Source organism: Panthera leo, chromosome B2, assembly GCF_018350215.1.
Source record: "Panthera leo isolate Ple1 chromosome B2, P.leo_Ple1_pat1.1, whole genome shotgun sequence".
Taxonomy (NCBI): Eukaryota; Metazoa; Chordata; class Mammalia; order Carnivora; family Felidae; genus Panthera; species Panthera leo.
Window position 1 is genome coordinate 137340450 of NC_056683.1, and position 72089 is coordinate 137412538.

The window sequence follows — 72089 nt, forward strand, 5'->3', positions numbered from 1 at the left end:
TGGAATTGTTGAATTTGAAGTACTTGTGGGAAACATATGGTACCATAAGATCATGCATCTAAATAGATAGCTGCTCTGTTTACCTCTATATAACCACACAATTACATAATATATGTGGATATGAACAAATTAATCGTTTAAATCAAAGCACATTCCATTTAGAACATTTAGTTTCTTTATCTATCTACTAAATATATAGTTTGGTTTTTATAATATAGACACTATGGATTGATTCACTAAGAGTAACGTTAAGAAATCTATCATCTATTCAGAAAATATACATAAGATGTGATTTTCTGTTAAGCACTTCATAATGTAAACCCCATGGTAAGAAAACACCAAAGCAATTGTATTTTAAGATTGTGCAAAGGATAGCAATAAAAGTCTGCTTGCAAATTATATCTTCTTTTGTTTATTGCTTGTTCTTCTCCTCTGCAGAACAAATAAAAGTGTTTCCTTCAAAAGGGAAGTATTTATTGGCAAATCTAATGACTCAAATCTATACTGGAAATAATAGCAGTAGATAACATAGAGAACACAATATGTGTTTCAGATGTGAGATTTTTAAAGTCAACTTTAATGTCTTCTAACATCTAAGTGAGAGTAAGCCTACAGTTCTTAATCATCTAGTCTGCATAGAACTGCAGTCTCTAGTGATTTTTATTAAAAAAAAAAAGCGTATTCAAGGACAATAAATGTGCTTTAGTGTCTTAGCTATCCTCAGACCTCTGCTACACAATTACAAAACATTAAAAGAGACACATTTAAAGGAATTAATGTACGTATGCATAAAATCTCAAAATAAACAGTTAAAATGTCCAAAATCATATTTGTCCTAAAATCCAATATTATATTTTTAAGTCGTGTCAGTAGTGATTATTGATATACTTAAAGGTTACATTAACAAATTAACTATTTGACTTTACATCTTTGCTTCTTCAAAAAGAATGTCATATTCATATCATACACAATGTAGTAAAATTGCGATTTTGCATAATGCTGTTTTAACAGAAATGTCTGAAATTACTAAATAGCCTGAATTGTGGGTGACACACATTGAATGCTATTTGTTAGCCCTTTATGTGACACCTTCTGTTTTTTATTTTGTGTGTTTCACCATATGGTAGTGTTTATCCAAATGCCTGCATTAATAAATTACCACCTAAGTATATAGTGAACCAAATATAGCCAGAATACATTGTGATTATAATATATTCTATAAAAATTCTCTACCATATTTGAAAATTACGCCTTTAGTTATGAAGGAAGATGTTTTTCTTATGCAGACAGATAATTCAAAAGCACACAGTATTATGTTGGTTTTATTCCTTTAGGTATTTTTTCAATATATAATTAGACTGATTCAGTTAAAAGATCAGTTTTCATGGATAATGTTCTCTCAGGATCCTCTCTCATTTGGTTTATCTGTAGCAATATTTCCTTTTTGTACATTATATCTATACTAGAAAATTAAAAAAAAACAGTATGAAATTAACTTTCATTTTTCATTGGGGTAAACAAAGAGTAAAATTAAATAACCCACTTAATGAGGAATATGCAAATTTGGGGACCTATTTCTCAGTGAGCTTGGAAACCAAATGAATTCATAAAATAATTGCTCAAATCACTCTTTTTCAAAATATTTACTTTTAATGTTTTGGCTTTTTTGGTTTTTAGTAGTTTTTATATTTAAATTTGATAAGAAAAGAGTGGTAAGTAAATTTTAAATTCTAGTCGATTTATATACTTGAGATTCTATCTTCCAATGCATCTTTTTTATTATAAAAACTTCCAACTTTTTAGATTCTGTGACATTTTATTCCTTTACCGCTCAGGATTATTTATATGTATATTTATCTATTTACTCATCCATTTTCTTATATAAAGTCAACATCGTTACAAAACAGTTGAAAGTAGCTTGCAATAATGTATACAAGAGAGCAAGATAATGTATCAGAGGTGTATGAGAAATAGAAGATGACAGAAAAAAATTCAAAGGTATGAAATAAAACTAGCCAGAAGTTACTTTAGTTCATGTAATGCATGTAATGATGTCTCGTTGTAGTCATTAACTAAGAACTTCTAGTTTACCATGAAAATACAACAACAATAATGATAATGAAAGGAACCACTCATATATTTTTTATTCTGTGTGAGACATTGAACTAAGCTCTCTACATAATAATTTTTGCCCCAACCCTGAAATTATGCCTATTTTCTACATAATGAAACTGATGTTTAGACAGCTTGTCCAAAACCTTGTCTAAATTAGAGCTAATAAGTCTAAAGCCTAGAAATTCAAACTGGCTTCTGTGAAGCTAAAGCTAAACTTATTGACCCTCAGCCCCATATGTAATTAATTTTTGCCAGCTTTATCTTCATTATACACTAAAGGTCAAAGATTATTTGAACACTAAGCACGTTCAGGATGCCAGAATGGAACTGACTCATCTAATTTAGATTTACAATTCATTATCCAAGAAAGAGCAGTTCCTTTTACAACAGGATGAGGCTCCTCCATACAGCTCATTGCAGAGAAATTTAGCTCTGCAGAAATCTTTGGAGTGATGGCAGTTTGAAGGTGTCAACCTTCTAATTGTTGTCAATGGAAATAACATGAATTTGTAGAAGTTAAACAGTAAGTTGGAGTACCTAGAGCCCTTGGGATTTTCCACAAAGACCATCATGTCATGTGTAAATAGTGACTGATTAATTTTTTTCTTTTCGTATCTGCATACCTTTTCCTTCCCCCACCCCCACAATATTGGCCTGGTTAGGATTGCTAGTATCCTAGTTACAGAAGAAGCACCACTGTAGATGGATCGCTTCATGGGAGAATGCCCTATAGATTTTGTGACCATAGATATACAAGGTGTCATCACTCGGTTTGTGCCATAGTTCAAAATGCTATTCTGTTTTCTATGAAGCCAATTTCTTCACAGAGATGGGGAACATGGTGAGAAGAGTGCATTCCTTAAGCTATGATTCCACTTCCAGTCTTCATCTGGTATAAAATGAACTCACTTTTCGTTTTAAAGGCCTTCGTTCTACGAACTGGCACAATGTGGGAAAATAGACGTGCACCACTCTCTATTGTGAGAATTAAGGTCAGACTTATATTTACACTACCTGAAACTTTTACAGTTTTGCAAATCAAGTAAGAATAATGGGCTGCTATCAATTTCAGTCCTAGGGAACTATGATCAGTTAGATAATATCAACAAAATAACTGATATTATTAAACTGATCATATTTCCCTGTGAGCCAAACCATTCTGATATGTTCTGATAACTGTTTTGGATCTGGCACCCATAATGGTCCCAGGTCTTTGGAGTTTGACTGCTTCCACCTGGTCCCTGTCACTCCTGCATCTCATCATCTTCCCTGGATTCAGAGAGGCCACATTGATAGTAAAAGCACCCACTGTTGTTCCTGGCCTTTATGGAGCTCCTCACAGATGCTGGAGAACCCTCCTCCAATGTATCAAACCTCAAAGGTCTGATGAAGAAAATGACTTCAGGACTCTCACAGTTAGTGTGTGAGTGAGAAGATCTCACATTAAAAATTCCATTCAGCATTTCTCTTTTTCCAGCCTTTGATTATTTTCCTCTAGAGTATACCAAGGAAGTTCTAGAATCTCAAGTTTATTTAGTATGGACTGTCTTTGGGTCCAGGTTAGAATACGTTGATTAAGCAAATTGTTGGAGCATTCCCAGTCACTCAAACTGATACAGTGAAGAGAGAATCTCTGCTTAGTGCACCTATTTTAATATGTTCAACCTGATTGAACATTATTCTCCTTCTACCCCGATCCTACACCTTAGATTATGTTCCTATACATATTCTGTATGTTTGTGTTAAAAGCTGGAAAAATGATGCAATTACCTTGATGTACATACAGGATGTCTCCTAATGGATCATACTTTGCCAACATGCTGGAAGTCTGCTCAGACTTGGTTCTAGTTCTAGGTGTAGAAACAACGAGATACAGCAATTCCCTGCAAAGGACTGACTTCATTGGAGACAAATACAGGTTTTCAGGCAAAGGAGAGATTAATCTCCTCAGAAAAAGGAATACAAGTTGCCCCTACAGGCACATGAGGATCAGTAGGATTTAGGAGTTCAAAGTCTTCAACTTCATCACAATCTGCCCATCAATCTTTATCTCAATGTTTAGGTCTTCGTGTTTCCAATATCTGACATAATTTAATTTTAGAATGCTTGTGAAATTAGGAATTTAGTTTAGGCATCTGTAGATTAGAATTAGGACTTCGTTTTCAAAAATCTGGATCCTGAAGCTATAGGAGATCATAAATTAGTGTAGTCATAAAAGTTCTCTGATCCCCTACCTGAAACTTGAGTTTAGAATTTAAAGACCTGAGCTTATAATTTTCTTTCTCCAACTTCTCTGTACGTTGGAACCAAACAATGACTTCCTTTATCCTGAGAATCTTTTGCTATAATATTTTATGGTAGTAAATACTTGGTCACACATGGCTTGGCCTTCTGTTAGCATTTGATCATAGGTGATAATGAAAGGAATTCTTTCTGCCACTGGATGTGTGGACTGTCAGTGTCTGACTTACCAACAACATTGTTGCTTCCACATTTAATCAGATCAGAGAACTAATTACACATTCCCATTGTAAGTTTCTTTTCTCCAGACAAACATCTGATAATAACAATGGTATCAAGGGGCGCCTGGGTGGCTCAGTGGGTTGAGTGCCCGACTCCGGCTCAGGTCATGATCTCGCGGTCTGTGAGTTCGAGCCCCGCGTCCGTGCTGACAGCTCAGAGCCCGGAGCCTGTTTCCGATTCTGTGTCTCCCTCTCTCTCTGCCCCTCCCCCGCTTATGCTCTGTTTCTCTCTGGCAAAAATAAATAAACATTAAAAAAAATTTAACAATGGTATCAGTCAGTGTTCTGTCAAAGAAGCAAACCTGCACGAATATTGTAGAACAAAGGATTCATTATGGGAATGAGATCTTACACAATTGTGGAAGAAGCTGGAAAAATAGGGTGTTTTAAGACCTTTTAGAAGAACTGGAGATTCACAAGAAAGTCACTAACCAGCCTTTCTGTAGTCAGCCACATCAAGGTGCCAGACTTGGAGCATAAAAGACGCATGATGGAGATCTGGCAGCAACACATAAGCAACTCAGAGTTCCAAATAATTAACAATTTGTTTGCAGTTTGACTATAAGTATTGGAATTTGTCCATTGCTCATAAACATAAACTACTTAACATGTCATCAGCCAGCCATTTTGGGAGAAGAAAGGTGCTTTGTGTGGAAAATATTTTTTGACTCTAATGTGGGAGTGAAATTATATAAATATTTATTTAAAAAGAAATGAGTAACCACAGATCAGTAGGTTCATTTTATTTTGCACTGATATTTATTTCATTTTTCCCTTGCTGAGCTTAATTTAAAAAATCTTGTGTAGAGAAGTTTTGTGCAATTTAATCAGCAGGAAAATGCATTTATTATGGAGAAAGCATTAAGAAACAAAGAAAAAGACTGCTGGGAGAATTTATTTTGGTAATTCTACCCAGAGGGCTAAGGTTAAAGATTCAATTTATACTCAACAGGAAGAAAGCAGTGAATAAAGAAGGCAGAGTGACTTAGTTAGCAAGATATTTTTGTGGCATAAATACTCCATGCAAAATGGTCAAATTTGTTTGGAACCGCGACTGGAAAATACCAGCAGAAAACAGAGCATTGGAAAAAATCATCCTGGTCCATTTTGCAGTTAAGAAAAGATAAACAGATCATCTTCAATATAGTATTCTAAGACATAAGCAAAATCTCTTGAGAACAAAGAAAATTGAACTCTCACCTAGGACAGATTGTAAAGAATCCATCAAAGAGTGTATGGTGATATTCTAGGTATGAAGATCAACAGGTTCAACATTATGGTGGTTGTACGAGGTTCAGAAATGTGTTGGGAACAGGGAAAATTAAGATTTAGAAACATTTTATGGCATGCAATAAATGGTGATGATCTGGGAGATGAGTTCATGTGGTAAAGAGAGTGGACAGGGGATGAGGAGTTAATTCCATAGTGAGGAGACAGGGATGAAGGGTTGATTCCATAATGATTTCTTAGGAATGCCATGAAAAGAACTTTTGTAGACTAAATTAAGAAAGTTGGATGGAGAAGAATCAACAAATTTATCCAAAGTAGTAAAATGATCAAAATTTATATTATTGAACACTATAGCAACAAAGCAGAAAAAAGACTGGTGTTGGAAGAGAAAAAATTGCTGCCCTATATACAGGTCTATCTGGAGCTTATGCAAAAAATGAAAAATCATGGAGATATGTTAGAGAGAGAGATAAGTGATGGACATTTGAAGACTTTTTTTTTAAAAGGACCAGAGAAGGAGAGAGGTGTGTGTATGGGGGGGGGGGGGGGGAGGGTATTCTGAAATTATAGAACAAGTAGAGATTAAAGAAAGGGAAGTACAGAGTTGTGGTAAGTGGAAGAAGTATAATTATATAAGTCAGAAAAATCAGGATTAAATTAAAGTTATATCACAAAAGATTAACAAAGTTGTAATCCCAAGAATTTTGTCTCTGAAAAGAAGGAAGGAAGGAAGGAAGGAAGGAAGGAAGGAAGGAAGGAGGGGAGAGAGACAGAGAGAGAGGGAGAGAGAGGAAGGAGGGAGAGAGAGGAAGGAAGGGAGGAAGGAAGAAAAAGAAAGAAAGAAAGAAAGAAAGAAAGAAAGAAAGAGAAAGAAAGAAAAAGAAGGAAGGAAAGAAAGAAAGAGAAAGGAAGGAAGGAAGGAAGGAAGGAAGGAAGGAAGGAAGGAAGGAAGGAAGAAGTAAGGGGGGAAGGAAGGGAAGGAAGAAGAAGAAATGAATGATTAAACCACCACTGGAGAAATTTGGGAAATATAAAAATTTCTTTTTAGTCTTTTTATTTTATTTATTTATTTATTTATTTATTTATTTATTTATTTATTTATTTATTTATTTAAATCCAAGTTAGTTAACATATAGGGTAATAATGATTTCAGGAAAAGAATTTAGTGATTCATCACTTACATATAACACCCAGTGCTCATCCCAACAAGCATTAAGTTCTCCTTAATGCCCCTCACCCATTTAGCCCATCCCCCTACCCAACACCCCACAAGCAATCCCCTCAGTTCTCTGTATTTAAGAGTCTCTTATGGTTTGTCTCCCTCTCTATTTTTATGTTATTTTTACTTCCCTTCCATTATGCTCATCCGTTTTGTCTCTTAAAGTCCTCATATAAGTGAAATCATGTGATATTTGTCTTTCTCTGACTGACTTATTTCACTTAGCCTAATATACCCTAGTTCCATCCACGTTGTTGCAAATGGCAAGATTTCATTCTTTTTGATTGCCAAGTAATATTCCAATGTATATAACAAACATCTTCTTTATCCATTCATCAGTCAATGGACATTTGGCTATTGTTGATAGTGCTGCTATAAACAATGGGGTGCATGTGCCCCTTCGAATCTGAACTCCTGTACCCTTTGGATAAATGCCTAGTAGTGCGACATATTCCAGAGTGGCTGCACTAGTTTGCATTCCCAACAGCAGTGCAAAAGTGTTCTTCTTACTCCACATCCTTTCCAGCATCTGTCATTGTCTGAGTTGTTAATTTTAGCTGTTCTGACTGGTGTGAGGTGGTACCTCATTGTGGTTTTGATTTGTATTTCCCTGATGATGAGTGATGTTGAGCATCTTTTCATGTGTCTGTTAGACTGGATGTCTTCTTTGGGAAAAAAAGTGTCTATTCATGTCTTTTGCCCGTTTCTTCACTGGATTATTTGTTTTGTGGGTGTTGAGTTTGATAAGTTCTTTATAGATTTTGGATACTAACCCTTTATCTGATATGTCATTTACAAATATCTTCTCCCATTCCATTGGTTGCCTTTTAGTTTTGCTGATTGTTTCCTTTGCTGTGCAGAAGCTTTTTATTTTGATGAGGTCCCAATAGTTCATTTTTGCTTTTGTCTCCCTTGCCTCCAGAGACACATCTAGTAAGAAGTTGCTGAGGTGAGGTCAAAGAGATTTTTGCCTGCTTTCTCCTCTAGAATTCTGATGGCTTCCTGTTTTACGTTTAGGTCTTTCATCCATTTTGAGTTTATTTTTGTGTATGGTGTAGGAAAGTGGTCCAGGTTCATTCTTCTGCAGGTCGCTGTCCAGTTTTCCCAGCAGCACTTGCTGAAGAGACTGTCTTTATTCCATTGGATATTATTTCCTGCTTTGTCAAAGATTAGTTGACTGTATGATTGTGAGTCCATTTCTGGGTTCTTTATTCTGTTTCATTGATCTAAGAGTCTATTTTTGTGCCAGTACCATACTGTCTTGATGATTACAGCTTTGTAATACAGCTTGAAGTCTGGGATTGTGATGCCTCCTGCTTTGGTTTTCTTTTTCAAGATTGCTTTGGCTATTTGGGGTCCTTTCTGGTTCCATACAAATTTTAGGATTTTTTGTTCTAGCTCTGTGAAGAATGCTGGTGTTATTTTGATACGGATTGCGCTGATTATGTAGACTGCTTTGGGTAGTATCGACATTTTAACAATATTTGTTCTTCCGGTCCAGGAGCATGGAATGCTTTTCCACTTTTTTGTGTCTTCTTCAATTTCTTTCATAAGCTTTCTATAGTTTTCAGTGTATAGTTTTTTCACCACTTTGGTTAGTTTTATTCCTAGGTATTTTATGGCTTTTCATGCAGTTGTAAATGGAATCAATTCCTTGATTTCTATATCTGTTGCTTCATTATTGGTGTATAGAAATGCAACTGATTTCTGTACATTGATTTTATATCCTGTGACTTTGCTGAATTCATGTGTCAGTTCTAGCACTTTTTTGGTGGGGTCTTTTGGGTTTTCCACTAAGGGTATCATGTCATCTGCGAAGAGTGAAAGTTTGACTTCCTTCTTGCTGATTGTATGCCTTTTATTTCTTTGTATGCTCTGATTGCTGATGCTAGGACTTCCAGCACTATGTTGAAAGCTTGTTGTGTTCCTGACATTAGGGGGAAATCTCTCAGTTTTTCCCCATTAAGGATGATATTAGTGGTGGGTCTTTTGTATAAGGCCTTTATGACCTTGAGGTATGATCCTTCTATCCCTACTTTCTTGAGGGTTTTTATCAAGAAAGGATGCTGGATTTTGTCACTTTTGCTACATCTATTTAGAGGATCATGTGGTTCTAATCCTTTCTTTTATTAATGTGATGTATCACATTGATTGACTTGCAGATATTGAACCAGCTCTGCATCCCAGGAATAAAACCCACTTGATCGTGGTGAATAATTCTTTTAATGTATTGTTGGATTCTGTTGGCTAGTATCTTGTTGAGAATTTTTGCATCCATGTTCATCAGGGAAATTGGTCTGTAGTTTTCCTTTTAAGTGGGGTCTTTGTCTGGTTTTGGAATCAACATAATGCTGGCCTTGTAGAATGAGCTTGAAAGTTTTCCTTCCATTTCTACTTTTTGGAACAGCTTTGAAAGAATATGTAACTGTTTTTTAAATGTTTGCTAGAATTCCCCTGGAAAGCCTGGACTGTTTTTTGTTGCAAGCTTTTTGATTACTGATTCAATTTCTTTACTGGTTATGGGTCTGCTCAAATTTACTATTTCTTCCTGTTTCAGTTTTAGTAGTTTATATGTTTCTAGGAATTGTCCATTTCTTCCAGATTGCCCAACTTGTTGGCATATAATTGCTCATAATATTCTTTTATTCTTGTTTGTATTTCTGCGGTGTTGGTTGTGATCTCTACTCTTTCATTTGTGATTTCATTTATTTGGGTCCTTTCCTTTTCTTTTTGATCAATCTGGCAAGGGGCTTATCAATTTTGTTAATTCTTTCAAAGAAACAGCTCCTTGTTTCATTGATCTGTTCTACTGTTTTGTTTTGTTTTGTTTCATTTCGATATCATTGATTTCTGCTCTAATCTTTATTATTTATTTATTAGTATTTCCCTTCTGCTGTTTGTGGGCTTTATTTCCAGCTCTTTCAGGTGAAAGGTTAGGTTGTGTATTTGAGACTTTTCTTCCTTCTTTATGAAGGCCTGGATTCCTATATACTTCCTGCTTATGACCACCTTTGCTGCATCCCAAAGGTTTTGGGCTGACATGTTTTCATTTTCACTGACTTCCATGTACTTTTTAATTTCTTCTTTAATTTCTTGGTTAGCCCATTCATTCTTTAGTAGGGTATTCTTTAATCTCCAAGTATTCATGGTCTTTCCAAATTTTTTCTTGTGTTTCATTTTGAGTCATAGCGTTGTGGTCTGAAAATATGCAAGGTATGTTATAGATCAGTTTGTACTTGTTGAGAGTTTATTCGTGACTCAATATGTGATCAATTCTGGAGAATGTTCCATGTGCACTCAAGAAGAATGTGTATTCTGCTGCTTTAGGATGAAATGCTCTGAATGTATTCTTTTAAGTCCATCTGGTCCAGTGTGTCATTCGAAATCATTGTTTCCTTGTTGATTTTCTGTTTTGATGATCTGTCCATAGCTGTAAATGAGGTGTTGAAGTCCCCTACTATTATGGTATTATTATCAATGAGTTTCTTTATGTTTGTAATTAATCGATTTATATATTTGGGTGCCGCAACATTGGGGATATAAATATTTACAATTGTCAGATCTTCTTGATGGATAGGCCCTTTAATTATGATATAATGCCCTTCTTCATCTCTTGTTATAGTCTTTATTTTAAAATCTAGATTGTCTGATATAAGTATGTCTACTCTGGATTTCTTTTGACGATCATTTGCATGATAGATGGTTCTCTGTCCTCTTACTTTCAATCTGAAGGTGACTTTAGGTTTAAAATGATTTTCTTGTAAGCAGCATATAGATGGGTCTTGTTTTCTTTCCATTCTTATATCTTATGTCTTTTTATTGGAGCATTAATTCCATTGATATTTAGAGTGAGTACCGAAAGATATGAATTTAGTGCAATTTTTGTGTTGCCTGTAGAAATGGTGTTTCTGGTGATGTTCTCTGGTCATTTCTAGTCTTTTTTGCTTTTGGTCTTTTTTGTTTGGTTTAGTATTTTCTCCACACAAAAAGTCCCCCTTAAAATTTCAGGTTTAGTGGACAAGAACTCCTTTAGTTTTTGTTTGTCTGGGACACTTTATCTCTCCTATTTTGAACGACAGCCTTGCTAGATAAAGAATTCTTGGCTGTATATTTTTCTGATTCAGTATGTTGAATATGTCCTTCCACTCCTTTCTGGCCTGCCAAGTGTCTGTGGATAGGTATGCTGTGAACCTGTTCTTTTTTCCCTTATGGGTTAAGAAATATTTTTCCCCTTGCTGCTTTCATAATTCATTCTTGTCTGTGTATTTTGTGAATTTGACTATGATATGCCTTGTTGATGGTCAGTTTTTGTTGAGTCTAATGGGAGTTCTGTGTGCTTTTTGGATTTTAATGTCTGTGTCCTTTCCCAGATTAGGAATATTTTCTGCTATAATTTGCTCATATAAACCTTCTACCCCTTTTTCTCTCTCTTCATCAAGTGGGACTCCTATGATTCAGATGGTATTCCTCTTTAATTAGTCTTTGAATTCTCTAAGTCTTGTATCTGCTCTTTTGCCTTTGTTTCCCTTTTTTTTTTCTGCTTTATTATTCTCCATGATTTTATAGTCTATGTCCCTGATTCGCTGCTCTGCTTCTTCCATCCTTGCTGTCATGGAATCCATTGGAGATTGCATCTCAGTTATAGCATTTTTAATTTTGTCCTGATTAGATTTTACTTCTTTTATCTCCTCAGAAGGGATTCTATGCTTTTTCAACCCCAGCTAGTATTCTTTTTTTTTAACTCTTTTTAATGTTTATTTATTTTTGAGAGAGACAGAGACAGAGTGCGAGTGGGGGAGGGAAGAGAGAGAGGGAGACACAAAACCTGAAGCAGGCTCCAGCCTCTGATCTGTCAGCACAGAGCCCGATGCAGGGCTTGAACCCACAAACTGAGATCATGACCTGAGCTGAAGTTGGATGCTTAACCGCCTGAGCCACTCAGGTGCCCCCAGCTAGTATTCTTATTACCATGGTTCTAAATTATAGTTCAGTAGTTCAGACATCTTGCTTATATCTGTGTTGACTAAGCCTCTGTTTGTCATTTCTTCCTGTCCTTTTTGGGGGGGTGAATTCCTTTATTTTGTCATTTTGGAGGAAGAAAGAAATTAATAAAATAAAAAATTAAAATTAAAACAAAACAGACAATCAAATAAAGGAAGTTCAATTCTAGGTGTATTTGTTTAAAGGCCTACTTGTTTAAAGAAGCTTGATAAAATAGAGGAAAAAAGGGGAAAGAAAAGAAAAAATTTAAAATTAAAAATATTATATAATAGAATAAAATGAAGACAATTAAAAAGAGTAAAAAATTTAAAAATAAAATATAATGTAAAAGAAAGAAAACAAAAATAAAAGTTTGTCTTTCTGTGTCCAAGAAAGAGGAAATAAAGAAAATGCTTTAAGCAAAAACAGAAGCAAAGAAAACAAATAAATAAATGAACCAGCAAACAGAAAGAAACCTGAATGAAGTCACATCCAGTTTCCCCTAGAACAGAAACTATGGGGCCATCTATGGTCTATAAACTAAACAGGTGGAGGGACTTGTTGCTGGTCTTCTAGTGGGTGTGCTTGGAGAGTGCAGTTGGGCGGGGCATGATGTAAATGGCTCCGTTCTCCATGAGATGGCGCTGCTTAGCTCACTGGGGTGGATCAGTATGGCACACATGTGCGTGTGTGGGAGAGATGGAAATGGCTTCACCTAGCTCCCTAGGTTCCTCTGACACAGGAACTTCAGGCTCTCACCCCCCCCAGGATCAAGTACCTTTCTTTGTCTCAGGCCTCTGTCCACTCCCTACCTTACCCAGTCAGTGTCCAAGCTGTCTGACTTCCAAGTACACCTCTCTCCAGAGTTTTATCTCAGATGGAGTTATGCTTCAAAACCCCACACTTCAGACACCCCTGAAGCTTGGACCCCCACTGTCTGGGGGGAGGGTCTTGCTGAGCAATGGCCAGGTGCAGGCTTGCCCCAGAAAACGTTTGTGCAATCCCACAGCAGCAGAGGTTCAGAGATTATGGCAAATCTCAACACCATGCTAGCACAGGTTTCATTGCACTATGGGGTCTTTGTTTCAATACCAGCAAATGGGGCTGGTCTCTTGGGTCTGCTGGGACCTCTGCCTGTGGGGGGTGCATATGGCCTCATTTTAACAAAACATACTCCTTAAAAATATAAGCTTAGTACTAAAATGAATTAATAATGGTTCCATAGGAATTTACATTCTCTTTCTCCCAGAACTCATACCCCAAACAGTCTCTAATACCACTAGGAGTGTTTTATGTTATTTGAATTGACAGTTCACTTGAAGAAAATTCCTAGGATCTATTCTTACTTGCTTTGGAAAATGAAACGCAGTGTGGGTCTTTTGAAATAGATCCCAAATAGGGGTAATCATGTCCCCAGTTCTACTACAGACTTGGATGCTGGAGACATTTTGTGTGTTTGTGCCATCTGGCTTAATTCAAGTAGATTCTGAATTTTAATTTGGCTCCAGTAACATTGAATATTATTTAAGACATACTAATGAAGTTCTGACACTATATTTCTTTTTTAAAAAAATGTTCACTATAATCATATATCATGAGGCATAATAGAAAATTACTAACAAATAAGCATTTAACGGACATGTATTTGTTATTTATGTCATTATGGCTATTTATCAATAAGTTTATTCCCAATATACTGACTTTTAAAACTGCTTAATTCTTTCCATTCCCTACTCCCAACTAATCCATGGTTTTATAACTTGAGAACCATAACTATTTCATTGACCTACTTTAAAAGAACTCCTCTCTTTTTTCATTTCATACCACTTTTTCTTTAAATCACTTGTTACTATCTATAAATCTGAGCAGAAAGAACCCCTTAATATTTGTTTCCAATATGTTTTCACATTGTTTTTGTTCAATATGCTTGATAAATTGTTGATAAATTATTTATTTATTTTAATTTTAATTTTATTTATTTATTTAATGTTTTTATTTTATTTTTGAGAGAAAGAGTGTGAACAAGGAGGGGCAGAGAAAGAGGGAGACACAGAATATTAAGCAGCCTCCAGTCTCTGAGCTGTCAATACAGAGCCCAACGTGGAGCTCAAACTCATAGAGTGTGAGATCATGATCTGAGCTGAAGTCAGACACTTAACCAACTGAGCCACCCAGGCGCCCCATCTTTTTTTTTTTATTGGAGAGAGAGAGAACATGACCAGGGGAGAGGGACAGAGGGAAAGAGAGACAGAATTCCAAGCAGGCTCCATGCTCATTGCAGAGTCTGACATGGAACTTGATCCCACGACCCTGGGATCATGACCTGAGCTGAAGTCAAGAGTTGTATGCTTAACCAACTGACCCACCCAGGCACCCTGGTAAATAATTTTAAATGATTTTGTAGCAACTACACACTAAATGTCAACAGAGCTAAAATGCAGTAATTATTAAAGACAAGTTGAATCCAAGCTCTTTCATTACTGATATGGAGTTGCAAGGACACTACAGTAAAGTATTTTTTATTATAATTATATTTAACAAGGACAAGAGACAAAGTCATAGCAACATATCTCGTTCCAAACTTTTTACCATTTAAATCAGGAAAAAATATTTCTTGATCAGCAACACTGCCTAATTGAGAAGTATCGTAATGGGCCAATGCCTGGGGATATTTGATACAAAAACAGATTCCAAGGACTGAGGATTAAACTGAGAAATGCAACACGGTACTTTGGTGATTAATGATCATTTCCTTATTGTTATAGAGCAAATTATTCCTAGCAAATGGGCATTTGCTGAGCCAAGGGGGTGACATGAACTTTCTCGCTATTTTTCCAGCAAGAGATGGAGAGTCTTCAATCTACTGCACCTAGAGATTCAGACACTTGCCGTAGTATGTGCCGAGCATGCTTTGTGGAGGTAGACTCAAACTTGTTTAAGAAACTTAAAAGGGCATTTGTAACATCCAGAGAATTATGCTTTATGAGGCAATAGATTCGCCTGAGTCAAACACTTGATAGGAAGAACAGCAGAGCCATCAAGTAAACAGGTTTGGGGCTCGATAACAATGGTTCAGTTTCAGGACCCATTCCTTACTAGTTGTTTGACCTTGAACAAAATGTCCAACCCCTCAAGCTCTCATTTTCCTCACCTGTTCATGGGGCATTGACTCCTATCACATTAGGTGATAGAGAAAGTGAAGTGAAATAATATAAATAAAACCCTCATAGTAGGTAGCACACAGCAAGTGCCTCCAAAGGCCAGCCTCTATTTTTTCTACATGTTTTAAATATTTAAACAATGAGCAATGCAACATATTTGTTATCCTTACAAAACAAACTAATGTTTCATGTATTTTCACTTACTTGCATTAGTTGAGAATCCCCTCACCTCCAAATCACAATATAAACAATGAAAATAAGAAATGTCTATTAGTGCTAATGATGTTAACTATTTCCTGATTTTTTTTAAAATGAAAAGCATCTTGAAGACATGACATGAATCTAATAAGGACTCAGTTTTGCAGACATTTATTTTTGTTCCTGTTCTAGAACAGGACTAATAGAGACAAGCAAAATAATATTCCCAATTAAGTTAATTGTACTTAATCATTTAAGGTGCATCACAATCATTTAAGGTTAATCATAAGGTGCATAAATTTATCTCTGCACTGCATGCGTCTTGGGAGATACTCACTGGAAATTACATATTTCTCATTCAAAATTAAGAAACTTGGGAGCAAAATACATCTGAGGTTTGCCTAGACACATTTTGCTCTGATTTGATTTACATGGAACAAGCCTGGCAAGAATAAGGCCAAAGGACTCTGTTAATGCAATAATTTCTAACAGTCAATAGGACCATTTTGAAATATTTCATTATCCTTATAAATTGGAAGGAGATGTGTGGACCTGCATGGAAATGCTGATGGCAGTGAGCTCACATCTTCATCGACCCATTAAACTTCATTCACAGTTTGGACTGCAAGGAACCACACTCTACTGTCAGTCTGGGTATCTTGGTTTCCATTTAGATTGGCATATTTATGCTATTTTTTAATGTTTATTTATTTATTTATTTTGAGAGAGGGTGTGAGTGAGGAAAGGGCAGAGACAGAGAAAGAGAGAGAGAGAGAGAGAGAGAGAGAGAGAGAATCCCAAGCAGGCTCCACACCGTCAGCATGGAGCCTGATGCAGGGCTTGAACCTACGAACCATGGAATCATGACCTGAATTGAAATCAAGAATTAGGCACTTAACTGACTGAGCCACCCAGGTGTCCTGGCACATTTTATTCTAGAGAGACATAGCATGCTTTCTCTGGAATTTGATATTTCACCTGTTTGGTATTTTAAGCTTTTCCATAATGTAGTTTAGAGTACCATCTGTATCACAGAATAGTGTACAAATCTTGAGATAAATGTTTGCAGGGTTTTTCAAGAGGGTGAAAATAAAGTGAAATTATATAAATAGACCTCTCATAGCGATTGGCATATAGGAAGTCCCCCCCCATGACAGTCACTATTATTTTAAGATATTTTGATTATTTAAATGGCAAACAATGCAACAATGTTATTCTTGCCAAACAAACAATCTCATATTTCATTGACACAAAGAATTCAGGTATAATCAATTTCAAAGATGCAGAAAAGGGGAACATTATAGGGAATTAAATTGACCATTACCTTTTTCTTAGGTATATTTGATGAAGAAATATGCGACTTTGTGTTTGGTTTGTTTCTTTTTGTTTGTTTGTTTGCTTCATTAGCTATACCCATATTAAGGAATTCCATTAAATTGTTTTTAATGTTTACTCATTTTTGAGAGAGAGAGAGAGAGAGAGAGAGAGTGCAAGTAGGGGCAGAGAGAGAGGGAGACACAGAATCTGAAGCAGGCACCAGCCTCCAAGCTGCTGGCATAGAGCCCGAAGAGGGGCTTGAACCCAAGAACCATGAGATCATGACCTGAGCTGAAGTCAGATGCCTAACCAACTGAGCCACCCAGGAGTCCCCAGGGATTCCATTTTTGACAAGCCCCTGCCACACTGAAGTGTAATCCTCCATAAGATGAGATCAATTCAGAAAGGAAAAGCTTATGAACAGATGCAACATTTTTTGACTGAATTTACAAACCATTTTTTCTATACAATAAGTTTTGTCAATAAATCACTATTTATTGAGTGCCTACAGCATGTTTGCTAGCAATATATTTAATTCCAATTCAGCTATACGCTGCTGGGGTATATACTAAGCAAAAGGAAATATTAATTTGGTTTGGGAGACACATTTTGGTCTTTCCCAGAATTCTTTAGATTCTTCCCATGTGAGCTGGACAAGGCATATTTTCTATAAGACAAATGTGTTGGCTCATTTGTGGCCCAAGTTTGATGAATCATTAACTTCCCTCCAGCTTTTATGTTGGTCTTTTCCAAAAGGAATAATTTATTATAAATGTGAATAATTCATTCCTAATTAACGTCATTAAATTTCTAACATTTTAAACAGAATTTAATAGATGCTTGAACTGGCATTTTAAAAAGTTCACTATTAGTTGATTTTAAGTTAATGAACTCTACTAAAGTAGTATAATGTTGCTGATTCAATTTAAATATTTATTAGTGATTAATACTCAGAAGAACTTGCCTAACTCTCAGTTGTGTGACCTTGAACATGTTGTTTACCCTTGGAAACCTCATATTTCTCTTAAACAAGCTTGTAAAAATAATAGTATTCCTAAAATGGTAATTTTGAGTATTAAACTAACAAAAATAATGTAAAGTGCCAAAATATATACTCAATATATTATTTGATCATGGCTAAAAAGTATCTTTACCTTAGTTCTTTAAAAAAAAGTTTTCAGGGGCACCTGGGTGGCTCAATTGGTTAAGCATCTTGCTCTTGATTTTGACTCAGGTCATGATCTCATGGTTGTGACATCTCACGGTCGGGCTCTGCACTGGGCCTGGAACCTGTTTAAGATTTTCTCTCTCCCTCTCCCTCCATCCATCCCCTGCACATGCACGTGCTCTCTCTTTCTAAAAAAAAATCCTTTAAAAATCTTTCAAGTAATTCTCTGAGATAAATCTTACACTGTTGCAAAAACAAGAAATGAATAAATATAGAAACGCAAGGTGGGGGAGGGAGGGTTCCCTTCAATCACCTCCATGCTCCTTATTACTGCCTAGGCTAAGGGGTAAGAGGTGGGGGGGGGGTGGAAATAGAGTTCCATCATGAGCTACATCGTGTTTTAAGTGAGTTCCCCTGCACATTCTTCACCTATTGAAAAGAAAATCTAAACAATAATGATAAAAATAGATCACAATTCAGATTCTAATTACTATAGTGAAAAGAATATTGACATCAATGATTCAGACATGAAAGTTTCCATCAGTGAATCATCCTACTTTTTGGTTTAGTAAGGATTAATGTTGCAATTTTAGCATATCATTGCTATTTTTTTCCCTAATACTTCTTAGTACAAGTAGACTTTCAAGCTCCAGTAAAGGTGGTTGAAGTTTCATTATTTCTATGTCTCATCAAATTATTTACCTTGCCAAGCACTTACAACCCATTTGTCTTCTGGAATTTCAACTCAAATTTGTTTTGAAGAACAAGTGTGTTGCCCTCACTGATGAGGAAAGAATGTTCGTAGGGAAACAGAAGAGAAAAACATGAAAAACTCATTAGAAGAAGAGCATTTGTTTTTGTAATGCCATTTAGGATGTGATGGATTTGATGGGAAAGCACTGATGAAATATACAGGCATGTAAATCCAATCTGTAGAAGGAGTAATGGCCATTTCCCCAAGGATTTTTAACTCTCATCTGCTGAATTATGGTACCACATTTGTCTTGCCTCTGCCAGGAAATTCACTTGCAAATATTTCAGACACATTGGTTTCAAGTGGTCCACTTTATTTGAGGTGAGGGAATGTCTTCTATTTTATTATATTTATTTTTGGTCTGTCACTTTGAAATGGATTGAGGATATGATTCACAGGCATAAATTAAGCATGAAACCCAAGTTCTCACGTTTCTTATTCCATTTTCTTCTCTCTGCCTCCCATTGCTGATTACCACCACCACAAGCCCAAAGGACATCTTAGGAAACAGTTTAAAATGGCTAATCTAGGGTGGTATGGTAGAGATATTTGGGAGGTTTTGGAATCATTGGTGTGATTTCACAGAATACTTTGATGTTATGATATTTAATATTTATAGTGCGTAATTCTTGTAATAATTTATAAGATTATTATTTATGCCAAACGGAATGCAAACTTGTGACAAAAATTACAGTGACTATATCTTCATGTGAATTCACTAAATTATAGCATATTCCAGATAACTTCTAACCATGGTAGTTTGAGGTTGTCAAGGGAGATGTGTGGGGTAGTGTCCAGAAGATGATCTCTGGATTCAGAGAGACCTGAGACAAATGTGCATTTCTTCACTTGGCAGCCTTGTTAAACGATTCTATGTGAAGTTCAGCTGACAACTCTATGAGATGTTGATTGATAATGACATTTATCACATAGGAATAAATAAGGCAGGGGTATAAATAAATCACTTTTCCTTTGAGAAAATGGCAAAATCCAGAGAATCACCTTCCTGGTTTTATCTGTGGTTTCTAGAGCACTGAGGACTAAATCATTGCTGGTGATATGACCATATGGGCATTAACTCCAGGCCACACTTGCTCCAACGGAAGCCCCAGCAAGGTTCTTTGCATTATAATCCAGGTTCTAGTTATCATTGATGAAAGGGATGTAAGTAACAGTGGGACTTAAAAACATGTGCAAATCTTTGCCTTATTCAAATATCTCAGTAAAATAAGAGCACAGGAAAAAGAAAAAAAAGAGGAATGAATCACAAGTCTAAGAGCACAGGAGGAGGGACTCTAGCAAATGAGAAACATCAGTGAATGTTCAGAGGTTGGGAAACAGATGTATTAGCAGCAAGAGGCTTTGCAGAGTGGCGAAAGCCAAAATCCAGGGCCAGCAGAAGGCAAAGCCATTTCGAAAGAAGATAGCTACAGGGAAGAACCCTGAAAGGCTAAGGAGTTAGGTGTGGCAAGGAGTGAGATAAACTAGGACATTTGTCATGCATCTCCTTAAAAAGTCCATAGACTTCTTAAAAGTTTTTCTTCAACTATGCTTATAGACAACTACCCTATCCCAGGATAGCAGCACATGTGTTCTCTGCATAATTAGAACCAAAGAGAATAAGGACACAGTGAAGTGGAGACTAACATAGCTTATTAAAAACAGAAATTAGATTGAAGCTTATATACTTTAGATGACTTTCACTGTTTCACTTCCTAAAGATATTGAAATATTCTCCTATGGGAGAACTGAATGTCTCAAAGAAAATATCTACAGAGATGGCTTTTTGGCAGAAGTCTAGTGAAACTTCTGGGTGCTTGCTCCCTCTCCTTTGGTTAAGCCCACCAGTTGACAAGGTCTTTCTCCAATACTATAACTGACTTTTTCATTCCTGAGGAAAAGAGAAAAGAACTCTATAGAGACACTATTTATGGAAAGAAAAGCATATCTTCTGGGAGAAAAAAAAGAAAAAAGAAAATATTGTATCCATAAGACAACTACTATATCCTCTGTTGTTGTTGTTTGAAAAGAGAAAAAAAGTTCTTAAATGTCACCCCCATTATGCATACAAATGTAGAAAAAAATAAAAGAGAGGAAATCTTTCAGAAAGAATAAGCAGAACAAGCAAAAGCCATGCAGAAAATAGAGAAGAAAACTAAAGCATCATCCTAGGAAGGTCCAACATCTAAATAATAGGAATTCCAGAAAGAAAAAAAAACATGAGAATTTTCCTGGAGAGTATGTACCTCGTCTAGATATTCTATAGCCATCATCAGTGCTGAGTGGACTCCTATCTGTGCAGAGTAACAGGTGACTTCCTGAGAAGCTTTAATTTCATTATCAGGCTTCAGAGCAGCAACTGTGCACTTGTGTTTTGGGTTACCTCTCTCCTAACAGGTGTCAAAAGTAAACCCCAGCATACGGGAGGAAGCGTCTATTCCCTCTGGTGTGGGTCAACAGGGTTTCATACTGTGGGACCAAACCCACAATAAGATCTATAGATCTCACTGCCACCCATCAGCAGAAGTCAACAGGAGCCCTATAACCTACTCTTTCCTTTGTTTCCAAATCCAGAGCCTCCTTGCTATGATGTCTTTAACCCATAAGGATTTATAAGCATTATTACATCCTTTTTTCTTGTTTTATATTCATCACCCCTGTGCCATCCCTTAGCTCTTATACTAATCCCAATAAAGTTCTTCTATCCACTGTTCTGCTCCTTTCCCCCATCACTTCACAAATTCTGAAACCTTTTCCACTGTTCCCTTTGACTATTGTGGCTCATCATTGACAAAATCTCATGTACAGTCTTCCTTAACTTCTACATGCTAAATGCTCACCCTGTAAGATTCTTTCAGCTTCTTGTTCGAACAGAAATCTAGATCTTGTCTGATTATCTTGCTTTTCTTACAGCCCTTTGAAGTGATGACTTTGTATTTTACCTATGGGCAATATTCTTAATTCCTTACGGTTGTTTTCAAACCATGATCCCTCCCTCCTACCTAAAATTCTCTACCTTTGAATATCATATCATCAACATATTTAGTGTCATCTAAGAGGCCCTTGTCTTATTCTTCTTTATTTTTGTTGACTGTCACTCTAACATTTCTCCCGACTTTCTTCCTACTGATTTAAAGATACATTGGGGCCCCTGGGTGGCTCAGTTGGTTGGGCCAATGACTTCGGCTCAGGTCATGATCTTGCAGTTTGTGAGTTTGAGCCCCGCGTCGTGCTCTGTGCTGACAGCTCAGAGCCTGGAGCCTACTTCAGATTCTATGTCTCCCCCTCTCTCTGCCCCTACCCTGCTCACGCTCTGTGTCTCTCTGTCTCTCAATAAAAAATGTTTAAAAAAAAATAAAGATACATTGAGATAATACTTTCAGCCACTTTGCTTCTTACTTTCTATGACTTGTTTCCTTCAATAATCTTGCCCATCAGTCTACTCTAACTCTAGTGGTCAAACCCTAGAGCCTGTCATTGCCAGTAACTGCAATCTCTTCATAATTACGTATGCCTCATGCTCACTACCACCACCTATCATTTCATCTGACTTCATCCAGTGCTCCAACAATCCTGCAAGCCAACCAGGATTTCTAATTCATTAATACTCCCTCATTTTCATTCCTTGGCATTCTCTCCTCTTTACTCACTTTAAACTCCATGATCCACCATTACGATCATTCCTATAAGCTTACTCCCTTGTCCCCATCCTGCTCTCTGAATCTTTCCTGATAAATCTTATACACAACTGTATTATAGGCTTTTTATACACCGTGCCTGGACCCATGCATACAATTGGAGATAAATTCACCTTATTGTTTGTTTGTTTATTTATTTTATTTATTTTAAGTTTGTTTTTAATGTACATTTTTGAGAGAGAGAGAGACAGACAGAATGCAAATGGGGGAGAGGCAGAGAGAGAGGGAGACACAGAATCCAAAGCAGGCTCCAAGTTCTGGGCTGTCAGCACAGAGCCTAATGTGGGGCTTGAACCCATGAATCGTGAGATCACGGCCTGAGCTGAAGTTGGATGCTTAACCGACTGAGTCACCCAGGTGCCCCTATTTATTTGTTTTTAAAAGTTTATTTATTTATTTTGAGAGACAGAGAATGCAGAGGATTGGTGGGGATCGTGGAGGGGAGACAACCCCAAACAGCTCTGCACTGTCAGTGTGGAGCCCAATGTGGGGCTCAAACCCAGGAACCAAACTGGGAGATCATGACTTGTGTCAGACGCTTAACCGAGTGAGCCACCCAAGTGCCCCAAGATTCAGAGTATTCTCAAAACTGGTCAGCAATCAAACCATGTTACTGCAGTACAGTTCATTCATTCTCACATCTCCTAGGAACATTTTACAACTTCTCTGCCCTCTGTACTTCTCTAACACCTCCTCCCTCATCTTCATTCTCAGATGATCACATTGCTGCAAACTTTTCTTGGAAAAATTGAAGCAACGAATACTACAGAATTTCTACAGATTACTATCTCTACATTCTTCCACCTCTTGTGTTCACTGATCCTATATTTTGTTCCTAATCCATTCAACAGATTTATTAGGTATCTCCTAATAAGGGAGGTCTTGGGGATACAAACATGAACAGGCATGGTTCTTGCCTTCATAGAGTTCACAGCCTCGTCATTGGATTCAGCAGTCTTCTTGAGAATGACTCGTCATTCTATCAGAGAATGGATAACTTCATCACCTCTGTCTCTGTCATTTGCTCAAGAGTTAGAACTAGCAAACTCCCTCTTCAGCTTTTATCCACCTGACACAGAAAGAAGAATGAAGTGGAACATAATTATTCAAATTATAAAGTATGGAGATCATCTTATAATTACAAAGAAAAAAAAGTGTGGCACTGTTAATTACTGCAAATGATTAAGATTGTTGATTGAGAGGTGATGAGTACCTGCACTTAAGGGCTGGCCTGTCCCATGACGATGGCATAGTGCCATCTGGTGGATGCCAATTCTGGCTCACAATGTGATCTACCAGAAAAGAAGTTTCAAGAGGTGTATAATTGTATGAACAGTTCTGCTTTCTAAATCATTTCTGAGTTCAAAAGTACTCAAATATTTAACCTTGTCCAAATCAGTAGAGATTCAATCTGAGAGAAGTAACCCAGTGTCTCAAAATGAATGATTTTGAGAGCTGGAAGGGATATGGGCCAATCTTTTTGGCCATTTTACAGATGACAAAACTGAGGCCCAGACAACTTATATGACTTTTAAAGGTAATATCATGAGAGCTGGATGGAACTGGATCTAGGAATCTTAATCAGTTATCTTTCTTCTACATCTATATTTTATTCCTTATTTTCCAGTTAGCTGGCTGATTATATAGTAGGCAATATTATTACATAGTACTATAGTATATAAATTATATTTTTATAACTTTTTAGGGATAGAGATGAGAGGTATTCTAATGCAATTTTCTTTTTCATTTCACTGATGATAATTAGCTAAGAACACATTCATGTTTCCTGACTCAGAGTGCAGTCCTCTTTCCTTAAATGCCGTCTAAAAGATGATCTCAAATGTAAAAATGGCTGGTTAATAATGATCCTAAATAAACAAACAAAAACTTTGAGCTTATAATTAAATTGGTATCTTGAGGGGCGCCTGGGCGGCTCAGTCGGGCAAGTTTCCAACTCTTGATCACAGCTTGGGTCATGATCTTCCAGTTTGAGTTCGAACCCCCCATTGGGCTCTGTGTTGATGGTGGGGAGCCTGTTTGGAATTGTCTCTCTTTCTTTCTGCCCCTCCCCCTACTGGTGCTCTCTCTCTCTCTCTCTCCCAACATAAATAAATAAACGTAAACAATTTTTTAATTGCTATTTTGAATTTCTGACAGTTTACAATAGTATTATTTTTAGTTTTAAAAATAACCAATTATTATATTTCTGAAGAGCAGTGTTTTCTTACAAAAGCTAGAGTAAGTTTAGTTTTCCATTAATTCCTGGAAAAATTACTTCTTCCTATTGTCAAATAGTAACATTAAAGAACAAACAGATGCTTCTGTATTTTGTTGTTAGGGACCAAAATAATGAGATGGGTATACTTGGAAATTTGAAAATATGCAGTCATGCATATGTTAACTAACTTGAATTTAAATAATAATAAAAAAAAGGAGAGTGGGGGAGAGGGGCCTGGGGTTGGAAGGAGGGAGGGAGACACAGGGAATTTTGATTCTGGGGAGAATGGTGAAAGGGCATCCATCCAATTCTGTTTATAGTTATTACTTACATGATGAGAATCTGCAGCAAAAAAAAAAAAAAAAAACTTGTAAAGGAGAACATTAAGAATGACACAAGAGGGGCACCTAGGTAGCTCGGTCAAAAACAAAAACAAAAAAAAACAAAGAAAGAGAAAAGGTGGAAACAACGCAAATGTCTATCATATGATTTGTGGATAAATCAGATGTGGTGTGTTTTTTATGAGAGAATATTATTCAGCAAAAATAATAATGAAGTGCTTGTACATGATGACCTAAATGAGCTTCAAAAATAAAATGCTAAGTGAGAGAAACCAGTCACAGGGGACTTCATGTTGTATTATCCCATTTACATGAAATGTCCAGAATGGGGAAATCTATAAAAATGGAGTAGATCGGTGGTTGCCTAAGGCTCAGAAGGGTAATGAGGGAGACTGAAGGAGAAAATGGCTAAGGAGTGCATTCCCCTTCATGGGGTAATGAAAGTGTCCTAAAATTGATTGTCCTGATGGAGGCACAAAGTTGTGCATTAGTAAAAGCTGCCAGTTTTCCAACTTACGTGGGTGAACGGTATGGTCTATCAATTATATCTCAATAAAACTGTTTCTTCAGAAAGCAAAAAAAAAAAAAAAAATTAAATGATTCTTTAAAGTTGGTCCTCATAATGTCACCTGTTAACTACTGCATTGGAGACATAGCAGTTAGAAAGTCAAAGCTGATTAAAAAGGGGAGGTGGAATAAAAATCAAAGGATAAGGTAAACAATCATACTTAAATACACACAAGACCACTTTTAAACCACAAAAATATTGAAATAGTGATTTCCTAGGTAGACTTTTATATTTTGTTTTTATTGCTAAGTCAATTTAAGATTCTAATAGAAGGTCTCTTGCAATAGAGATTAATATGCAAACCTAATACTTCACTCCCCAGTGAGAAGATGATGATTGAAATCGATGGTGGCTGCAAAAATCAGAGTTGGTTAATGTCACTAAAGAGAACGATCAGAGGTTCTGTGAAATTGTGTTTTTGTGCAGCAGACTGCTTAAAATGTCCTCTGACAGTGTTTATAATATTGAACTGATCAACTAATAAAGGATTTCTTAGATTAAATACAGAGAATTCTTCAGTATAAGAGGCAGTGGAGTATAGTAGCTAAAAGCACAGCGTTTTGAGCAAAATTTTGTAGATTTTGGGTGTGAGCTTTTACAATTTCTAACCATGTAACCTGAACTGTTCTGTACCTCAGTTTCTCCGTTAGTAAAATTTCAGGAATAATGCTGCATGCTTCACGGTGTTCTTGTGAAGATGAAGAGCTGATTTACAAGAGTCACTTACACCAGTGCCTAGCAACTAGTAGTCACTATAGGACAACACGTTAAGATATTAATATCAATAGGATAAATCAAAATTCCCAATAAACTTATTTAGTTTTACTCATCCTCAAAGTTTTGCAGCAATATGGACTTTAGCAGCAATACATACTTTTATAATTAAGATGATTTTAACAACATGAACAACAAAAAACAAACAGAGCATACGAGTAAGACTTAATGATCTTAAAATTCAGAAAGCCTGGAATTTTATTTTGCCTGTGTGACTTTCAGTAAGTCATTTAACCGACCTTAGTAAAATTTGCCAATAATTCTGATCCTTGTAAAAGACATGACCAAAGGATGAAATTAAGCGATAAATAAAAAAATATTAGAAAGTGATTTCATCACTGGAGAAAATACAAATATTATTATTAAGACTATACAAGATTTACCTTGGTGGAAATGTATAGAAATTCCCTTCCTCAAAGAATAAGAGACCACTCCATTTAAGAGATTACTTCCAATGCCATTTAAAAATCATGTCTTCCATTTGAAGATTGCAAATTGAATCTATCCTTACTCTATTCCCTGACATATTAAATTAAAATGACAATGAAATATTTATAAAGAGATGGATTCCTAGCAATCTGAGAATGAGACAAAGGTCATTAACAACCCAAAGATTTTGAAAAATTTCTGAAAGATAGAGAGAAGACGGGATTGTGACAATCTAAAGCTGAGACAGCAATATGGAGCAAACACAGAATATGGCTAGATTGCACATGAAAGCCCTTTTCGCCCTGCTCAGCTATGGAGAGACTCCAAATTCTGGATAAGAAGGCATTAAGGGTTGGAGGGGGAAAGGGTGCTATAATAGTGATAACCAAAGGGTCAACAACACAAATAGTGGCAAAGTCTCTGCTCTTCCTACCTCAGGCATGCAGCTGAGTTATCGTTGCCCAAGTTACCCTGGAAGAATAATCACAGAAGCAAATTTCTCAAATTGTGACCTGCTAACCCCTTGTATCAGAGCTATTAAAAATTCAATATCAGTGGGGCGCCTGGGTGGCTCAGTCGGTTGAGCGGCCGACTTCGGCTCAGGTCACGATCTCGCGGTCTGTGGGTTCGAGCCCCGCGTCGGGCTCTGTGCTGACGGCTCGGAGCCTGGAGCTGCTTCCGATTCTGTGCCTCCCTCTCTCTCTGCCCCTCCCCCGTTCATGCTCTGTCTCTCTCTGTCTCAAAAATAAATAAACGTTAAAAAAAAATTAAAAAAAAAATTCAATATCAGTATCAGACTTGTAGCAACTTACTAAAAATCCAGAGAGTGTATTCCATTCAAGAACTACTCCATTGAGATTCTGGGGCAACACATTAGAATATGTATTTTAAACAAGTTTCTCAAGTGATTTTTCTGCTTCCCGTTATATTTTGAGAATTACCACACTAAAGAAAATGAACCACCTGACTTGTAGTGGCAAGGTTTCCTTTAAAATGTGTTGAAAGCCTGTAGTACGTTTCTTATTCTGACCAAAATGGAGTGACAGGAGCCAGAGTTACCCTCCCATCTGAAAAAAAAATTTTTTGACAAGTTTTTCAGAAACTGGACATCAAGTAGTATAGGATTACTGAGGGAGGAGACATAAATGAGGTGAAGCCTATGATTATCTCGACTGACCACCCAGTTTACTGACTACAGAGCAGGAAGGCAAACCAAGGTGGAGCCCACTGAGAGAGCAAGAATCTATAGATCTGCCCAGGGCTGAGTACTTCTTTGCTGAGTACTGATTAGCACGTGTGTGGAGGCAAGAGAAAGAAATACTGAAAAGAAGCAAAAGCGTTGATTCTTGGTCTCATACAGAGCCAGCACGAATTTGTTTTCCTACCCAAGAGGGAAAACATACTTCATAGGGTTCTGGGTGGAACACACAGAAAGTTCTTGCCTCAAGAACGGGGAAAAATTAGCCCTCTACTAAAGGCTTCCCTGGTCCCATCGAACATTATAAATAAGACATGAAGGGATCAGACACATTCCAAGTCATTTAACTGCATTTTAGAACCCAGCTGAAAAATATTTGTAGTAATACAAAAACATCCATCATTCAGGAGTTAAAATTCAAAATATATGGCCTCCAATAAAAATTACCAAGCATGCAAAGACACAGGAAAGGTGCCAAAGCAATTCAATGGGGGGAAAGGAAATTTTTTTCAACAAATGGTGTTGAAACAATTTTACAGCCATATGTTAAAATGTTAACCTCAACCCTGACCTCAGACTTTATATAAAAACTAACCCAAAATGAGTTGTTGCCCTAAAAATAATAGCTAAAAACTATAAAATTTGTAGACAAACCCAGAAGGATATAGCGATTCTAGGTTTGACAAAGATTTCTTAAATATGATGTAAATTGATGGAAAAGACTATATATTGGACTTCATCAAAATTAAATACTTTTATTCTTTAAGGGATCTTTGCAAATGGAAAGGCAAAGCTATCACGTGGGGGAAAATATTTCCAAAATATTTAGCCAACAAAGGAATTTTATCTATAATATGTAGTGAACTATGATAATTCAATAAGACAAAAAATCCAATGAAAATGGGCAAAAGATTTGGACTATTTGACTAGTGTGTGTGCGTGTCTGTGTGTGTGTCTGTGTACACACAGATGATGTTGAACATTTTTTCAGGTATATCTATTTCTTAATGGCAAATAAACACCTAGAAAATGCTCAACATCATTAATAATTTGGGAAATACAAATTAAAACCACAACAATATACGACTATACTCTCAGTAGAATGAATGGCTACAATGAAGAGGTTTACCAACACCAAGTCTTGGTGAAGATGTTTACCAAGTGGTTCTCATACACTGCTGGGCATAATGTGAGATGATACAACCACTTGGAAAATAGTTTGGCAGCTTCATAAAAAGTTAAATTTTCACTTAGCATTTGCCCCCTAGGCATTCCACCTCTATGTATTTACTTAAGGGGAAAGAAAGCCTGCCTTTATACGAAAATGTGGATATGCATGTCCACAGTAGTTTTATTTGTAATAGCCAAGAACTGGAAACAACCCAATGTCCATCAGTGAGAGAATGAATAAAAAAGCTGTGATATATCCATGCCGTGTAATACCACTCAGCAAAAAAAGGAATGGATCATGGATAAATGCAACAGAATAGATGCAACTCACAATCCTTATGTTGAGTTAAAGAAGCAAGACAAAAAGAGTACAAACTGTACGATTCCATTTATATAAAATTATAGGAAGTAAAAACTAATCCATGGTGTCAGAAATCCTGTCAGTGATTGCCTGGGGCTGGGGTAGGGGCAGGAGATGAAATTGCAAAAGGGCGTGTGAAAACTATTGAGGTTGATTGATGTGTTAATTATCTTGATTGTGGCAATCCTTTCCATGAGGTATTCATGTCAAAACTCCTCAAATTTCCACTTGTGTATCTGTGGTTTATTGTATTTCCCCCTAGGTTCCCTCCTTGGGGCCAATGCACCCATCCCTGAGCCACTGAGAATATTGGTTTCTTAAAAGTCACCACTCTATTCTTCTCAGGGAACGGCTCTCAGAAACAGAGAAATGCACCACCCGAAGTTTTAACCCCTGGCAGAGGATCCAGAAGGATAATAAGTGGTTGGTACAGAAGTAAAATGTTTGAGCCATCTTGCTTCAACTTGGGACTACTTTGGAGGGTCAAACAGAGCTCCGGAGCTTCCCATAGGATCAACTAAGGTTTCATTTACAACCCCACTGAGGGCCAGCTCTTTCCGGGTCCCATCCTTCCTTCTTCACTTTTTATAGTCTCTATTTTAAGACCACTCCTGAACACTTCATACCTCTGGGTCTATCACCATGGAAACTATGCCAAGCTATTTGGTCTCAGGATTGGTATAGGAAACAGACATTACATAGAATTTTAGTGTTGGGTCTTTTATCAGCTGTCTGGCAATTATTGGTGGAAAATAGGATTATGGGTAGCTCTGGCATGTTGTTAAAATATTCACCAGTGGTAACATGGAATGTGTAATTGGAGGGCATTCACTGGCTGATGCTCAGTGTCTCCAGTACTTGAGAAGTATGATGGAAAGGATTAACTATATAAGGACTATGAATTGGGAAGCAGTTGCTGAGTGTGTTTGATTCATGTATTTAGAACAATGATGGTTCACTGATGATCCAAGGCAAAATTTAAAAGGCATAGTCTTTTTGCCATACTTAAAGAAAACTTGCTGTACCAGGAGTGTGTGCCTCAATTTGGGACAACTTTGAAGGGCCATCCCAGTTCAATAGCTCCTGGTAGGATCGGCCACAGCATTGTCAATCAGCTTCTGTTTCTGCTCATTGAGGCCACGTTCACTTCCTTCCAGCTGTATCTCCCAAGAGCATTCCCCAGTGAGATATCTGCGTGTGACTTCTTGCAGTTTTCCCGAAAAACGCAATTCAAGGCCTGTCCCTGCCATTTGCAGCTAAGCTGTCCCTTTTCCATATACACAGAGTTCACCTTCTGTGTCCTTCAGTGCAGTTGGGCCATTGGGAAAACAGGACACAGGCTTATATAACAGAAACAAAACTGGTCCAACCCAACTCTGTACAGCAACCAGGGACTTCATTCATAAACGTGATTAATACTCAGAGATTTCTAGACTTTTGAAGGGGAGCAAGAGCTCAAAAAGAAAGATGCAGATGAATCAAAGGACATTTATCCCTTGAGGAAAGAGAGCTAACTGGGCAAGAGAAGAGGGGGAGGCTAAACATCCAGTTGGTATTTTTGACCTAGCAGTGATCTGTGTTTTCATCAGTCTTTCCTCTGATTACCTCTGAGATTGAACAACTTTTTATATTCTTAGAGTCCATTTGTGTGTTCTCTTCTGTGACTCTCTGGTATATAGTGTTTGGTAATGTGTTGGCTGCACTACACGTATCTAAATACCCCAGAGAAAAAAGATTTTGCTTGTTTGATACCGTTCTTGTTTTTTTCTTACTTACCTTTAGAGTTCTCTTGATTTCTTTCTCTCTCTTTCTGCTTTGTCTTGAACCAATATTCTTTTTTTCTAAGGATAATGTTCTTTTCTAAGGATGTGTTCTTTATGTTATCATAATACAGGAATCACTTTTGATGAGAAGTTTTGGTGGGAAGAGTGCCTTTTTTATTGGAGTCTCAACTAAAAGCAGATTCCCAATGGGCAGAAACAATAATTCAGGAGTCGCTGACATTTAATTCTATTAAATGTCCTCCCTTGGCCGTTCTGTTTGAGGTCCTTTGTACATAACCAAATCATAATCAATTATCAATAATCAATTAGTGCATATGCTACATATATCATAAGGTGTTCTTCACTAGATACACCCTAGTCCATCAGTGGTGTTTAAAAAAGAGAGAGGGAGGGAGAAACAGAAACAGAGAGGAATTTGTGTAGAGTGCATAGGCTCAGGATTGCGAGACAATTTAGAAGTAGTCATTTGGGTACAAAGAATGTGCAAAATAATGATGATTATTAAGTATTTCAGATCTAGTCCCAAGCTAAGTATGAAGAGAAAAATTCAGTATCTCTGGAAAGGATGGATGGTCCCCTACAATTCACTTAATCTTTATTCTTCATTCAATATCACTGGGGAGGCCGTTCATATAATGAAATGATTAAGGCATCAGTCTCTGTGGAGCTTTGGCCTGTATTTGAATCCCAGCTGTGTGTTTTTTAGGCAAATCACTTCACTTCTCAGAACCTCAGCTTCTTTGTCTTGGAAAGGGGAATAGCAGTAATACCTGCTTTCTGGGGTAGCTGTTTGGATTAAATTTAGGAGAACAATACATAGAGCATAGCAACACTGTGTGGATAAGATATTGTGATCATTTTTAAGATTGCTACTAGATAAATATAGTAATATTCAGATATCAATTTAAAAAATCATTTGGAACAATGTTTAATTTTGGTGTAAATGAAAGGGGGCCTTAAAATGAGTAATAGTAAGTTTCATAGAAATCTCATTTGGTTTTATTTATTCCATGACTTGGAAAAATTTAGTGTAAGTCTAACTCACTTGCTGAAAATTAGCTTTTAAATCTTTAAACTTGTAAACTGCATCATCCAATTATTTTAGATAGATAAGCACATTTAACTAATATGCTTTCTACCAAGATTCTCTCGTGTAGACATTACATTAAACTGGATAAGATATTAATTGTCTAGAGTTTTATTATAGACTAGTACAACAGAGCTAAATGTGGTCTATGCTTAATCGTTCATGATTTAAGCAAGTTCTAAATACGACTCAATGCTTCTGTTAGGTTAGCTTTAAAACCAGGTCTAGATTTCAAGATATATATACTGTATCTATATATCATATATATGTATATATATTTTAATTTTTAATGTGTATATGTTTTAATTTTGTTTATTTATTTATTTATTTATTTATTTATTTATTTAGTGCTGATGTGGGACTTGATCCAATGAACTGTGAGATCATGACCTGAGCTGTAATCAAGAGTCAGATGTTCAACTGACTGAGCCACTGGCACCCCAAAACATATTTTTCAAAATACTACCTAGTACCTAGTATTACCTAGTAAATTTTGTTTTTCTAAATTCTTTATTTTACTTGTTAGAATTGATTGAAATGCTACTTTGAGTATGCTGTATGCTTTATATTCTACACCTTTTATTGTATTTGGTGTCTAGATATCTTATGGTGTCATTTATATCAAAGAATGTAGTTGAAACAGATTTTTTGCTTTAGTTTCAAATGGGAACATCTGTTTGGGAGGACAGTTCTTTGATTTGGGGTTAACATCCTCTTTGCCTCACATAACGTCAATTGATTCTCTGAATTCCTTTAGTTTGTGGTTTGTATGAAACTTTTGTTTATGGTTTCTGCTTTTCCGTATGCCATGTAGATTTCTTTGTTGCTCTTCAGCTTTCTAAAATATACTTTTAATTTTATTTTTTTATTTCACCTAATTTTCTTTGGCAGCTCATGTAATTTTGGAACACTATAAATGACTACTTGGAACATTCATCTCCATGCCCCTTTTATGAGGTTTTGTTGAAACAAAATTCAGGGGTGGTAAACCAGCTGTTCCAGATAGCTGCCTTCACCAAAAATTTGAAAATAATTAGAGAGGAAAAAAAACAGCCTTTGGAATAAATCTACCCTTATTCTCCTCTTGTTTCTGTCTTTGCTCTACTTTTCAATAAGCCCTTCCCATCAGGAGTTCCCTTGGAAACAAAACTTACTGACCTTCTACTTATTGAGTTATTTCCCATGTATCCTTACCTCAAAGACCACCTTGGCCACACTTTCTTTCCATATTCACTATTCGTTCTTGAATCTTAGATCCAAATCACCGTTAGCTGGTTCATTGAGGAGACAAAGATGTTTGTTGACTTTAAGTGGAAGGAAGAAGCAAGGGATGAAAGAAATCTCTGAACACAAACCATGAACTTCTTGATTATATGTATTTACATTGGGAAGAAAATTTTAAGAGAAGCAGGTGATATTATTATTACAGGCTTAATTTCATTGATAAAGCCTTGGATAACAGCATAAACTGAGAAATCTTTGCTATGATAACAACCTGAGCCTAAGGGCTCAGAGAATGGAAAAAAGGACAAGTTGTTTTCCTGGACAATTTTGTATTATGCAGTTTTTCTATGGGGATTAGTGTCTCTGTTTGCCATTAGGGCCACATACTTCATTGTTTTTCCTTCTGTCCTCTCATTCATGAAAAATTCTAGTCTTTGACACAGAACTTCACAATATTGCTCATGTGACATATTCTAGTGTTTCATACATTGAGAGATCAGTGTAGAAGGATCAGTGTAGTTCTTTGTTTATCACACCTAGTTAGCAAGTCAGCTGAAGTGGCCTGGCTTTTAGGTAGATTGGCCAATGAATCCTTTCTCTTTCCTTCTCTCTTGACTTTTAAAATTCTGTACGGCCAGCCAGAGGCTGTTAATAATTTCCAAGGATTATATGTGGGTTTTAGTGGGAAGAAAGTCCCCAATTAAGCTGCTGGTTCAAAATGCACACCAAAACTGTAGTTCTAGATATTATCTCGGCTAATTATATATCTGTGCTTTGATTTCTATTTATGTTAATTGAATATAAATTTCTCAGTAAATCTATCAGGATGATTGGTAATAAGCAGAGCCAAAGTTGGAAGTTCCTATGTCTATGGCCTTCTTAACTAATACTTAAACAAACAAACAAACAAACAAAACTTTTTATTTCTAAGACTTTATGCAAGTTGTCAAATATTAAAACGTCTCTTTTAAGTGTATAAAAAGTTTTGGTTTGTATATGCTATATATTGTTATTTTTTTCTTTTAAGCTTCTGTAATGTTTAAATATAAGCTTGGTTGGAGATTGTGTTATTTTTTGAGTCCAGAAATGTTCATTAGCAACTTTGCAGGGAGTAAACGTAACTCTGCTATATGCATGTATTTAGTTTCAACTGGAGAGGAAAAGAATATTTTCAGTAGATAAAATTATTCTCTACGCCTTTCAGAAAATCTGTGAGGGTAATTATGAAAAGAGCATAATTATGCAAGCCACTAAATGCATTTCCAAAATAGCAGGACACTTATCATTTATTTATTTTAAATATTATGATGGATTAATAAAATGAATATATACAAAGGGAATGTTTATTAAGAATAGCAAGCCAGTAGAGTATAGAGACAATAAGTAGCAGTGAAAGATGCAAGTGATACTTCTCAGTGTGCTCAGTCTTATTATTTATTTTTTTTCTGGATTCTGGGGTAAAATGTATGATATTTATTGGTCCTTCCTAACATCCTTCCAAAATGGCTTTTTTAAGAATTTTCACCGTGAAGGGAAGAAAAGGGGAAAATAGAGTGATAGTGACCTAGTGAAGGATGTGTTGATTACTGTATTAAATATAAACACCTAGAATGAGTACATTGGAGATCCAGAAAAAGAGTTGTCTAGGGATAGGAAAAATGTTAATCCAATCTCCAAAGGAGATTGAACAGTACTTATCTCTTCTAAAAGATTGTAAAATACCCTACCTTCCCTTTGCTGGGGACAAAACCTTTCCTTCCCTCTACCCTTCAAGATTCTTTGGCTGGTCTAAGAATTAAATTGACATGAGAGAGATTAACAGGAGAAAATCAAATTTAATTACGTACATACGGCAGTTCTGTAAAATTCTGAGGCCTCCGGGCAGTCAGGCATTTGAGGCTTACATGCCATCTAGAGCTAAGGAGAAGGGGTTAAGGGTTAAGGGTCTGAGACTGCAAAGGGGAGGAAGACAATTCACAGGAAGATGATAAAGACTACATGTTTGGTAAACAGTTTTTGCAAGACCACTTGACAACAATGGGAGGTAGAGAGAAATTTTAACAGATTTTGCTAGGTTGCTCCCTGTTTACCATACCTAGTTCATATTATACCAGTAGTTACCTATGTGATAGCTCTCTTCCTGGAGCGGTTCCACTATCTAAATTCTTTTAGATAGGTTGGAGGAAGGTCAAGTGTTCTTCCCAAGCCTTCTGCTTCTGAGAAATGATTGGCTTAAACAAATTCATGCCAAAGACATTTTGAGGGGGCAAATTTTGCTCCCCTATACTTTCATTTCATATTCTGGATTTATTGAGATGATTTGGGCTATTAAAGAATGATAATATCATCTCATCATCATTATTTAATCAGCATGGCTTACCTTATTGTTTTTTTTTTTTTAATTTTTTTTTTTAATGTTTATTTATTTTTGAGACAGAGACAGAGCATGAACGGGGGAGGGTCAGAGAGAGGGAGACACAGAATCTGAAACAGGCTCCAGGCTCTGAGCTGTCAGCACAGAGCCGGACGCGGGGCTTGAACTCACTGACCGTGAGATCATGACCTGAGCCGAAGTCGGCCGCTCAACTGACTGAGCCACCCAGGCGCCCCATGGCTTACCTTATTGTTGAGTATGTGCCATTCATAGCTCTAAGCACTTCGCAAGTACTAAAAAATTTAATCCTCACAAATAACCCTGTGAGATAGCTGTGACACAGGTCAATGTTAGTATTAATTTATTTCTGTATAGTTAATTTATTTTTCATTAATTTTTATAGAAGTCCTTCATGATGTACATTAATATTTGAATTGAGCTTTATACCATTTTAAAATATACTTATCAGACTTTAGTTCACTTTTACTGATTTCATAGACCACTGTTTTTAAATTTCATAATTTCATTTTTGTTTAGATCATAATTTTTATTAATTTCTGTTTTCTGTGGAATATTTCATTGACAGGTTTTTATTTACGAGAAAACATGGGAAAGTTTTGCATCATTGGCCATGTCTAAGAATGTCCTTAGGCATGAATAAAAGCTAGATTAAAAGTTGAATTTTTACAATAAATATTGCCCACTTGAAATGTGTTCTACTATTTGTTATAGTGGAAGACTCATCAGATGGCCAATTCAGTTTTTAATTTTTCTTTGTCAATAAGTTATTTGTTACTAGCTGGATGGTTGTAAAATTTTTTCTTAATTCCATAAATTTAAAAACAAAATAAACATATTTTGACATGGATATCTGGATATCCTGTCATTAGTGTTGCTTGGTGCTCAGTTGAGTTCTGCCCTGAAGTTGCAAGCCTTTCTTCTGGCTTTAATGTTGGTATCTTCCTCTATTTTATGAAGCCCTGCATAAAAATTGATGTTTATTCTTTTATTGTCCTATTTTTAGTTCCTTGCAGAGTACCTGACATATTTGTTAAAGTCTTTGAATTCTTGAATGAATTGTTCTAGCAGCTGAGAGAATAATATTTAGAGCTTTCAACTGGTAATGCAGGGTCTAAAGAACCATCAAGAGACTGAGATAAAAAAATCTATGTAAGAAGTTTATCTCTCCAGTGAAATGTATGAACACCAGATTTGAGTTATTTCTGTCAGAAATGGTAATGTCAATACATTATAGTATTATCAATAGTCAAAGCTTCAACAGTCATCAATCAATAGATTATAACCTCATCAGGAAGCCTGTGGGGCATTCATTTAGATGCTGCCAGAATTCTGACAATTGTGTTTTTATTTAAAATTCTGGACATCTTGGGGCGCCTGGGTGGCGCAGTCGGTTAAGCGTCCGACTTCAGCCAGGTCACGATCTCGCGGTCTGTGAGTTCGAGCCCCGCGTCAGGCTCTGAGCTGATGGCTCGGAGCCTGGAGCCTGTTTCCAATTCTGTGTCTCCATCTCTCTCTGCCCCTCCCCCGTTCATGCTCTGTCTCTCTCTGTCCCAAAAAAAATAAAAATAAAAAAATGTTGAAAAAAAAAAAAAAAAAAAAAAAATAAAATAAAATTCTGGACATCTTTGTTACAACTTCATTTGGAAAAACGGTGTCAAGCCTGCAAAAGTCTAAGCTAGCTTGTTTATTCACAGCCATACATTTTCATAAATGATAAAGAGATACTAGAAGGAGTTTATCATTTTATTGGTCTCTGACCCAGGTCAAGAAGTTAGTAGTTTCACAAAGGGAATTTGTAATGTTGCCAGATGATGAAATTGATAACTGGGTGCTTTGGTAGGACCTTTGAGTTGGTGTAGCTCTTCTGTCTATTTGATGGTGATGCTCTATCCAGTTATCTTCTGCTATTGCTATCATTTACTGATATTAAGTAAACATATGTCTTTTGCTTGTGACTCTTGAAACAAGAGGGTTTTTGTTATTTTTGTTTTTTTGTTGTTGTTGTTAAACAATCATCTTGGCTCTTGTGACATCTGCTCAGATTGGAGGAGAAAAGTGAGCAGTGGGCATAGATGGGAAAGAAGGGGAGAGAGAAAACTAGTGTAAAATGGAAACCATTGGTGAAGTTTGAGGGATGGGGGCACAAGACGTTGAGAACATTGAGTGAGTGAATAAATAGCCAAAGAGAAGATAAATATGTTTGTTTTGTATGCTAGACGCCCTAAGTACAAATACACTTCAAGGAAGAAAAAAAAATCTTCAGACAATTACTAAATAAAATTGTTTCAATAAAATACTGCTCTTATTGTCAAAATAAAAACCATTCCTGCTGACCCGCATATAACATTTTGGGTCTAAGAAATATATCTTCAGATGAAAGAACTATTAATGTATCTTACTTTCCCCATGACACTCATATTATACAGGGGAAGTAATCACATGGCCAGTCTGTTCTGGGGAAGCTCAGTCAATCATCACGTGTTCTCTAACCTCTGCCTTACAAGTAAAATGATAGCAGTGCAAGAAAAGTAACATGCCAGAGATTTAGCATGCAGGGATGGAGTCTGGTAACATGGATCAGTTTCATTCCCTTTTAAACAAGCTCATTTTATGTATGAATGAGTGTGAAATACTCCCATGGTTGGCCTGAGGAAGGGAGGTATTCATGACCATAACACTATTGCTGATAGTAAAATTTAAATAAAAGAAAATTACATAAATCAATTCATCTTTTATAATCAGAAGGGTTTTTAACCTTTTAAAAATAGTATGTTTATCATTGAATTTGGTCTTTAATTTTAAAATAATCATGTATTTATATGTGTTAGGTCATGGATAATGGCATAATTACTTTTATCAAAAATGGCAGAAAATGAAATGCACTTTGATTTTTAGGAAAGAGCACATGAGAGTATCATGGCAATATATATACCAAAAGAGAGACCTGGAAATCCTAGAATTTGGGGAAGAGTTACTTGCCTTGTAAGTTCCTCAAATGTTGAGATCTACATCTCATTGGGAGATAAGGGGAGGTGTAACGATGTAATCATGAGCGTATGAAAAGAGAGCGGGTGTTGCTGGCATTAAAGGCCCTTCATTGAAAGAGATAAAGAGACCTGTAATAACTGTACTTTCTGATGGAAGCTGGTTCAATGAAGGGGTATGAATGGATGTGGAGGAATAACAACACCATATCACACTGTTGACTGAATGCAGCTATAATGAGTAGAATCCTCCTACTCCTGGAACTGGTCAACTATGGACAATTACCAAAATGGGGAATACTGAAGCAACTTGTTGGTGGTCCGGTAGAAGAGTCAATTTTGGTTATGCTAAATTCTTGAGATCGTGTATTAGACAGGCAGGTGGTGATATCAAAAGGATATTTAAATGGAAGGACCTGGAATTCAGGGGGGAGAGGATAAAAATATGTGAGTTGTTAGAATATAGGTAGAATTTAGTAAGTCTGGGACAAGAGGTGAATAAGGCATTCATTTCCAGTGCAGAATTTAAGGGAAGGGCACCAAAACCCTAGTAATCAACATAAAGAATCTTTTAACTCAACATTTTAAAAATAAAAATAATGTAAAAGTCCATGAGGAAAATATCAAAATTTTACATGTCTTAATGGGACTGGTTGTGATTTACTTAAAGAATGAGTTTAGATAGAGAAGAAAATTAATCCAAGGACTAAACTCTGAAACATTTAAATGTTTTGGCACTGGAGAGATGAGAAGGAACCAAGAAACGCAGAAAGAATGGCCAGAGAACCAATTGGGAGTGTTTCTGAATGCAAGGAGGTGAAAGCCCAGGAAGGAGGTAGTGTTTAGCAGTGTCATTAGATCACAGAGGTTGAGTGGATAAAGTCTAGATTACAAATAAATTAAGAGATCTTTCGTGATCTTGGTGAGAACTGTTTCAGTTGTGTGTTGGGGACAAAAGCTTGACTGGGATAAAAGAGAGAGAGCACAGGAGAGCGGTCAGGACAACACTTTTGAGTTTTGTTTTTATTTTTCAGTTTGCACAATGTGATTTTTTTTAAGGTGTAAAATGTGATTTCACAGATGTATAGACTGAAATGATGATCACAATCAAGCTAATGTAACACATATATCGCCTTACTAGTTATCATTGTGTGTGTGTGTGTGTGTGTGTGTGTGTGTGTGTGTGTGTGTGGTGAGAACATTCTAGGTCTACTCCCTTAGCAAATTTCAAGTGTGCAATACAGTGTTAGTAACTGAAATCCCCATGCCGTACACTAGGTCTCCAGAACTTATTCATCTTATAACTGTTAAGTTTATACCCTTTGACCAACATCTCCCCATCCTCTTCCTACCCTCCTGAAGTCTCTAGAAACTGCTGTCCAATTCTCTGGTCCTATGGTTTGCCTTTTTTCAGATTCTACACATAAGCTTTGCTCTAAGGGATAGCAGGGAAGGAGTGACAAGGAAAAGAGGATTTGAGGTAAAGGGAGAGACTTCCTTCGAAGATAGAGGTAACATATTCTGTTGGTGACACAGGAATGCGACAGTAAATGTGGGGAATTGATAATGTGAGGGTATGGAATATAATGACAGGAGGAATAACCTTGAGTAGGTGATAGGAGCTAAGGGACCTACTGTGTGGAAGACCTGGCTTTATGAAGGCGCGTGGACAGTTCACTCGTTGCAATAATAGGAAAGACAAAGAGGACACCAGAAAGGAAGTTACCAGAAATCCTTCTGTATAATTATTTACAAAATTGAGTATTTTAAGTCAACTTTTTTTCAAAGGATGCATCCACCTGTCCTCCATACTCCATTTGATACGGTCCATTACCCCATTCTATATTAAAAAAGGAAAAAAACAGGATCCATCAAATGTGAACTCTCCATAACTTTTAATCTCTGACCAAACTTAGCTGCAATAACACTAATCCTTCTTTCCCCCTAAGAGAATCCCCAGTGAAAGTTGACTTTCCTCCTGAGATCCATTTCTTCCTGTGCTATGGATTCTATCCCCTTTCGTGAGTACACACACACCTTGCTCACTCCATTATTCCACTTCTTACCTGTATCTTTATCTTCCCCATGTTTTCAAGTCCCTCCCTTGCTCAGGTCACTCCCGCCTAAAAGAAAATAAATGCCTTCTTTAATCCTATATTACTTTAAAAAATCCCTACATAATTCCCTTTTCCTTTGTAGCCATTTCCTTTGTAGCCATTTCTCTTTGTAGCTATTTTACTTTTTAATCCAATTTTTAAAAATTGAGGTACAATTGACTTCTAATATTATATGAGTTTCAGGCATACAACGTAATGGTTCAGTATTTGTATATATTGCAAAGTTATCACCACACGAAGTCTAGTTAACATCCATCACCATACATAGTTACAAATTTTTTCTTGTGATGAGTTACAATGTTACAGTATTTTTCTTGTGACCAGGACTCTTAACATCTACTCTCTTAGCAATTTCCAAATATGGAATTGTGTATTCTTCACTGTGCTCACCATAATCTACATTCCATCCCCATGACTTATATACTTTATAACTGGAAGTTTGTGCCTTTTCATATTGTACCACTGTACCACTCGCACTGTAAACATTACCAGAGCAATTATTCTAATCACCAGTTAATAATTTCATGGGTTATTTTTATTAATTAATAATAACATTATTAGCAGAAGTATGAACTACTTCAAATATGCAGAAAGGTATAAATAAATAAGATGAAGTTAACCCATAAAAGAATAACCAAAAGGTATAAATAAATAAGATTAAGTTAACCCATAAAAGAATAACCAAACATGAGAAATTAAACAAATCGAATCATAATGCCCTTTGTATACCTCTTCACCTGTGTTTCTTTCTACTAACCCCGAGAGAACAGGCAACTCTCTTGAATTCATTTATCCACCTCATAGGTATTTTTCTCTATCTTTTAAGGCAAATCTATGTATGCCCAGAAAATCTGATTTTTCTTTGCATGTCTCAACATTTTATATTAATTTTATCAGACTGTGTGCATCCTGCCACTTTTTCTCTTCCATTAAGTTTATTTGTGAGATTTGTCCATGCAGGTGCCTGGATCTCTAGGTGTTCATTTTAATGGTCAAGTGATATTTATTACATGAATACCACTAGAGGTACATTGCATTCCAAATGAATGGATACTGGTGTTGTTTCCAGTTTTCTTTCATTCAAAAATCTTGTGATGAATATGTTTGAAGGTTTCCTTATAAACAAGTTGGGTGTTTCTCGAGTGCAATAGTGCTCAAAGTGTGGTTTGGGGCCTGTGAGGTCAGTTATTAATTATGAAGCAATAATTATAGTTTTCACGCTCATTGTCTCATGACTGCAGAATGGAGTTTTCCAGAGGTAACACGGCACGTGCTATGACTACAAATACGATGTGGAAGTGGGTAGGAGAACTCCAGTTGTCTTCTATTAACAGGCAGTAAAAAGATTTGCAAAACTGTAAAACCATGCCTCCCTTTCAATCGTTTTGTTTTTAAAAATGTAGTCATTTTACGAAAAATGTATTATGTGTTAGTGTGATTGGTTTGTTGTTTTGATTTTTAAAAATTAAACCGTGTTTGTAAATTTTCTGTTTTAATTTCTAATATGTTAAATATTTTTTTCTTTCTGTGATATTCCTGTACAGTCACCCTCTTCACCCCACAATCTCTGGCAAGCATTGTTCTGCTCTTAAATCTCTATAGTTCATCCTTTCAAGAATGTCCCATAATGGGAATCACATAGTATCTAATACATTAAATATTGATGAATATAATCCTTATAAATGAATATTCTGCATGTCCATCATCCTCAATACATTTTAAGGCTATAAAACATTCAAATATAAAAGTAGTCTAACTTCTGCTATGGTGTATACATTTAAGATTTGAATTGCTTTGCTTGTGGTAATGCGTTATCACATTTCCTAGATATTGTCTATATGCTCTCGAAATCAATATCATATGAGAATTAGGTGCTGTTTTTGTGCCTTGGCAATGTTTGGTATTGGCACAGATGTACAATTGTTGCCATTCATTGAGAGCACACTGGTGTTTCCTTGTGGTTTAACTTTGCATTTCTGTCCTTACGAGTATGATAGAACATTCTGTCCCATTCTTTTTGACCACTGGCTTTCCTCTTCTGAGAACTGAATATATGTTAGGTATCACAGGATATTAAGTGACATGCTATAAAATTAATTCTCTGATGTACAATTACCAGAACATAGGATAATTCCATCACATTTTGCTTCTCTCACCATACATGGATAGTCACTTTGCATGCTTTTTGGAACCACCTGGAAGCTGAATGCACCTTTTCCCAGGGTCCTTGCAGGAGTTTAAATCCTATGGGGGAGAATGCCCCCCTAGTGATAAACTCTCATTTATCTAAATATATGATTTGTGCATCTTGGTCTCGCACATTTAGAATCCAGTCTCAGGCTTATTCTCTGGACTCCTGAATGTACACATTGGCTAATTCCTGAACTTCCTTCCAAGTACAGTCCCATTTCTCCCTTAGGAGAAGCAGGAAAGCTGACTGGTGAGGGCGAGTCATGGCACTGTTTATTGACTTCGTGATCAAGAGGAGATGTAGAAGGCAGAAGCTTGGGGTGGGAGAGTGCATGCTTTCTTGCAGGCGTGAGAACCTTCATCCCCTTCAAGCAAGAGGGGAGTGCTTAGCTTCAACAACAAGCAGTGCTTGTTTCTGCTGGCACCGCGCATTAAGGGGAATCCTGGAATTCAACAGTTTTCAGTGCATCAAACTAAGTAATCCCTTTCCAAGTGTCAGGGCTCCTTCCTTTTTCAGCCAGGACTCTGACCTTGGCATATAGGCAAGTGTTTGAGATTGTTGAAGTTCTTCTATTCTAATATTAAGTGCTATATCTACCCTTCACCTTGCTTTGCTGTCAGGTGTAGGAGGGGACAATGTCTTTAGGAGCTAAAAGGAGAATTCTGAATTTCGCTCTTTGTTTTGCCTACGATGCATGCTCAGTCATTAGTTACATGTTTTCCTCAAAATCATCATTGGCACTTATCAATAATTCCAATTCCATTGTTTTATGGTCACAATTGACTCCATATTTGTCCTTTGCCAGGTATATTATAGCTGCTAATGCAGTATCTCAAGCTGGAATAGTATCCAGGTTCACTGCCCATGAAAATTTCAACACTCTCATTGCTACTTTTTGCCAGGGACCGTGTGTTGCAGCTGCCAGTGATGGAGTCTTCTTTGCCTTCTGGATGACAAGGATCCTAAGCCTAAGTTCCATATTTACCATCTACTTCCTCAAGTTACTTCTAAAACCAACTGCCACAAATTAATTTCTTTGGGCAACATGTGGGAAACTTATTAGGGAATACCTTTAAGATTATCTCTTGGGGAAGGGAAGAAGGTAGGAGTGGAGAAGAGGAAGAAATTCAGTACCAATGTAGTTCCAGTGAAGACCCCCTTTGCCTCCAGCTTAAGCGGGAACTCTCCTTCAGAACTGAGTGAGGGGGCCAGGCCTTTATAACAATGTTAGTCAGTCATTGGATGCAGGATACCCTGAGAAGGTGGAATGCCCCAGGACCTGTCAGCTGTTATGCCCAAAGCTGAGGGCTGTCTGTCCTCAGTTCTCCCAGCAGGTGGATTAACATGTCTTTCATTCCAAAAGGAGGGTCTAATCCATGGCACATCGTGTGTCCACCATGCCAAGCTTTCAGCTATTTCTGTTCTGTTAAGTCACCACTTTTCTGCACCACTTCTTTACTCTTGGTTTCTAACACTTTGTCTACCCACGTCTCCTCTACAATCATCTTTGTTTTTGTGAGTTTATTCCTTAAAAGAAAATACCACTTAAATGTAATTTCAGGAGGGTGTCGGTAGTAAACAGAAGTAAACACATGTGTTTCATACACTCTAAAAAACCCAAAATCTGATTGGGGAAGCATGAAAGACACTGTTCCTATTTCTAACACGTGTTGTCCCAGCTTTTATTTCTTTGGTTTTAGATCTAGGTGCTTATCCAGCATCGCCTTGGGCATATGAACGGGATAGGAGCTGCACTGGCCAGAATCCTAGTCTTGATTATCTTTTCTAGTTTCTAAGGTTGTCAAACGACCTTATCACAGCAGAGAAATGTATCTCATTCTGCAACATAGGGATGAGGCCATGACACACACAATACCCTGAAAAACCTTTCTCCCTTAACCATGTGGTCCACCTGTCATTAACTCCTCTCTCTTTCTCGGGAGAGGAATGGATTCACAGCAACAGACACGGAGAAACACCGTTCTGCTACTTAATTGCATTCTGACTCTATACTACTCATTCTGGTATCCTGGGGAAATATTTATTACATCCATATTCAATTTAAGAATGAAGAAGCCCCAAGGAATTACACACTAATATTTTAGAAAGCGGGTCCTTACCATTTCTAATATTCCCTTAAAACAATACAGTTAGTATGAGCCACAAAATTTAGAGCTTGGCCTGCAGCCTGTTATGAGAAAATTCCACTCAGCTTTAGGCTGCAGTGTATCATTTTGTCAAAAATGCAGCTCATACTTACCATCTTCTGTGTTGTATGCCTTCATTTCAGGCAGAGCTCTTATCCAATCCCAATTTAGCTGCACCCACTTCTCTATACCACTGACAAACTCAGTGGGGATGGTTTCCCCAGGATTTTTTTTTTTTTCAATTGAAGTACCATCTAGAAATGAAGGAACACTCTGTTAACTCCACACAGTTGGAGTTGATTCAGAATGAAGCTACTTGATTTCCACCCTGGAGGGAAAGAATAAATAATGATGAAATTGTCACTCAAAAATAAAGTGTTACAATTTTTCAATCCCCTTTATTCAACGAGAGGTAATTAGATTTAGTAGTGAATTGGTTATTTTACTGGTAAGGATTTTCAGGTAAACCGAAACCAGTGGAGGTTAAATTGTGTGCCTAAAGTCACACAATTTTCCAGTGAGTGACAGAGTTGGGAGGAGAGCCCCAATGTCATGGTGCCTAGAATTGCTGTCTTTCTAATAACAATTAAGAGATGACCATCTGATTATTTGCTTCTTGTGTTAGATAGTGATTGGTCACATTCTAGTCACTCTAACTTTTCCTTACTAATTTTTTTTCTTGTCTATTGCACTCACTTGCCCATTGTAAGTTTCCACAAGTGTTGAAATGAGGAGACTTACTCTCTTCCATTGCTACTATGACAACCTATCTAGTCTATTATGACCTTTTAGAACCTTTATGAACATTGTTTTTGCTCATTAGCTTCTGTTCTTTACCTGTATGCCATCTATTGGTAATGAAACATGACTCTGATCTTTCAACACATTATACCGTCAGTTCAGGTCTTTCTATTACACAAGTTCATGGTTCCATATGTCGTGTATAACTTTTAGAACCGTATTTTCTTATTCAACAACATTTATCTCAAGTGATAATTATGTTTTATATTAATTATTTGATTTATTTTCTTCATGTCTTCTTTCTTCATAAGCCTCCATGAAGGCAGGTTTAGATCTGTTTGTTTTTTTTTTTAATTTTTTTGTTAATGTTTATTTATTTTGAAAGAGAGAGAGAGCACGAGCAGGGGAGGGGTGCAGAGACAGGGAGACAGAGGATCTAAAGCAGGCTCTGTGCTGAACAGAGAGCCCTACATGGGGCTTGAACCCATGAACTGTGAGATCATGACCTGAGCTGAAGTCAGACACTTAGGCTACTGAGCCACCCAGCCACCCCAAAGAAGTAAGTCTTAAATGGACACAGGAGAACATCCCCATTGCTATGCAACTGGGTTTAGCACAGGTGGAACAAGCAACAACATCCATCACCCTGTTTCTCCCTGGAAGAGACCTAACCTCATACTTTCTCAGCTGCAACCTAAGGGTCCAGCTTCTAATCCACTTACATGAAGGTTTTGACTGCAATCCTCCCTTTTGGGACACTGATGGGTCTTGGCACGTCCTCAGCTACTGAAAGCCACTAAGAATAAAGATGGTGGCTTGGACAGTCAATAAGGTTTGAGAGGCAAACAGGAGCTCCAGCTGGGCTGATTGATGAGATTCATCTCCTACATGAAACTGCTTTTTCAAAACCATAATGAGAAATCCTCTCACATGAGTTAGGATGTCTATTATCAAAAAATAAGAGCTAAATTCTGATGAGGATGTGGGGAAAAGGGAACACTTGTACACTGTGGGAGGGAATACCAACTGGTATAACCACTATGGAAAGCAGTATGAAGGTTCCTCAAGAAATTAAAGATAGAACTACATATGATCTAGCAATCTCATTTCTGGGTATACATCTAAATCAAATGAATTCACTGTCTCAAAGAGATACCTGCACTCCCACATTCATTGCAGCAATACTCACAATATTCAATATTCAGGGCAGCCATGATATGGAAACATCTACGTGTTCATTGACTGATAATACATGGATAAAGAAAATGTGAAACAGAGAGTGGCTGGTAAAAGGGTACCAACTTTCAGTTATAAAGTGAACAGGTCTGAGGATCTAATGTATAAGACAGTGACTAAATTTGGTAGTTCTGCATTGTATCATTGAAATCGCTAAGAGAGGAGAACTTAAGTGTTCTCACCAAAAAGAAAAGAGCGGATGGATGTGTTAATCAAATCAATGGTAGGAATCCCTTTGCAATATATACATAAATCAAATCATCACACTGCATACTTTAAATGTATTTTGACTTTATTTGACAATAATACCTCAATACAGATGAAAAAAATAAACATAGGCAAAAAAATAAGTGAAAAAAGCCTTTATTTCTGGTGCAGATAACAGCCCATGGTACGCGAAAGGTGCTCAATAAACTTTTGTTGTGTAAGTGAATGAGCCAGTTGTCTTTGTTTTCTCTTATATATATTACATTTTTAGAATTCAGGCTCCAAGATTTTTATGTTCTTCATTCTTTATTATTATTATTTGTTCTTTATTATTCGTGACTGTAATTACTGCTTTCTTTCCTTTTTTTTTTAAGTTTATTTATTTATTTTGAGAGAGAGCAAGTGGGAGGGGCAGGGAAAGAGGGTGAGAGAGAGAATCCCAAGCAGGTTCTGCACTGTCAGCACAGAACCCGATGTGGGACTTGAACCCACAAACCGCAAAATCACTACCTGAGCCCAAACCAAAAGTTGGCCACTTAACCAACTGAGCCTCCCAGGCACCCCGGTAATTACTGCTTTCTTAAAAAGCACTATATCTAACATTCTATTTCCTCCATTTCTTTGAGAATGTTGTTCAATGATCAGGAGAAGACGCACTCTAAGAAACATGATATGGATTAAATTAATGTCATAGCAATTCTTTGCTAACAGCTCAGATTCTGTGCTTTGGGGTTGGAGGTGGCAAGAAGGCAGGAACAAAGTGTGTGTTGTTAGAAGCTGTCATAGCTGCATCAAAACAATGACAGTCATAATCACAACAGTGTATTTGTATGCTGTCTGTGCCAGGAATTGTATTATTAGCATATCTTCGTTATTGTAATTAAGCAATAATCACTGAGCTTGATATTTGCACCCACTTTTTACAAATGACATGATTTGCCTAAATCCACACCACTAAGAGCCGTGCAAGTCCTCAGATCCTGGTCTATCTCATACCAAAGTTTTGGTGATTCAACATCTCACTAAACATTTTGAAACAACTTCTTAAAGTAATATTTAAGACAAAACTATAAATATATAATGAGTAAATTCAATAGAAGTAGTCAGAAGTAATCATAGTCTGCAGTATATATAAAGCAAATATTTTCCTTCTGTATGTTTTGTTTTATTTTTCCTCACTCCTATTTCTTTTTTTTTTTTTTTTTTTTTTTTAATTTTTTTTTTTCAACGTTTTTTATTTATTTTTGGGACAGAGAGAGACAGAGCATGAACGGGGGAGGGGCAGAGAGAGAGGGAGACACAGAATCGGAAACAGGCTCCAGGCTCCGAGCCATCAGCCCAGAGCCCGACGCGGGGCTCGAACTCACGGACCGCGAGATCGTGACCTGGCTGAAGTCGGACGCTCAACCGACTGCGCCACCCAGGCGCCCCATCTCACTCCTATTTCTTCCAGCTTCCTCAAGACTGTGGAATATATGGCTTGATTAGAAAAATGAGGTTTAATGTGAGTTTACTTGCAAGTTTCTTCATGTCTTGGCTTTATAAATCATTCTCTGTGAAAGCTTTCTCTCAAGGGAGACTGAGGATTATAGACTTATTTTTCAGTATTTCTACTAAAAATGTCTTCTACAAAACTAAATAAAAGAGTGAACTTTTACTTCGTCAATGGCTTTACTGCCACTCAAAAGAAATACCTTTTGATGAAAAACATTGCATTTGTATGGATCACGGTTACTTAATATCTTTGACTAGAGTTGAAGAGTCTTTTCAGGAGACGGATGAAAAATGAAACGAACAATAGGAATAAAATTATGAGATTAAACTCTTCTTTGAAATTTTGGACTCTATATATACGTAATTGAAATTTCTCAGTCCTTCTTTCGGTCATTCGTTGAACAAGTATTTGTTGTCCACTCTGTGGTAGACACTGTCCAAGGTGATGGGTATGCGATGGCAGATAAGACACAAACAGTCCCTGCCCTCAAGAAGCTTCTGTTCTTCAGATTCTGTGTCTCCCTCTCTCTCTGACCCTCCCCCATTCATGCTCTTGTCTCTCTCTGTCTCAAAAATAAATAAAATGTTAAAAAAAATTAAAAAAAGTGGGGGGCACCTGGGTGGCTCAGTCGGTTAAGCGTCTGACTTCGGTTCAGGTCATGATCTCGCGGTCCGTGAGTTCGAGCCCCGCTTTGGGCTCTGTGCTGATAGCTCAGAGCCTGGAGCGTGTTTCAGATTCTGTGTCTCCCTCTTTCTCTCACCCTTCCCCGTTCATGCTCTGTCTCTCTCTGTCTCAAAAATAAATAAAATGTTAAAAAAAATTTTTTTAAGAAGCTTCTGTTCAATTATGAAAGTGAAACAATAAAAACATGTACATATAAACACTTATATGTTGTGATTATAACCATTAAAAAATAAAGTGCCTGGTGACAAAGAATTATAGAGAAGGACTACTTGATTTAAGGTAGAAAGAGAATGAAGTTTTAGTGGAGACAACATTTAAACCCAGAGATAAGGAATTAGAAACCAGTGAGGGCAAGGTCTGGAGAACACAGTATCTGAGATTTCACAGGTACAAATGACTTATAGTGGAGAGTGTCACATTTTAGGAAAAGGGAGTGTGATTCGTGCCTGGTGATAAAGAAGAACAGGGACATATGTTGAGGCTGTAGACATTGACATGGTTCCAATAATATAAAGCTTAGGAACTCAGGATAAAGATTGGATTTTACTCAAGTGCTCTGTGAAGACACCAAAGTGTTTGAGGCAAGTAACGATATGACCTGACTTATATTTTATAAAAATTACTCTTACAAGGAAAATGCAGTGAAAGAGAAAAGATAGAAACGCAAATGGGTAAGGAGCAGAACTTTCCAGAGAAAAGTTGACAGATGGTGGCCCTGAAGGGTGAAAGAAATGGATAAATTTAAGTCAGGGGGAAGACAGTTTTATTAAAACAATGGACCAGATTTAGAACTACGGAATTTTAGGCTTGGTAGCGCCCGATTAAGTGGCATTTTGGTAGAGAGATGTTCTAGTGCCTTTTAGAAAACACAAAATAGGCTATTACTTCTGTTCTCAATTGTTGTTCTAGTGCTAATTACCCCGTTAATGGCCTATATAGTCTCTTTCTGTCTGTCCACACTTTTGGTCTGTGCCCTGTGGCAGTCGACACCTGGGACTGAAAAGAAACAATAATTTCAATCACTAATTTTTGTTGCTCTGCTTTCTACATGGGTGAGGAATTAAGGACAATGATATGCCCACACATAAAACCTTAATGGATTCCAATTACTCATCCTATTTCTGATTTCCAGATTTAAAAAGAAAGAAAGAAAGAAAATGACGAAAACACGAGAGGTGGCAGTTGTCCTTCTTGTTGTAGTGGCAGGTAATGAGACAGCAGGGTTCTTTGTACTGGGGCCCTGAAAAACGAATTTGAATGCATTTAAGCCTTTTTTCTTCACTTACAATACTTTAGAACTCAAGAAAATTTGTTGCATTCAGTCGAATTTAATTTTTCTTTTATTTTCATTTTGACTGAAGTAGAAATGTTTTTAAATAAAATGCAAGTCATCAACATGTAATTTGTTCTTCTAAAAACTGTAGTTGTTTTCATAAATTTTATTTCTACTTAAGAAGCAAAGTTGGTATTTCTGGAGGCCCTTCTCACGTAAGACAGGTTTAGTCTTCAATTTCTGTGATTCCATTGGCATGACCATGTGTGACCTCCGAGTCATCTTCATCCGAAGATGAAAAAGACATGGGATGGAAAAGTGGATGCCATCCTTCAGAAGAAAGGCAGAAGGGGCCACAATTCCAGGGGGAAGTGGTATTTTCTCAGAAATAAAGGGCTACTGCTGCCACTCCTTTAGGGGATGCACCTGTCACCCTGGGCAAAGGGTAGAATCCACATTTGGCAAGGAGACCAGTCATTCTAGCCGAAATCATGTTTTCTCTAATCCCTTTTAATCTTTTTTTGTTTCATTTTTTTTCACATCTGTCCTTTTTCTGTTTTTGTTTTTTGTTTTTGTTTTTTGTTTTTTTGTTTTTTTGCCCCTTATTACGCCTTCTTGTGGTGGCTATACCCACTGGTGTTCCTTACACCAGTGTGAACTTAGCTTTCATTTATGAAAACTTTTTGTCTTTTTCTTCAGTTTTTTCCTGAAATCTGTGAGTTCCCTGTGCAGTTTCTCGTTGTTGCGCTATAACCCCAAGTTTTCTTGACATTTTCTGTTTGTTTCCTTAATTTTGCTTTGTGATGTTTCTTCACTGATGCAATTGTTCTGTTTGAGTTTCTTTTAAGTTCAGGTTGAAATATTTCATTACAACTTTCTGTTGGTGATGACATTTTTTTCTGGTGAGTTTGGTTTGGGTCCTAAGAGGCTCTGCTTAATGTATTTCTTTTATCTTGAAATGTCTTTGTATGAGTGGTACTGTCTTATTTTTATGTTGTCAATATTTGAATAAATTGGATTTTCTCCACTGGCTTTTAGTAGAAGGCTTTCTGAAAGATAAGAAGTTAGCGTACTTAACTGGTTGCTTAGCCCAAAGGATACCTTTTTGCTGATAAAATGATGAATAATTTCTTTGATATTTGTTGTTTTTTTGTGGCCAGAAAAAAAATCTGCTCCTGTGATGCTGTATTATTTCTGGAGGGCTTCTACCAATAAACATTTCTTTCCTTCTCTTTACCTTGACTCTTACAGATATTGCCCCCAGAGCCCAAGATAGTCCCTTCTGTTTTAGATCTTGTGTTGACTTTGCTCTGCCTCCTTTGTCCTCTGCATACCTTCCATGCTTTGTTTTCTTCAACATCACAAGGCTTCTTCCCTATCCTGATTGTTTTTAGATCGTTTTTTAAATTTTTAATTTTTTTATATGAAATTTATTGTCAAATTGGTTTCCATGTGACACCCAGTGCTCATCCCCACAGGTGCCCTCCTCAATGCCCATCACCCACCCTCCCCTCCCTCCCACCCCCCATCAATCCTCAGTTTATTCTCAGTTTTTAAGAGTCTCTTATGGTTTGCCTCCTTCCCTCTCTGTAACTTTTTTTTCCCCTTCCCCTCCCCCATGGTCTTCTGTTAAGTTTCTCAAGATCCACATATGAGTGAAAACATATGGTATCTGTCTTTCTCTGCCTGACTTATTTCACTTAGCCTAACACTCTCCAGTTCTATCCACGTGGCTACAAAAGGCCAGGTTTCATTCTTTCTCTTTGCCACGTAGTATTCCATTGTGTATATAGACCACAATTTCTTTATCCATTCATCAGTTAATGGACATTTAGGCTCTTTAAATCTTAAAAGTAGTGGGATGCCTTTTTCACTTGAAGGGACTTTTGGCTGGTATTTCTTGGCTCTGCCTATCAGTAGGATGTCTCAACAACCCCCCCCCCCCACCTTTTTTTTAGTTGAGCTTGCTCACCTGCTTCCCCACTGTGCTTTCCTATGCCAGTTTTGCTGATCTTATTGTTTCCCTTCAATCTGAATATATTTCTTTCTTTGGCATTGAGTTTCACTCAATTTATATGTAATTGAGTGTTTACTAATCTTCCATATTTTTCTGGGCAGACTGGCACTCTTTTCTGTTTTCTAGTTTTTGCTTTGAAGCAGTTAGTGGCCTGTTGTTCTATTGTCTTTTCTTCTGCCACTCCTAAATATGCCTTGGTGATCTAAATGTCTCTAGTTTTGTTTTTTTTTATCTTCTATCTATTATTCTGTCTGTCATCTCCCTATCTATCTATCATCTGTCATTTTGGGGAAGGATTGATTGAGCTCCTTGTATCGAAGAATTTATGTCTTTTATCCTTCTCGAAAGTTCTCAGCCATTATTTCTTCAGACAGAGTATATTAGAGGGAAAAGCCTAGGATTATCACAAAATGGAACCTATACCTCTTCTTTCTTTTACTCAAACTTTGATTAAGCATTAGACTTTCTTATTTTCTTGTGTTTCTTAAATTTTGTTTTTCGTATTTTTTATTTGTCTCTTTGTAATCCATTCTTCGATATCCCTTCAGATTGATTTTCTGGTTTACTAATTCTTTCCTTGGTGCCTTTGAATTTGCTACTAAGCACCTTTATTGAGTAAATCTCAATTGTTTTATATTGTATTTAACAAAATTCTATATGACTTTTTTCAAATGTTCCCAGTAAAATTGTATAGTTTTTTATATATTTCTTATTTGTTAATTTTCCATTTTAATACTTTAACATGTTAAATTTTATTATTTCATATTATTTATCTGATAATGCCAAAACTTGCTGTATTTCTGGGTTAGAATATATTATTTGTTATTTCTTCTGACTCTTTGTCTAGTCCATTGTCTATTCCATTACGAGCTCTTGTATATTTAAATGTAATCTTTCAAAATTTTCTTTGGGTGCACATTTTTCCTAGGGTTGTTGTTCTTGTTTGTCTTTTGGTATTTAGCCATGAAGCTACTAAGAATACTTGTTCTTAATTTAAATAGAATTTGGCTTGTGTTAGAGAGTTTTTTCGGGGAAAATAATTTTTAACTATCATCCAGAGTCAATGCTGATGATAATATTCTTACAGTCTTTCACTAGACAGTAGGTTTTCCCTAATTTATCCACTCAGTTTGCCACCATTATTGGTTCTTTCCATTTATGGGGGTTCAGATACAAAAGGTTCTACTTCATGTTACCTTTGGCTTTTCTTCTGATCTCTTTAAATGGACCACTGAAGCAAAACTCTAAGCAAATATGACTGTTTAGATGTCCCAGTCAAGAATACGGAAGGGTAAACAGCATCTTTTCTAAATCCATTTTTCTTTCCTTCCTTCTTTCTTTCCTCCCTTCCTTTTCCAAGTTGTTTAGTATTTCTCATACTATTACACTTAAACCAGTCTTACATTTTGGAAGATTTTTAAAATGTGGAAGGGTTTCTTTGGGTAGAAATTTTACTTTAGTCTTGGAAACTGAAACTCTATATTTACATCCTATCATTTTACTTTTTGATCCTTCACTAAACTTATTTTTCAATGAAATGGAGGAAGCATAAAATACATAAAACAGTATTTCCTATGGCATGCTCCCGCACTTACAGTTTATATATTATCTTTTAGGAAAATTTGTAATACATAATGACAAGTAGTAGGGCAGGTATGATAGCTCCATTATAAATAAGAATACTAGAACACTAAGAAATAAAGCAACAAGAGTGCAGACCCATAGCAAGTCACATGCTGGCAGTTATTTAATAGATTTTTTTCTCTTTCCACACTGAGTTTGGTGCCCTTTTATTATCCCTTTCTGGTCAGTTTTAAGGCCTTTTTATTCTGGGTGGATTTTGTATCCGACATTTTTTTTTTTTCTATATCTAACATTGCAGCAAAACTCAAAACCGTCGACATAAGCTAGTTTATAAACTTCTGGGACATCTGTTATTTTAGAGACCTAGCGCTGAGTGAGAATAGAGTCTTACAAAGTCTGGGGTGAAAATAAGAAATCTCAGTAATTGCTTTTCTCAGCCTTTTCACTTCTCATCTTGGAAATTGAAGAGTACTGAATTATGCTCTAATTGACACTGAAATATAAAAAAGCAAATAAAAAATTCATTATGACCTTTAAGAATATGGCAGATAGAACGTGGCAAACATGTAGCCTTCGTTTCCAATCCAAATTAAAGGGTCATAGTGCATTGAAAATTGCTAATGTCGCACAGGGCTGGAAATTACGACTTTTCAAAGAAAACACACATCAAAGTCAGCTTTTAATGCTTTTTTAAGAATCCTGGTCTAAGAACTATTATTAATATTAAATGGCAAATCATTGTAGGTCACAACAAAGTATAGAACTATAGAACCTCAAGCATGGGTTGCATGTTATTATAGTATTTGACAGAATTACTTTATGGGTTGGTGTTTCAAGCAGCTTTTAAGCTGACATAGATTCAAGGAGCTTCCCTGATGAGCATATATGACTCTGACATTCTAAGCGAGCATACATCAAAGACCTAGGGATTCCTGAAGCTTCTCGTCATAGGGCACATAGTGAGCACGCATAAAAGGGCTTTCCTTGTCTCCATCCAAAAAACTAAGCTAATTTTTAAATGTAACTTAAAGGCGGGTTGTAAGGCTAATAACACATCAGAAGTTACTCAAATTTTGTCTGCTTGTCCTGTTCTCCTTCTCCTTGGAAAATGTAAAGATAACGTCAGATTAATTTCTTGTTGTACTTTGTTTATTTGTGATACCTTTCCTTACATTTTGGAGATCTTGTGTCTATACAGGTCTTAGCAAGATTCTCCACATCATTTTTATGCCACTGGATTTCGGGGTGGCTTTGGTTGCTGTCCGTTTCACGCCCTAGACCTTGTTATGTTTTGTTAATCTTTGATACATAGTAAAGAGAGAAATGGGACTGTTATCCTACAATATTCTCCTCATGTTTCTCTCTTCCCCCAGTCTTGCCCCGCTTGAAACCAGTCTCCATTGCGACACACTCATAACTGTAGATTTCACACATTCCTCACTGTGGATTTCATTACATCATTCATTTCCTGTTAAAAACAGACAGAAATAACTCTATTGCCATCACCGTAAGTTAAAATGATCACTCATTTCTTTAGTGACTGAAGCCTTCATGATCTGATTTCAACAGAACAATTTCTAGTGGCATCTCTTTCCCCTTCTCATACCCTTATCTCCTTACTATACTGACTTTGAGCTTCTTAGTATTCCTGAAGTATAGAGGTATTGTTGTAAAGCTGTGCTTTTCCATTCATCTGGTATACCTTTACTTAACTCCCTCTTTGCTTGGAAACCCTCACTCTGCGTTCATATAGTTTTATTGTGAGAACTCTTTTGATTCTCCAGTATGAGTATTTGTGTGGCACGCTGTCTTTGCCTACAACATTTTGTTTAAGACATCATAATTCATCACATCCTGCTTTTGTGTTACATATGACCTATTACTTGGTCTGTCTCTCTTGCTGTCTTAAAAATGACCTATGACAGGGCGTATTGCACATTAATTACACACTGTGGCACTTTCCAGCACACAGTAGAAGATATAGTACACGTCTGATGACTGGATTGTCGTCATTGATGACTTTATCCCAAGAAATGAGGAGGTTAGGGTTGGTTTAACAATTACCATGTATAAATATACGTGAAGATATGTATGTATTTATGAGTGGTACAACACAGAATAACCAGTGTCATAGATCTACTCACTGTGAGGTTCTGTTATTAAATAATAGTCATTTTTAACAATCAGTTGGAAAGGCTTTTATCTGAGCAGAACTAAAAGAAATTTTACTGTTTTAACTCTCATCTATATTTGGCTTAGTCAATTTAGTCATTTGGTAAATGTTAGGTTCTTTGTTTAAATGTTGATATTTTCTAAGTGTTAAGAGACAGTTGAGAATTGTGCAGTCCTCCACCACAACCTTGTTACCAAGTGATAAATTATAATGAGAGCAAGCCCTAAACCAAATTCTGCCAAACCTAAACTATGTGTTCATACACTGAAGTATAGGAGAGTCTGTCTGTACGGTCAAGCACTCCAACTAACTCCTTAAACAGAAAACTCATGAAGGCAGCACAATGATATTCTAATGGCAGAACTGGCCAGACTTACGATCAAATCTGATGGCAGGACCTCTATAAAGTGGAGGAATGCAGGAACTCTAGACATTAAGGCCAAGGGTAATCGGTTGATAAGTTTTCCATGCTTGTTAGATTCTTTTATTCCATTCCATGGGTGAATACTAACGATGCTTGATGGTGTTAATCAAAATTAAGCAAATTTTATGCTATTTAACCCCCATCCCCATAATTTCTGATTGGGTTTCTTTGAAAATTAACTAACATTTGTACACAAACATCAAACCACTTATACAGAATTATCTTTAAAATAAACTATTGCACAAGCAATAACAAGATATTCTCTTTCATTATCACTATTTTAACCCTGGATCTTTCCCTTACCGTTTCTATTCCATGAATTTCCACTTTAATCCATGAACAACAAAAAGAGTCTCTTGCTTCATGGCTGATATTAAAATTAGAAAGATAGCTTCTCTGTCTTTGCCTTCATGTTGCTTACAGAATGCTCAAGATTTGGGTTATCTTTTGACAACCTGGCATTTTGCAGGGTATATGAAATCTGATTTATTGAGGACCGAGAGTATAAGTACATTTTACAAATATCTTTGTCAAATCTGCAGACCAACTGCTGTAGCTGTCCTGAATATTCTCTCTTCTGTTACTGCACTAAGCGGTGAAAGGAAGGTTTCGTCTCCTTGACGATTGCTACCCATCAGTAGATGATATTTTCAGTCCACCTAGAAAGCATCTTCTACCATTACAAGGAAGCACTCTACACTTGGTAAAATAGACTATTACATAAATGATTAAAATAAACTACTATGCAAACAATGTAAGGATACTCTTTACTGCATTGTCCAGTTCCCAGTTTGGAACTAGTGGCTGGAAGCTTAAAAGTTGCTCACTCCCTCTCTTCCTGGCATTGCTATTACCATTATTTGCCATTAAATATGGCCCTTTTATATAAATAGTGTAAAAACAGAATGCGCCTATTTGTAAAACTAAGTATTTGCTTTTCATTCATTTGGCAAGTATTTACAAACATGTGATATATGAAAGAAAGACCTAAAAGTATAATTGTGTTTTAAAGAGATAATTTTTACACTAATAACAACAGCAACAAAAGCTTTTATTGGAGGTTTTCTGGAGAAAATGAAGAATTGAGTTTTAAACACATCTGTTTTTGAGTGTGGAAATGACTAAATCCTTCTTTGAAAAAGGAAAACATGGAATCATAAATGTTAGTCAGTTTTTAATTAGGGAAACAGGTTTCATTAAAAGGAAAATTTGAAACAAACCTCACAAACCTAAAATATTTTTGTTTTTTTAATGACACTATATTGTGAATTATTTATATTAAAACTAACAAAAAATCATAGATTAAATACATTGCTAAGCAGAGTACATCTGTTAAATAGAAGTGTTGACATAATCTGTTAAGGGTTAAATTTAACTCTGATGGATTAAATAATAGGTTGTTTATATTGGAAATTCAGTGCTTAAAAAGTTGAAAGCATTCTCTTGCCGTCAAATTGCTTTATTTCTGATATACAAGTTTAACCTTTAGAGCTGTAATATTTCCAAAGTGTGTTGGCTTTGTTTGGAAAATAAATTATATTGAGCCATAACATGATTTTCATAAAGTTTAAATAAGACCTTGAAAAAGTAAAGTTGAAAGTTTGTACCAGACATGACCTCAAATTTTATTTATGCTTTGACAGGTGCCTGCAGGATACCAAGTCTAATTATCTAACAGGTAGTTGGTACAGGGTATTTGATGTTTCAAAAGTAAGCTGTGGTTAGGCACAGAGATTCTGAAGTTAATTGCATGGAATTAATAACAGTAAATAAGTGACTGAATTTGAAGAGGCAAAAAGTATAGAAGAGGAGGGTGTATGAGCAAATAGAAAATTTCCATTGTTATGTCTCCCTTTTCAGATACTATGGAGTCACATTATCTTACATATTTCAACATATTTAATTAACCAAGTAGATACTCTGTCTCTTCAAATGAAGTTTGGAGCTAATGCAAACTACCTATGATGATGTAGATTATATAGGTATACAAAAGTGCTGCAAAGACTTCAAACTTGAAGGCAGTTCTGAGTTAGACAATGATGTGGACTAAATATAGTCACTTGGATTTATTGTTTTCCTTTATGAAATTCAATGAAAATCACTTACATGCCCATTTTTTATTTATTTAGAAAAAAACAATTGAGGTAAAGTTTCAGGTGAGTTTTAAAGGAATAATTTTATTTTATACATGCATTTTAAATAACATGATGATACTTATGACTACCACCTGCCCCCCCCACCCCCCAATTATAAAGCTAGAAACATTCAGAGGAGAATTTCAAGTTGTGAAAGTATATACGTGATGTGTATGCTTAAGGTAAAGGGTTGACTTTGATTATGAAGACTTTGGAAAACTACCAAAATTACCTAAACTCAGTTTCTTGATGCATGAAGTGTATTAGTTACTGATTGATGTATAACAAAGCATCTAAGCTGCAGTGGCTTAAACACTAAATATGTATTATTGCTTATGGGTCTATTGGTCAGATGGAGACTTCGGTCTTGGTTGGGCTCAGTATACGTCTGTAAATGGCTACAAAGGCAGTTGATAGGTAGTTGGTCTTGGGGGCTCTAAATCGAGACAGCTTGGACCGTGAGGTCTTTCCATGTGGTTTTTCATTCTCCAGCAGGCTAGCTGCAATTGTTCTCATGGTGGTAGTCGCAGAGTCCCAAGAGAGTGAGCACAAGTGCCCAGATCCCTTTATTACCTAGGCTTGAAACTGGTACACTGCCACTTTTGTGGAATTTGATTAACCAAAGCAAGTCAAATTCAAATGATGGGGAAATAAATTCTACCTATTGATGGGAGGAACTACAAAGTCACATTTCAGAAAGCATGGATATAAACAGGGATGAAAAATCTGGCCATTTTCACAATCTACATGAAGATTTTAAAGAATAACAATGTGAGAAAGATATGAAAAACACACTGATTAATGTTTCTCAGACTTTAATGGGGAAAAGAACTGTCTTAGATATTCATTAAATTGCAAATCCCTTGGCCATATCCCCCAAGATTATGATTCTAAGTTTGTGATGCAGTCTAGAATTCCTCAATTAAATAGAGTACCTCACTCCCCAGTGATGCTCCTAGAGATGGTCTGACCATGAGAAAAAGTTAAATGAGGGAGGGATAACTTTGATCCCACAATAATGAAGGTTGAATTATAACAGAAGAAAATGATGAAGCAGGTGAAAACTGCTCAAAGATTATTCTTACTATTCTTTTCATTTGATACTTTATTAGTTTTTAGTGTTCAAAGGGCTTCTACATATATTATCTAAGAACTGATAAGCCTGTGAATCAGGTAGGAATGATATATATGGGATATAATTTGTTATATGACATTTATAAGACTTAAACATCAGTCTTCTATCATAATAAAACAGTTTTCTAATCATGATTTTAGTCTTGTGATTCAGGTGACAAAGATGATGAAACTAAAAAAGAATCTATTTTGCATTTATTCAAATTTTGACCCGATGCATGAGCACTTGAAATGGGAAAGATTGTGCTTATTGAAAATTAATTTAGAGAAATCGATTGACTTGGAGGAAAAGGATTTTTTTAACTCAAAAATGAAGGAAAAAGGTGAACGGCTGGCAATGACTCACATTCTGCTTTTAAGAAAAATGGGTAGATAGTGATATTGGCAAGCTATAATATTTTTAAAGTATAAGTATTATTATATTAAGTTCATTATCAAGTTTTTGCCCAGTTTTTATGACATGAAACTGTACTTTAGTTTTCATTTAGCACACAAAATAATTGAATTGAGTATTGCATCATGTGGAGCTAAAGTCAAGAACGGCATTATGAAATATTGAGGCAAATTTCACATAATTTGTAAAAGCAGAGGTCACGAAAGCTACTCAAGGAATCTTTTTAAAAAAGTAACATAAACAAAACTACACTGTAAAAATTCCAAATATAATTTGAAGTTGAAATATTGGCAAATTACCAAAGAATTTGGACTATTTTACTTAATGGTCAGAAGTTGAGTTCACTTGGTAAAAGTCTAAGAGCACACAAATTTAAGCTAATCATTGTGTTAAAAGTAAATGAAAAGTTTCCAATGCTAAAGAGAAGGACTGTATTTTCCAAAGTTAGCAAGCTACTAGTTTCGGTTGAATCAGGAGAAAAAACTAGCAAACCTTAATGAAGATGTTACATAAAAGCCAGAGTATTTGAATGGCTAAGTGAAAAAAAAAAAATTACAATGATATTGATCTTCCAATTGCCAAGGAGACAGAACTTGGAGATTTAACAAGGGATTCACACTTCTGATCATGGGCTAAAAAAGAACAACTGAAAATTAAGATGAATAATGAGGGAAATATGCAAAGAGGGAAGTCTTGTTGGGAGAGGAATTGTCAGAGACAGATAGCTTATTTTCTTAAGGGAACAACAAAGATTGTCTAAGGACATACAGGCTATTTTCAAGTAAAATTGTATGCTTATTCAGGTACAGTTTTGCTCAAGTAACCGTAAGTCTTGACAAGTTCTCTGAACCCTCTGCATCTCTGTTTTACTCTACAAAGAGGACACGGGAACCTCCAGCTTGAAAATCCAGAGACTCCATTTTGATCAGAATTGTGTAAACTACCTTCTGCAGGGAAAACCTAATCGATAATTTAGTGACAAACTTAGGATTTGATGCATATTTCTCTGATATCGGTTCAGTGACCATTTTTTAACACTCTTGTTGAATTTTTCAGTCCCTGTATTGTTTTAATGGGCCAAGCTAATCCTGTCTTGGGATGTCGTATTAGTTTGCAAGGGCTGCCCTAACAAAATACCACTGACTGTGTGGCTGAAACAGAAACTGATTTTCTGCAGGGTAAGATATTCAGGATCAAGGTATCTGTGGGGTTGGTTTCTCCTGTGGTCTCTCTCTTTGGCTTGCAGATGATGCTTTCTTGCTGTGTCCTCACGTGTTACTTCCTCTGCGCATGCACATCCCTGGTCTCTCTGTGTGTCCTGAGCTCTTTTTATAAGGACACCAGTCCGATTTGATTAGGGTCCACTCTACTGACCTCATAGTATCTTAATCATCTCTTTAAAGTCCTGTCCACAGGGGCGCCTGGGTGGCTCAGTTGATTAGGCGTCCGACTTCAGCTCAGGTCATGATCTCTCCATTCGTGAGTTGGAGCCCTGCATAGAACTCTGTGCCACCAGCTCTGTGCTGGCAGCTCAGAGCCTGGAGCCTGCTTCAGATTCTGTGTCTCCCCCTCTCTCTCTGCCCTTTTTCCAGTCATGCTCTATCTCTCTCTTAAGAATAAATTAACATTAAAAATTAAAAAAAAAAATTAAAGTCCTATCTACAAAAACTGTTGCATCTGAGATACTGGGGGTTATGGCTTCAACATAGAAATTCTGGGGGAACACAGTTAAGCCCATTTGGGCTGCTGCTATAACCCAGATGCAATAGACTAGGCTGCTTAAACAACAAGCATTTATTTGTCACAGTTATGGAGACTGGGAGGCTCATGATTGTCATGATTATGTTACCACAGATTCTACGTCTGGAGAAAGACTGCTTCCTGGTTCACCGACACCTGCCTTCTCTTGGCTAAACACCTAAGAGGCACATTTCTGCGTCTAATGGTAAGTGAATGCTTAAGTTTATGAGTAACTACCACATTGCTTCTCAAAGTGGTTGTACCAATTCACATTTCCCTCCTTTGTGTAAAAAGGGTCCCAATTACTTCACATCTTCATCAACATGTGGTATGCGCAGTCTTTCAATTTTAGACATTCTGATGTGTATATGGTGATACGTCATTGTAGTTTTAATATGGATATTTTTTAGTGCCCTTATTTGCCGAATACATATATTTTTTGGTTAAGTGCCTCTTCAAAATTTCTGCCCATATTTAATTGGGTATGTTTTTTCTTTTCTTTTTTTTCTTGTTACTGAGTTTTGAGAATTTTTCATATTTATTGTATATAAGGCTTTTCCCCAGATATGTGTTTTGCAAACATTTTTACCATTTTGCATCTCCTAATAATATCTTTCATAGAGCCAAGGTTTTCAATTTTGATGGAGTCTAATTTATCATATTTTTAATTTCATAGCCACTGATTTTAATGTCTTATCTAAGAAATATTTGCTTAACCCAGGGCCACAAGATCACATCTGAATCTATCTTCCACGATCATATGAACTTTTCTAATTTAGACTTGATACGGTAAAATAGATTGATTGATTTTCAAATATGGAGCAAACCTTGTTCCCTGGGATAAAAGCATATAAATGAAATTCCTCTGCTAACAAAAAGTTGTTTGAGTAAAATATAATTACATCTGTCCATGGAACTGAAGGCAGAGTCAAGGCAGAGAACAAACGTGGCTGAACTGTCATTTATGTATTAAATTATTAAAACTTGCAAAATGTGTCTCAATGTTTAAAGAAAAAAATCACTTAAATCACACTGCAGATGAACTGATATTTTTGGACAGGAACTCAGCACATAAACTTAATTGCAGCTCATATAGTGTGCCTACCATCGTGGAGAGTTTTCTTACAGATCTTGATTATTTCTTTCTACTGTCTGTTACTGAATTAGAAAAGAGAACTCAGTACATCAGGATCCCTGTACATAAATATATTTTTATTCCATTTGTGTTCCCCAGAGACTGCAATAATATGTGTACAATAAATAGATAAATTTTTCTTATCTTTGAGTTATTTAATTTCTCCTGAAAGGCCTCATTAATTAATTAACAGTTAATTATACTTGATTTAGGCATCTAAGAAAATAGACTTAATTGAAAGTGTTGGCATATTGCACACAAAAAAAGGTTTGATGTAATTTATGTAGTTATTATAAAAATGAGTTAGAATTTTAAAAATGCCAATGACCCGTGTGATGATAAAATGCGAATTTGGAAAAAAAAATTGGGTTTCAGAGAAAATTGATATGCATTATTTAATAAAATATCATTTTCTTGGGAAAATATTTCCATATGCCTTATTGAGCAGCTGAGTTAGGAAAATGATTACTGCCTTGCAGTGCATAAAGTTGGGTGATCTTGACCCAGTGTTTGATGGGGTGGGGCAGATAATTTGAAGAATTCTCAGAACCAGAGCCTTGCCTCCGGAGAAGAGGTTATCAAGAAAATAAAAAAGGACAGACCCACCACCCTGCCACTTGTTTGGTTCGAGACAGACAACGACTCTCTCCAATGCAGCGTCTGGAGACCTAACAGAATCTTGACATTGGGTACAGACTGACAAACAAGTATGCAAACTAGCTATTTGGTAATGGCATTCAGCATGGCAGAGAAATCTTGCAATGCCACACCTCTCTCATTTCCTCAAACTTCTCTCCAGCCTTCCACACACAATGTTATCTGAAGACCTTGCCTCGTGCTTCCCTGAACAAAATAGGTAAAACTAAACAGCAAATTCCATGTTTTCTCATCTCCCAAATCTCCACATCCTTCCCTACCTCTATTATTTATTACTTTTCATTCTGATTTTCCTCTTATTTACATAGATAGGTATGCACTTTTTCTGGAAGAGACCAATCCCCTCCCTTATTGTCTATCATTCTCTTTCACATTATAAAAGGCTTCGTATCTTTATTATACCCACTTGCTCCTGTGTCTTCAATGTCTCTCTCTCTGAAAGTCATTCCCATAAATATTTAATATTCAAGAATTCTCGGTCATATTTCCCATTTGCTAACTCCCATTACTTCTCAAAACCACAGATAAGCTTCTGAGTTGACTTGCTTAAAATGCCATATTAATTGTCTCTCTCCATTCACTCCTATTTTACCAGTGAAATATATTTCACACGTAAAAATATACAGAGGTATATAATAAGATGTTAACATACACGTTGATAAGTAGGGCCTCACGGCTAACTGGTTTTCAACTACACTCCCACACATGCACTACCTTCTTCTGTTATTTTGAGTTTATTCCCCAAAATCAAATAATTTCGTTTGTATATTTTTGTGCCTCTCTAAAAGATTAAGACTATTTTAAAAACATAACCACAATATCACTTTCAGATTCAGATTCCTTATATGAAACTGTGGCATCACGCAGGAAAGAGAGGTATGCCAACGGTGGAAATGGGGCTGTTGGAAGGGTTAAAATGACTTACAGAACCCTAAACCCCAAAGCTTCTGTAATACCTCATTGAGCTTCCTTTACCCGAGGCTGAGACTCCTTTATATCTCATTCTGTATTAATCTCACACTGGTCAGAGCTTTTTTATACAAGACCAATCATCCCAACCTGTTATATCAATAGGCCAGATGTTAGCACTCCCTGGGAATTAAACAGAATTAGAATAAAGAAGAAAAATTGATATACCCAGAGATTTGGTCATTAATATTAGACTATATCTCAGAATATTTATGGGAATGGGTTTTAGGGTGGCTCACCCAAAGGAATTTGAACATATTTTAGATGAGGGTAAATTTATTGATAATTAGTGCTCCAACCAGAGAGGCTACAGTCAATGTACTCAAATGGGCATGAATTCTAACAGTTTTCTGGGTTATTGTACAAAATTAAATCTATCATTGGCTCACATAAAAGAAGATTGTCAACCAGAAATCACTGGTATAAAGTAGAAGCAGGAATTCAAAAACTTGAGGGGATGGGAATACTGAAGCATGGCATGATTCTCCTAATAATTTCCACTGAGAAGGCCCAAAAGAAATTCCTCTTGCCAAAAATTTAAGAGATACTTTGCTATTTGGTAAAGGAAACTTAGTCTTTTTCTGACGGAAATGCAGATGGGAGATAATGCTATTTTTGAAAAGCTCTCTGGTCCCAAAGAGAACGGGACCCTTCTGAGTAGTCTGCTAAATGTCCTGTGAATTGTGAAGTTTTCCTTCTGGCTGGTGGGAAGGGGAACCAATCTGAATACTGTTGCCTCAAATCCTTTTGGCTCTTTCTTTTCCGCAGCCTCAGGTAGCCTCCTCATACACATATGCTAAGCAGGATTCCACTGATCTCAAGACCAACCATCTGCAGGTGGAGACAGTTGTTTCTCTGTTTGCCTCTTTCCTCTCTTGTCATCTGTCCTGTGAACTCCAGCTGTCTTGATCTCCCTGAACTCCACAAAGGCGCCAGCTCCCAGACTCAGTGTCCCAGGGGTTCTGACTGGCTTCTGCCTCCCTACACTTTGGCCTGGAAATTCTCTCAAAGCAAAAACTAGGGCACATGAAGAGCTTGCCTCATTTGTTTCCCATTTCTGAGAAATCACATTCTTTTGTTGTCTGATGTCAATGTCTTAAAATCTGTTTTACATATTTCGTCAAGTTTCGTTGTTGCTTCAGGGAAGAGGGTAAATTAGTCCTTGCTACTCCATTTCAGAGGCAGAAGTTTCTATGGTTTTAAAGTGTGTTGAGGGGCACCTGGGTGGCTCAGTTGGTTAAGCGTCTGACTTTGGCTCAGGTCATGATCTCATGGTTCATGGGTTTGAGTCCCGTGTTGGGCTCTGTGCTGACAGCTCGGAGCCTGGAGCCTGCTCCAGATTCTGTGTCTCCCTCTCTCTCTCTTCCCCTCCCTGACTTGTGCTCTGGCTCTCTGTGTCTCTCAAAAAGAAATAAATGTTAAAAACAACAACAACCACCACAACAACAAAAGTGTGTTGAATGGGGTGCCTGAGTGGCTCAGTCGGTTGAATGTCTGACTCTTGATTTTGGCTCAGGTCATAATCTCATGTTTGTGAGTTTGAGCCCCACCTCGGGCCTGGCGCTGCTTGGGATTCTCTGTCTCCCTCTCTCTGTGCTCCTTGCTCACTCTCTCTGTCTCAAAAGAAATGAATAAAAAAAATAAATAAAAGTGCGGGGATTGCCAAATATATGGAATTTCCCAGATGTCTTTCTGTTATTACCTTCTAGTTTAATTACCTTTTTATCTTTGAACACTTCTTGTTATTTCATTTATTTTACATTCTTATGCTTTGTTTTATGGCCCCAAATGTGGAATATGATCTATGTTGGTGAATGTTCCATGTTCACTGGAAATAATGTATATTCGGCTGCTGTTGGCTGAAGTGTTCTATAAACCTCAGTGTATGAGAGTTCTCCATAAAAATAGAGCTATATATATGTCAAGAGAGATATAAAATATAGAGACATATAAAAATAGATATACACACACAGATATATATATATATATATATATATATATATATATATATACACGTTGAGAGACAGATTGATGATAGATGATAGAGAGAAAGATAGATAGACAGACAGATAGATGATAGACATATGATATATACCAGCAGAAAAAGTCTGCATGGGGTTTACTTTGGAAGCAGAGACTTAGTCGGTGTCACAGGTAGTTATCCAGAGGTTATATAGTTGCATCAGGAAACCATGAATCTTTGGAGGTGATTATGTGGTGGGGATATCTCCTACTATGCAACAGTTGGTCACCTTACACCAAATGGTAGAGAGAACCCAAACTACAGGTTGCAATCAATTCTTCATCTCTTGTTCTCTTTGTCTACTAACCTCAGGGGAGTCACAAACACTAAAATTATTAAGAGAGAAGTAATAGAGTATCAATGGAGAGAAATAACAACATTATCCTTGCCCTCTACTCAAGATTTGTTTGCGGTAAGCTTTGAGCTGAACAAGAGATTTGATGTAGATCAGACTGGACTTGTTAATGTCTGAAAATGGGATTGTCATCAATATCTGACAGTGACCTGGAAGCTTTGAAATCTACTTGTGTTATCATCTAGGTGCAGGGAAAGCAAATCTGACAGACTGGATCTGAAGACAAACTAAGACAAAAAATTGCTTGCATCCTACTCAATCCAATAGAGCCAATAAACCTAGAAATTCTCTGTATTTTTCCATGATATATTTAATAAATTCGCTATACCTTTATAATTTGATAGTGTTGTTATCTTCTCACTATTGTCAGGTTTTCAAAATCTTTTTTGCTTATCATTGGAACGAAATAGAGAATAGCTAACAATCTCTGTTATAGTTACTATATTCCCATTGAAATACCAACCAAGGCCCAAGAAAATACATACATTAATAAAAACAAGACTATACAAATGAAGGCTTAATAACAGTGCCCAAACAAAGATTGGCCACCAAATTTTTGCCAAAATCTGAGAAAACAGCCATGGAGATAGACATAGATATATAATGAATGAATGGACCATGAGCTCTTTTCCTTCTGTCCCAGAGCAGTCCTCACAGTGAGAATAAGTCAGGGGACAGCTGGGTTTTTCTTCCACTGTTTATCTAATGGCTTAGAGAATCAGAGGACTTGGATGTCCACCTGCAGTGTTGCTTTATGAAGTGGCCAGAAGCTGATTCTCCACTTCTCAATCAGACTGCTAATCAATACCTCATTCTTGGCATGAAGTAAGTGATTGTAACTCCAGTAGGAACTCAAGAGATTGGTTCACTAAATCTTGAAAATTGGTCCCCCAAGGAAAGCTATGTAAGTGAAAAAGATACAGAAAGAGGTCCCTGGAAGTATTTTCTAAGACATGTGTGGGACTTTGTTAGAGGCCCTTCCTAGAATTGCTAGACAGATGCCAGTCTAAAGGAGATCATGCTTTTCTCCCTTTCTGCACCATTTTCTATTTACTATTTATTACCAAGTATTATTATATGATATGCCTTTTTAAAAACTATTTTAGGAAGAAGCACTCTGTTTTTATCACCACACCTAGAAACTAACAACTTTAGAGGGCTCGAGACTTAAAATATTTGATAACACTGGTGGATGTAGATTTCAAACTATGGTACAACTTATCAATTGTATCACATAATATTTTCAAAAAGTATTAAAGGGGTGTATTTATACCAGTATAGCTATTTTCTTTCCCTTTATTGGTTCTTATATTAAAAGCTCATATACTAACTCCAAGTAATAAATGAATTCTCATGCTACTAAAAAGCCCTTCAGTTTCCATAACTAAGGGAGGTTAGGACATACTTCAATTTTATATATTTATTTTACTTTGTTGCAAGATCTAAATATTGTCCTTATTATATTTGCTACTCGAATTCAAATGTTGAACTAAATACTAAAGTAGGTATAGAATATGTTTATTTTATCTAAAATAAATAAGGTACTTTTTAACATATTGCCTTAACTATATCACTACACATTTTAAGATTTTACTTCCCAATATTAATGATCTCTGAATGAAATGAGGCATCCTCTGTCAGTTAATAGCTGTTTGCATTTGATGATATAAGTTAGGGTAAGACATGAAAGTAAAAGTAGGTTTATTTAAAATGGTTACTGATGTATTAGTGATGACTTGGGTAATTAAATGACAGAGTAACCACCAGTGGCTTATTAAAATCCATTTGCAAATCCTCTAATGTTAGGATAAATTCACAGTGAGAGAGAGGGGATATTACTCCATGAAGTCTATGCCCTGTTTTGAGAATAATATTTTTTATGCATATCTACCCGACCCCCCCCAACTCCAAAAGAAAGAATGAAAAAGAGAAAAATAAATGAGAGAACAAAAGTTGATATTTGCAAAGAATTATCTAGAAGTATCAATTGAAGGAGGAGAATGGAGGTGAATAGAACAATGGAAAGACTATCATAATAGAGATGATGAGTCATTGACAAGCAGAGGGTAGCATCCGCACCCAATGCAAACAGGAAGGAAAAGTTGGCCTGATAATTGCATTTAGGGATCAAAGACTACTCTAAAATGGTGACTCTAGATGATTTGTGGAATGATAAAGCCACTACTTGTTTTGAAAGATGAAGGCTATGTAAAAAACATTTTTAATGTATTCTCTTGGCCACATTTTAATGTGCATCATAATCACCTGGGAGGTTTGTCAAGAATGTGGATTCCCTGATTCAACAGCTAGAGAGCTTATGCTATTAGGTCTTACCTCATCCATGGCAATCCACATCTTTAATCAGCAACCCAAGAAATTTAATACAAACGGTCCACAAACTCCACTTAGAGAAGTAATGCATGTTCTGATGTAGTTTAAGGAAAATCAAATGATCTGTTATTTAAAATTAGAAAGAGTTCATTTTGAGACTGGGTGTGGGAGGGTAGCTAAGCAAATAATTTCCTGTTTCTCTCTTATTCATATGTATGTTTCCACAAGTCATTTTTGATCATTAATAAGTAATTTTAACTCAGACATTCAACTGTATTAATGTAGATATGCAAGTATTCTCTCATTTTTCTTTTTTCTTTTTTATTATTCTCTCATTTTTCTACCCTTTATATTTATAACCAGTTTTCCTCCGTTAGTCCTAAATTTGTGACTGTGTACTTTTCTTCTTTTTATCCAATGCTAGGTAGTGGTTTAATAATTTTAATGATTCTTTATGGGGAATAAGCTTAGGAATTCCCTGAGCTTGCACCGATGGATTAACAAGACATAAAGAAATAGAAAGCCATAGGATGCACACACCCAAGTCTGGGTAAACAATACTAGGTAAATAAGATTATGTAAATGGGACAAAGGCCCCCAGTATAGGACAAAGGTATAGGAATAGGGAATCTCAGGATGAAAACATCCAAGATTAGGTTAACAAGATTAGGTAATCAAGATGGAAATGTCCCCCAACTTAGTACAATAGCAGAAAGCTACTTTCACGGGAAGGAAGGACCAAATTATGTAAACAGGTAAACAGGGCTATGGACCACAGACGGGCAAAGTTACCCAGAGTGGAGCTAATTGGCAAAAGAAAGATGCCTTGTTGACCCTGAGGTAGCATGTTCTCTCTTTCTTGTCCCCTAGGCCAGTTTAGGAAAACAGAGGTGGGCCTCATGTCGCCTATAAACAACCTTCCACCCAGAACCAGAATCTTGCTTTGTATTGACCCAAACCCCTAACACTGCATATTTCCAAAACCCCCTTTTCCCCACACCCATGAGTTAATGTTCACGATTTCATTGTCTCTCTGTGCATGCCTGTCACGCTTATAAGCCTTCTGATCCTAATAAAAACGAAGGAAAGACTGTTACTCGGGGCTCTTGTCACCTTCCAGACATTAGCCTCTCTTGCGTTTGTAGTCCTGCATCCTGCTTTCTTGCTGGACAAGAGAGAATTGCAGACACAGAGTCTACTACAATTCTTTTTTAAAAAAACCAGCTCTTCAATACATTTATCTTTTCTTTAAGTACGTCAGTATTTCAGATATATTTTCTTCAAATATTTCAGGGATCCAGTTAAAGATCATGCTATATTCTTGTTTTTTAAGCTGCATATAATGAGAAAACCTAAAGAAGGAAAATTTGGAATTAAATATTCACTATCCCAATTCATCTCTAACATAGGTGGCTTGTACCAATGAAGTATATTAAAATATTGACAAAATACTTCAATGTTGGAACCTAAACATATAGCTGAAAAATTTTCAAAAAGAACTGTTTTTCTGTTACTAGGCTCAAGTCAAATAGTGTTATATTTAATTTTTCCTCCATGGCAGTAAAAGCATAATCTCTAAGGTACAAAATTCCATTACCTTTCCTTATCTATTTCAGACTATTATCCAGTATTTCATTTTGAAGTGATGGAGATTAATTTATTTTTAACAAACTGTATTTTCCACTTTATAGTTAGCAAGAGTTCAAAAAAATTTTAATTTGCCATAATTTTATCTCAATTGTTAGCATTTGGACTTATTAAATTTAGTCTAGGCTGCTTTAGGTATTAACAAAGGAAACTTTTGACAAAATCTTAAAGTTGAAAAATACACATGGGAGACATGAGCCAGAATACAACTGGTTATCAACTGCAATAAAAACCACCTCTCACATTAAATAACCAGGAATAGATGAATAGCTTCCTACATTCAGAGAGCTCCGAAGTCTATTATCATGTGGGAGGAAGAAAGGTAAGTGAAGAGTCAGGGAGGGGGCAGGGTTTCTAGTTTCTGACAATTTGTGACTTGTAGCTG

At 36.5% G+C, this 72089-nt stretch overlaps 1 long non-coding RNA gene across 1 annotated transcript; it reads right to left on the reverse strand.

The window, feature by feature from the left end:
- Positions 1–23573: 23573 nt before the first annotated feature.
- LOC122219212 lies at positions 23574–46091 on the reverse strand. Its single transcript, XR_006202303.1, has 6 exons — positions 46047–46091; positions 45464–45678; positions 40962–41018; positions 35364–35433; positions 33487–33596; positions 23574–23654 (listed from the first exon to the last, which is right to left on the reverse strand). It is a non-coding gene; the product is annotated as an uncharacterized LOC122219212 (long non-coding RNA).
- Positions 46092–72089: the final 25998 nt, after the last annotated feature.